The sequence below is a fragment of the Tinamus guttatus genome, unplaced genomic scaffold (assembly GCF_059628265.1).
Source record: "Tinamus guttatus ecotype Peru unplaced genomic scaffold, ASM5962826v1 Tinamus_guttatus_pri_ptg000357l, whole genome shotgun sequence".
Lineage (NCBI taxonomy): Eukaryota > Metazoa > Chordata > Aves > Tinamiformes > Tinamidae > Tinamus > Tinamus guttatus.
The window spans coordinates 188,446-257,714 of NW_028288891.1; the positions used below are offsets into that span (position 1 = coordinate 188,446).

At 53.8% G+C, this 69,269-nt stretch overlaps 1 protein-coding gene and 1 pseudogene across 1 annotated transcript; one reads left to right on the top strand and one right to left on the bottom strand.

Moving 5' to 3' along the window:
- Positions 1–8,332: 8,332 nt before the first annotated feature.
- On the bottom strand, positions 8,333–24,468 carry LOC148593625 (transmembrane protein 209-like; annotated as a pseudogene).
- A 2,809-nt stretch (positions 24,469–27,277) lies between these two features.
- On the top strand, positions 27,278–43,352 carry LOC148593626 (adenylate cyclase type 10-like). Its single transcript, XM_088530138.1, has 32 exons — positions 27,278–27,431; positions 27,861–27,965; positions 28,125–28,163; positions 28,687–28,830; positions 29,157–29,359; positions 29,631–29,727; positions 30,037–30,125; positions 30,657–30,848; positions 31,087–31,208; positions 31,314–31,390; positions 31,714–31,903; positions 32,489–32,541; positions 32,727–32,880; positions 33,350–33,542; positions 34,114–34,200; positions 34,601–34,881; positions 35,062–35,198; positions 35,751–35,876; positions 36,130–36,384; positions 36,837–37,160; positions 37,680–37,731; positions 38,104–38,320; positions 38,673–38,780; positions 39,041–39,219; positions 39,669–39,825; positions 40,280–40,484; positions 40,562–40,658; positions 40,852–40,967; positions 41,618–41,735; positions 41,983–42,178; positions 42,498–42,686; positions 43,191–43,352. The coding sequence occupies exons 1-32, from the start codon at positions 27,278–27,280 to the stop codon at positions 43,350–43,352; spliced, it is 4,818 nt and encodes a 1,605-aa protein (XP_088386264.1).
- The last annotated feature ends 25,917 nt before the right edge of the window (positions 43,353–69,269 follow it).

Consider the following 69,269-nt stretch of genomic DNA (forward strand, 5'->3'; position numbering starts at 1 on the left):
TATCTGTCCCGCAGGCCGTAGTTTGAGGACCCCTGTCCTAGAGGGAGCTTTTTGCTGGTGCTCCCCTGCACCTGGAGCCTGAGAAGACAGCTCTGCACAGACATACCTGCAGTGGGGATGCTTTTGTGCCTGAGCTCCCTGGGAAACAACACACAACACCCAAAGAATGGCACAGCAATATGTACTGAAACAACACCACCAACAATAAAAACAACATCTACAATAATCACAAAATCAACAAGAAAAACAGCAAGAGTAACGTGAAAAATTACAGCAATATACACAACAGGAACATTAATATCAACAGCAAAAACAGTAGCCAGACATGGAGAGCTTTGTTAAATTGGCCCTTCCTTGCAGCCTGCAGCATGAACAGAACCTTGGCTTGCAAGGGAAAAGGAGGTGCTGGCCCTTGCAGGGCTCTGCAGGCCCCCAGCCGCTTGACTGGGCCGTGCACTGGCAGTCACTATCTCAGGGGCTGCCCCAGCTGCTTCCGTCCGTGCTGGTGTTGCTGGGCAGGTCCGCGTGCCTCCTGCCTTCCCCTGGGTAGGGACTGCACGACACATGCAGGTCCGGAGAGGCTGGGAAACCTGATGGCCTCCACAGAGGCTTCCTGCGGCCCTGTGGAAAAGAGAGGAAGGCAAGCGGTGAGAAACACTGCAGAGCCTGTTGAGCAGGCTCGTCTCAGGCAGCTTCCCTCTTGCTGGGCAAGCTGCAAGGGGCCCTGTAGGGCAAGGAGGTGGCACCGTGGAGCCCAGGCCCCCAGAGGAGGCTGAGAGCTGCTGAGGCTCAGAGCAAGGCGGCTGCAAGGGGGACGCGTGCAGGGGCCACAGGAAGGCTGGCCGAGGGACAAGCAGTGCGTGAGGAAGGGCTGCCCTGCTGCAGCCCTGACAAGCCAGAGACAGCAGCGCTGCGGCTGCCTGAGAGGAGGTGCCAAGCACCTGGAGCCCTTGCGAGAGGCTGGCCAGAACTTTGGGCCTTGTGGTCCCGCTGGCACGGAGGGAGGGCTGGCGCCTCTCCAGGGCAGCGGGGAAGGCCCTGCCGCAGGGGCTCGGGCCGAGGGACCAGCAGCCCCCAAGGGGAGGGCGATTCTGCGCGAGCTCTTTCCGGTGGACAGAACTTAACATGCTGGCCTCCTGTAGCGCTCCCTGGGGCTGCAGGTGCGCGCCCACTGCCACCAGCGAGCCTGCCGAGGAAGAGAAGGGTCGGAAGGAGCTCGTGTGGCTTCCATGGGGCAGGCAGCTTTGGGGGTGCAGCAGGCAGTGGCCCCTGGCCTGGATGGGAGGCCACGGAGCGCCCACTGCTTCTCCTTGCCCTTTGTGGCCTGCCTAGAGCTCCTGTGCCCCACAGCCTCTGCTTGCTTGCAGCCCCACAAGGCAGCGCTTCCTACCTGATCTTCCTTGGAGCCCTCTGTTTCCACCAGGAAAACGCACTGCACGCCGCTCTGCCCAGTGGCTGGGACCCTGTGGATGTGGCAAGGATGGGGGCTAGCGCTAAGTCATAGCCCTTTAGCCCTAGTACTAGAGCTCTTTATCACCAGCTGTTTAGCCCTAGCCCTTTAGCCACAGAGCTAGTGCCCTAAGCTCTAACCCTTTAGCCCTTAAGCCATAAACCCTTTAGCCCTGTGCATTAGGTTCTAGTCCTTTAGAACTCAGCCATAGCCCCAAGCCCTTTTTATTTTAGCCCTAGTCCTTTAGCTCTGACTCTTCAGCACTTAACCCTAGCCCTAGTTCTTTAATCCTGGCCCTTGAATTCTAGCACTTGAACCGCAGTGCTTTAGCCATAGCCATTTTATCCTAGCCCTTTGAACTGATTGCTTCAGGCCTACCATTTAGACCTCCATCTTTAGCCCTTTGATCCTAGCACTCTAGCCTTAGCCCTCTCTCAGGGTGCTAGCCCCTTAGGCCTAGGCCCCAGAGGTTTAACCATAAGACCGTTAACCCTAAACCATTTAGCCATGAGCCTTTTAGTCCTAAGGCCTTTAACTCAAAGGCATTCAGACCTAAGCCCTTTAGTCCTAAATGGTAGCCCTAGCCCTTTAATCTGAACCCTTTAATCCTCGTCCTTTAAGCATAGCTGTTTCACCTTCCAGGCCTTTAAGCCTAGACCTTTAGCCCTGAGTCCTATCCCTTTAGTGCTAGCCCTAAGCCCCTTAGCCCTAAACCCATTCAGCCCTAAGCGTTAGCCCTTTAATCCTAGCCATCTCATGCTAGCACTTTAACACTAGCCCCTTCATCCTAGCCTTTTAAACCTAACCCTATAGCCTTTTAGGCATTTAGTCCTAGCTCTTTAGCTCCAAGAGCTAGTTTTTTATACCTAGGCCATTTAGCCTTAGCCCTCTTGTGCTTTACTTGAATCTTTTTACCACAGCCCTTTAGCCTTAGCGCTTTAGCTGTGAGGCGTAGCCCTTTAGTCCTGAAGCCCTGGGCCCTAAGCCATTTAGCACTTCAAGTCTGAGCCTTTAGCTCTAGCCTTTTAGCCCTTCAGCTCAGCCCTAGGCCTTTAATCCGCACCCTTTCATCATAGACCTTTTAAGCCAGCGCTTTAACCCCTAGGCTTAAACCTAACCCTTTAGGCCGGGCCCTTTAGCCTCAGCCCTTTAACGCTAGAACTTTAGCCCTTTGATTCTAGTTTTTTAGCTCTAAGGATTCCCCCTTCAGCCCTGAAGACCTTGAGCCCTAAAGACCTTGAGCCCTAAAGCCATTCAGCCCTAAAGATCACATGATTCTCATTGCATGTATCCAACTTTAAAGGGGTTCTTCATGAGAGCAAGCTGCATGGCTGCTCATAGCTGCAGTGGGAAGTGAATGTGTTTTGCCTTGGATGCCATGGCATACGCAAACCTCTTTGGTAAAGCTGAACTGGGCACTGAAAGCAAGTCTCCATCCACATGCTCCATGGGGCAGTTTCCTGCAGGGTCTGCAGGTGAAATCTGGAAATGTCCCATCTTTGCTGGTGTTTCCCTTTCCCTCCTTTCAGAAGATAGGAGAAAAGTGCCCACAGTTTCTAGCAGTACTTGAAAAGCCAAAGGAATGCAGTGTTTAGTCTCTTCCCAGAATTCAGGTTAGAGGGGCTGAGACAGCCGCGCTTAGAACCAAATAAAAGTGGAGAGGGAATAGTTGCAGGGAATCAGTGTAGCCTCTCTCATCTTTGCAGAAATCAAGAAATCAGAGACACGGAGGGCTCCAGTTGTGCCTTGGGTTCAGATTCTTGAAGAGCCTCCAACCCATCATGACCTATTTTGGCAGAGGTGCTTTGGCAAAGCGTAGGAAGGGGAGAAACCTCTGCCACTGAGTGTGGCAGCCGTGCTGCATGGCCAAAATCACTTTGTGTGCCTCTCCTGCTGGCAATAACCTTGACCTGTCTGCAAAAACTTTGCCAAAGCAGAGCGGAGCAAAGGAAAGCAGATAAGCACGCTGCCCTGTGCTGCCCATGGGAGTGAGAGATTTAGGCACGGGAGGGCAGAATGGTGCCTCTCTTGCGGCCGTCTCTTGCTGGAGGCAGCTTTCCTGCTCTCAGCAGAGAAGTGGGTGGTGGCAGGGGGACGAGGAAGAGGCGACCCGACCTGCGCAAGCTTGGCTTCCTGCAATAAAGCTGTGAGGCTGCAGAATGGAGAGGCCTTTCATTTAGGTCCTTTCACCATTTTAGAGCTCTTGTTTGGATTGTATTCCTGATGCCTTGACTCATGGCAGCTCTATGAGCCCTTTTTTGGGACTGAAATTGACGGATCCTCTTCTGACATGAGCTTGAGAAATCCTACCTATACCCAAGCATTGTACAGTGTTCTTTTCATCTAACAAAGCTGTTATTTAAAAATGCTAAGCTCAATAAATTTTAAAATGAATGTAATTTTAAAAATGAATGTAATTCTACTTAATTTAATCCTGACATTTGGAAATCAATTCTGATATTACAGTTCTACCCCTTCTATGAAGAGTACATTTTTTCCTCGGTAGAGTTGGAGATGGACTAACGTCGAATGAAGATCCATTAAATCTAGCTGCTCCACTAGTAACTAGTATTTTGTGTAATACTTTTCAAGGCATTCTCTTCTCATTCATGCTCTTATATCATTTGCTCTAATCCTCAGAGTCATTTGATGCTAGTGTAAAGAATGGCTTAATTATTCAACTGGAATACCATTCTTCTAGGTGTGGTAGAACATCCCTGTACCCTCCTGCTCCTTCCCCCAAGAGCGTGCGTAGGAGCCGTTTTTATATAGCCCATAGCCGAGAAGGAACACACACGAGAGTGTAACTTGAGAACAATACCAGCCATTTTATTTAGAAAACATAAGGGACTACCTAGAAAGGAAGTGGGAAAAAAAAAAGAGTTTTCTGGAGGTCGGTGAGGCAGCAGTGCTGGGAAGGGCAGGTTGGGTGCAGATGCTCAGAGGCTGGCACGCTGCAAGAGAGCGGCAGCTCACCGTAGCAGAGGGAAACCCTTGCTTCCTTCCTGGCAGCAGGAGCGATAGAGCTTCTTCGGCGGGAGCTGTTCAGGACAGCTTTCCTCTGGAGACTGCTCCATAGGTGTGGGAGGGGAGGAGGGGGAAGCGAGGCTCCTCTTGCTATTCCCTTTTGGATTCTGCTTGTGGCTGCTGCCTGATGCTGCTCCCAGCTCAGGCTGAGGGTGGTCAGTGTCTTTGCTGGCCACGGTCCATAGCACATTGTGTGGCTGAGCAGAAGTATTGGGTGTGCTGCAGCCGCTGTCCTGAGTGTGTAGTGAGGGAGAAAATGTCCCATGAAAGGCCTCTGCCTTGGACATGCCAATAGCTCCCACTGCATCCGTGGCCTCAACACGACGGCAGTACTCTGGTGGGAGCGGAGTGCTATTTTTCACCTCTGCGGCCCTTTCTTTGTCACGACGCACCTCGATATACATCGTCCTGTTGGGAGGTAACAGCCTTGGTCTCTTCTTGGTGGAGGTTGCAAGCATCAAGTCAGTATTGCAGATTTGGACAAGCTCCTCCTTTTTGGAGGCCTCTGCAAATTCTTCCTTGGGGAAATCCTCATTGCAGTAGGAAGGGATGTTCAGTGAGTTGTTGCCTTTTGGAAAGGGGTCGGTCTCCTGAGCTGATGTGCCATCTGTGTGCTTGGGAGAGGGCTGTGCTTCTGAAAGAAATGGGGGTGTCAGATCCCAGGACTCTTCTAATTCTTCTTCAGAGATTTCCTCGACATCCTCAATGCAGTTGAAGACAGTGTTCATGGGGGCATTGCCTGTGGGATCGGGATGCCTCTCGGGAGGCAATGTGCCATGTGTGTGCTTGGGAGAGCCTGGTGCTTCTGGCCAAGCTGTGGGCGCCAGATGCCAGGGCTTTTGTGGAGCTGGCACCTGGAGGCAGTGGTCAGCCCTTGTGGTGGAGCTGCAGCTGGGCTGCTGCCCCTCATGGGCAGCACAGAGAGGTGCAGGCGCGGGTGCTGGCTGCAGCTCTTGCGTGGAGGTGCCGCTGGCTGCCTGGCTGGCTGTCAGCGGAGGAGCAGAGGAGCTCTCGCCCGGCTCCTGCTCCTGCTCTCCAGGGCAGGCACGCATGCTGGCGCCTGCTGCACCTCGGCCGCTGTGCTCCGTTTGCTCAGCCCTTGCTTTAGCCAGGCCGCCTGTCCCTTGGAAGGCTCTTGCTGGCTTGAGATGGGAGGGAAAAGGAGCAGTTGTCCTTTAAAGAAGGCAGGGCAAAGTAGCGATGCTCCAGCTTAGGGAGGAAACGGTGTCGAAGCACAAGCGCTGTCCAGGGAGACTGCAGGTTCCAGAGCAAACATTCCGCCAGAGCCGCTGGCAACCAGCTGCGGGGGCCAAGCAGCCCTTTGAGCCTTGGATGTCACAAACACAGAGCCATCGGTGTGGTGCCTTTGCGACGTGCCATCCCTGAGCAACGGCCTCTCCAGTAGGATGGAGGCTGCTCCCAGCCATAGCAAGTGCTTTGCCACCAAAGGCACCTCTGTCAATTCTGTAACAACAGCTCTCTGCTGTGTTTTGTTTCAAAAGGCCAGTCCAGCTCCCTACTGCAGGACTGAAAGTTACTCCTGACCATGTCTAAGGGACTTGTCTAAGGGTAGCTTAACCTTTAGCTTCAGTGCTTCCATATTTCATTGACTTAAAACAATTTTGTATGAAACCTATCTAGCTTCCAGCGAGAGAGAAGCCGCCCTAGGTATGAAATGCACTGGAAGGAAAACAGGGACTGCGTCTTCCTGGAAGCCACCCTGGGACCTCAGTGTGTGCAGGGGAAAGAGAGGAGGATTGAAGCACAAGAAAGCACATGCTCTTTAGCTGTGCTCTCCCTAACACAGGACTCAAGAGGCGGGAGGATGCCGTTGAATTACCCTTGGGCTTTTCTAGAAATGCTCCAGAAATGTTCCCACAGCTCTCATCACTCCATCAGTTACTCACCAGGGTTATGGCTGTGGTTACTGATCTGGCAGGATTAAAGTGAGTCAAGGTTTGCAGGGCCACCTATCTTCCCTTTGCTCTTTTTCTGCACTCATTTGACACAGAGGAGCAAAAGGATGAAGGCTGAGCAGGGTCTTGGCATACACAAGTCTTTCAGCTCAGAGCCTAATAAAATCCATCCCCCCAGTTTGGTGTAATGCCACGTGTCCAGTGTGTCAGTGTGTCCTTCTGGTTGACCTCTGAGTGAGGGACCTGGGACATGGGCTCACCAGGCAACAGGGTCCTGCAGCCTTCTTGAATGGCCAGCAACTGGGCAACAAAGCGCTTCTGAAATATTGGCCTCAGAAAATTCTTTATCCATCAAGTGATCAGATAATTGTTTCCATCGTTGGCCATAATAACCTTTCATCTATATATTCCCATACCAGCCTTTTTGCCCTTCAGTCCTGTCCTAGCCCTTCAGGCCTAAGCCGTTAAGCACTAAACCCTACAGTCCCGATCACTTTGCCATTTAACCATAAGCCCTTTAATCCTAAAGCCTTTAACCCTAAGCCATTCACACCTAGCTCTTTAGTCCTAAACCGTAGCCCTGGCCCTTTAATCCTCGCCCTTTAACCACAGCTGTTTCAACTTTTAGGCCTTTAGCCCTAAGATCTCATTAGCCTTAGCCCTTTAGCCATTCCCTATAGTCCTTTACCACTAGGCCTTTCTCCCTAAGCACACCACTTTATCCTTAAGGCCTTTAGACCTCAGCCCTAGCCCTTAAGCTCTAGCCCTTTAGCCCTAAGCCAGTTACACCTAGGCCCTTTTCCTTTTAACATGAAGTCCTTTAGCCCCAAACACTACAACTCCAGCACTTTCTCCCTGAGCCCTCGCCCTTTGGAGCTGAAGACCTTAGCCCTTAAGCTGTAGCCCTTTAATCCTAGCTCTTTAATGCTAACCTTTTAAGCCCAGCCATTTAGCTTTTTATCACTTTAGTTCAAGATGCCTTTAACACTCATACTTTAATCCTACCCTTTTAATCCTAGCCTTCTAGGCTTTTACCTTTTAGCCCTGGCGCTTCAGCCCTAGCCATCCAGCTCTTTACTGCTTGTGAATTAACCCTAAGCCCTTTAGCCTTGTTGTCCCAGCCATTGGCCGTAGCCCTTTTGTCCTAGCCCTGTACTCCTAGGGAAGGGCCTAAAGCCCTGGAAACAGGGTTATCGAGCGCCTCTGAAAACCTCCCTGCATAGAAAACCCCAGCTCCAGGACCCAGCTCCGTGCAGGCACTGGCGACAATCGACACCTCACAGAGCAGCCAGGACAGAGAGAAAAAAACCCGCTGGAGGTGGAAAAAAAAATCTCTTTCTTTTTTTTTTTTTTTTTTTTTTTTAAAAAAATGCTTAAACCATTCTAAATGCTGCCTACAACCTGGAAAAGGAAAAAAAAATCATTGCACACAAAATCAGACAAAACAACCTGCAACACCCATCCATCCCCACAGTATCACAGCCACCAGCACACACTCTGTCTGCCTGCTCTAGTGGGCAAACACCACCAGATTTGCAGATAGCACCCGGGAATGGGCTGATCGAGCACCTCCAAAAACCGTCCTGCCTAGAAAACCCAGCTCCGTGCAGACATGTTCAATACCAAAAGCAGCCAAAGCACAACTGCCCATTAAGCCAAGCATCACTCCTGCTGTATGAACCACCTGCTTCCAACATTTTCTACGTAAGAGTGTATTGGCATGATGGGGAACACCCCAAAATGACAACCAAAGATCTGTCAGTCAAACAAACAAATTGTTTAACCCCAAACTAAACCCTAACCTAACCCTAACCCTAAGCCCCAAACCCCAGTTCTCCAAGGGTTTTTGCTCCAAGGCAAAAAGGATAACGATGCTGCTCAGTTCTTCTTCTCCAGGAAGAGGGATCATTCCTCTGATGCCCTGTGGCCACGCTCGTCACTATCGAAAAATCCAGAGCATGTTGGCTCCTGAGCCACCGAGACTGATGCGCCTGCAAAAAGAACACCACAGTCACAAACCAGTGGCAAGTTAAAGCTCCTGTTTACACCCCGTCTTCCTTACAAGAAAATCTTCTTCATCTGCAGCTGGCACAAGACCAAAGAGAAACCTAAAACGTTTCCCGTGTGCTCACACTCACCCAACTGACACAGTCCTACAGAACGGCTGCCCTTACTTAAAACGCCAGCAGGATTTTAATCCCGTCTGCTGTCCCACGGAGCAGCCTCACGGCACCTCAGCACCCAAAGCTGCTGCTCAGCTCTCGCCGGCAGCGCGAGGGGACCCACGGGGAGACACTTAACCCGAGCATGCCCGATTCCCTGGTCTTGATGATGTACAGGAACAGGAACAACGCGTGGAGCAGGTTGTTTCTGCCCTGAATGCGTGGGAAGAGAGAAGACTTTGGGGGCAACTGCAAGGACAAGCACTCACACCACTATCTTAGAGAGAATGTCTTATGCAAACCAACGGGCACATCCTGCCCTTAGCTTAGCCACAGCTGTACAGTTTTCCTTCAAATCTTTTGGCAAGATACATTTGCAGGGGGCGTGCACCATAATAGAAACGGTTTAATAACCTGAGATGAGGAAAGACTATAATAGAAACCTCACAAAATGGTATAACAGCCTGGGGGGGTTGCCTCAATACTTACCTCTCACTTAGCCAAACATCAGAAAAAATACTTTTGGGTTTTCTTTTTTTTATGGGTTATCATCCTCAAATACTCAGGATTTTTTACAGCATTTTTTTGAAATGGGCAATCAAGTCACAATCCAAGGCTGAAGAGAAGATTAAAACATGCAGGAAAAATCTGGTAGCTCGGCATTGAGACGAGATGGTTCCCTCCACAAACTCCTAGAAGGAAGCCTCCGGCTTGTTGGCATTCAGGAATAACAGCTCACATCAGAGCTTACAGAAATTAGGGTCTTAGAAGAAGTCATGAGAAAATACACCTGCTTTCTGCACTGAGCCAGCCTACATCTAAACGTAGATGTGTCTAGTTACAATAAATAATTAAAAAATAGAACAAAAAACATACCCAAATCAGTTCTGCTGAACATTTCCTGTCAGCAGAACACACCTAACATGCTCCTACCTCCTGCACGTTGTAGACCTGGCCGTGGTAGATGACCTGGTAGTGCGGTGGATTGATGCTGCTCTGGTAGATGCAGAACAGCTTCTCATCGGTCAGGTCTGTGAATGAAACTCAGAAAACAAAAGAGGGATTTTAAGGGTGCCCATGGGATGCAAGGGACAAACAGCAGCTAAGGCAGCAGCCCAAGAATGCTAGTACCTGGTTCATGGGGTGTCTGGATGAAGTGCTGGGCAGCGAAGGTTTTGCCATCGGGATATTTGATGTTCCGTGGCAGTCTGGAGTCCAGGTAGGTGCAGAAGTTGTGCATAAGGATCTGTGCAAACAAACCCGAATTTCACTTGAATGCCATCAGAAAGACCGAAGAACCAAAGGCTACATCACAGCAGCAGTTCCCTTGCACCATGTTTCTGAAAAAGTATATATTCAAATTCAGTATTGAAATGTGAGACAGCCTTGTTCTGGTGTTAAATTGAAGCAGAAAGACTTTGGGAGATAATATGCAAGCACTCTGGATGCCCCTACTTGAGCAGGAGGGTTGGACTAGATGATCTCTGGAGGTCCTTTCCAACCTCAACCATTCTGTGATTCTGTGATTCTGTCATAATCTCACACATGAGACCAAACACAGGACACAGTCAACCACATTTCTGATTTAATGCTGGTTTAATGCCTTTTTTTTTCTCCATTTTTTTTTAATGCTGGTTTTCCTTCAAATACAGGCAAAGAGGGACAGTGTAAAGATTGTTTTCCACTCCCTGGCTTATCCTGCAGTCTCTCTTTTAACTGTTTCAGGTGAATTATCTCAGGCTGCTGCCCTCACAGTTACCTGTGGGACATCTCAGGGGAGTCTAAAGAAGAGGCTGCCCCCAGACTAACATACACAAGGGCATTTTTGTGATCTGCACAAGGTCCAGGACCCTTGGCATTATTCAAAACTACACTGAGATCCTGAGGATAAGCGAGGCAAAGAGGATTTGGACTTTTTGCAGTCACCCACAAAATGCCTCATGCCGAAAGACGAGCAGCTTTAGGAAGTTTTACCAAGGCATCTTTGAAAACTTACAGCAGAGTCGGTGGGCAAGTCAGCTCCCCACTGCCGGCCTCTGAAGTCCCCTCCTCTGCCCCAGCGGAAGCTTCCCTGGGACAGTTCTGGAAACAACAACACCTATTCAGGTAGTGGCAGTGGAAGGTGCAAGAAAGATCTATTTTGCACTAGCTTTGGGAACCCCACACCTCCGTGTGCATTGCCAGGGCACCACATTCACTGGAAGGGAGAACTGAACTCATAAATGCTTGCATATATTATATATACTCAAGGCAGTTGACTTTACAAGGGAATTTTTATTCGTAATTAACAAACGGATTGAATAGGACACTTCTTTCCCTGCTGTGAGTGAAATGAGAAAGAAAACCTTCTGAAACCAGTCCCGGCCGACACCACCACATTGCTACGAGCAGAGAAAGCTGCCAAAACACCCAGCACTGCTCCTTGCAAAGCAGCTCTCTGCCCTGCTGGGACTGCAGCCCGAGCGTCTCCACTGACGGGGCATCTGGCACCACCAGTGCTTGACCAAGCTCAGCGAAACGCTCCCAAGTCTCCAAGGGAGCACGTACCTTTGATCCATTGAACCAAGTACTCCTTGTTGGCCGTGACACCCAGGTATCACGTGATGGTGAGCAGGCTCTGCCGAATGGCTGTGGCTTCAGCCAGCGCTGCCTGTTTCATGCTGCTTGTGCTGACTTGTGCGCGGAAGAAGAGCCAGCGCGTCACCTGCACCCACGACTCGAACGGGATCAGCCGCCCTGCCAAGGGGTCAACAAACGCACTGTTACAAAGAGGAACTGCCTCCTCTGCTCTAACTACTTGCTAAGCTCAGAGCTCAAGCTCACACCTTAGGCAGTGCCCCACACGCTCCCTGCCCGGCCCCATGGAGCACTCGCTGCCTCCCTCCCAGCACAGAGCAGAAACCCTGTGCAGGGCTGGGCAGGCACAAAACCCTCCCTTGAAGGCTGCCTGGCGTGAGGAAGAAGAAACAAGAGAGAGAGGCTGGACAGGGAAGAATCAAAAGGAATTTTTCAAAGAGAGCAGCAAGGGAGCAGGGAGGTGCACAAGATGTCAGTTCTTCACAGGCATCACAACAGAGGCCTCCACCAACAAAAAACAAAATTATCCCCAACAAAAACAAAGACCACTTCTTCTAATGCTCAGAGCTCTCTCAAATCCACCTCAGATTGCCCTGCCCAACCCCATCAGCATGACAAAAATCTACTACCAAGACCTTAAAGACGCTGCATAACAGACAGGGAGAGCTCAGAGGCAGCTCTCCTTGTAACATGGAATCGTTTTCAGACACTTGAACTTCCACATATCTTAGGAATAATCCTTCCAGGAAAACACAATGCAACCCCACGGCTCCTCCTATCATCCTACCTCCGCTCGGCATTGCAGGGTACCCCATTCTTCTCAGCTGAGCGCTCACAGACTCCATCTCTTGGACAAGCGGCTCTAGGATTGTCTGTATCATTGCCCTCAGCACCTGCCCATACTGCACTCCTACTCCTCACAGGACACCACATGTCACCTGAGGGCAAAGTCACTCTCTGGAGCTCCCGGCTCTCGCAGGAGAAAACCGGGGCAAAGGTGCAGGACACATGAAAGAGGTACTTGAACAAGAAGCTTTATTAGGTTAAGGGATGAAATCAAGACATTGATCCAATTTAATTAAAGCTCCCCTAACACTATCCCTTTGAATCAGACTTTGTCCAGACAGAAGAGTATAGGAGCGTGTTTCACACACCTTGAGCTCATTGGCTGTGTTAAACACAGGGAGTTTCCAGTCAACTTTGAGATCACAGGGATATGTGACCCAGAGCACAAAAGGGCACAAGAAGCTCTGCGACTTGGTCTGTCTCATCTCACATTATAGAGCTATATTAACCAGCTTCATGTAGAACACTTCTCAGGAGTTGTCCACAATGACAGAAGGGTTTCCTGCTTCCCATTGTGCCTCAAACATGAGCAGCACTTCAGTACAAAGACCACAAAGCAAGAAAACCCACAATTCTCGCGGCTGCCACTGTTTTTTCTGTGCTGAGTACAGGCAGCCTGCTCTCTGAGGCAAAAACCAGTTTCCAATTCTAATCCAGAAGGAGAAACATATCCCTTCAGAGACAAAGAGTCTTTGCAAGCTGCAGGAAGAGGGTGAAATGCTTGGGGATTTCTCTCCCTCCTTCCAATGCACTTGATGGAGATCATGGCCAACCCTTTGGAGGAGCTCCATGCTTCTGGGCTCCTCTGGTGCTGAACTTACCTCTTCGCCAGCCTGTGGCACGTCCAGACGACCTTCCTCCCTGCGGCCCAGGGGACACCATGCCACCTGGTACTGGAATTTCCGGAGCACCTTTGCCTGCTCCACCAGCAAACATGTGAGGTTGCAAAACGCTGGGCAGCCGAATGGGGAGCTGTTGTAAACTGAATTTGCTGAAATGACATTCAAGGAACGCACAATTAGTACAAGCAGGAGGACAATAATCATGCAATAGGGCAGGCAATAGCTGTACAGATTCAACTCTGACTGGAAAGACGAGCTCATGAATTATGGTGAGGGAGGAGAATTTTCTAAAGTCCCTGAGGCACAGAGATGGGGAGAATTTACAAAATTCTGCCTCCTGTCTCAATTACTGCCTAGAAGACTAAAGTGGCCAGCAGCCACCTTGAACCACATCCAAGGGAATACCATAGTGGGGGAGGTCATTTTATTTACTAGCACTTCAGGAGCTCGCTCTCTTTCCCAAAATCCCTTCCAGCTATTCTCACCCACAACTCTCTCCACTAACGACTAATAAAACCTACATCCTCCCCTCACCAATCCTTTCAGTCCAAGCAAAGGGATTTCTTTACCCATCTGACAGCTGTGCACTTTCTCTTCTTCCCTTTGGAGGTATCTTTGCAGGGACTTCTGGTCTGTGATCTCCTCATCTTGGCTCAGGAGGAAACGAGGCCGAACTGGTGAAGGGCAGTGACAGCTCCTCATCTTGCTTTGCACTGCTCCAACACTCACGTCGTATGGAGAAGTGGCAGGAGAAGGGCTGAAGCTGGGAAGCTTGGGCAAACAGAAGCAGACACTTGTGTCATATGAAGAAGATAAGACTTCCACTTTGATTTTACAAACTGCAGGAATTGATTGACTCAACAGATGAGTTTATGGCTCTGGAGTTTGCTGCTATCAAGCCTAGTCTGAATCGGGGGAATTGGTTTTTTACTCCTCAGCATTTACATGTGCATTCCTCATTCATGCTTTTTGTCTGAAACCAACCAACTCCTCCAAAACAAATAAATTAACTCTAGGGAACGGATGAATCCTGGAAGGGCAAATGTGCAAAGGGAGCAGACAGCTGCCGGGCACCTCCAGCAGCTCAGGGCCCAGCACGAGCACAGGAGGAGCCAAGCCAAGGCGCTCCCTCGCAGCCAACGCCGTCCTTACCTGGATGCAGCTGCTGCTGGGCCGGGAGCTCAGAGAACTGCTGGAAGAGGCGCTGCTGGCGGGCAGAGCCGGCAGCTGAGGGCCACAGTCTGGGGCACGAGCCAAGGCCAAGCTGGGACGGGCCCCGCGGGGGCGGCCTGGGCTGTAGCTCAGCACGTTCTGGCCCTGCATCGCAGCCCCACACCAAGGGACTCTCCTCACTGACAGCTCCTGCACTGGAGCTATCGGCACCGCTGCAAGAAGCACAAAAACACAGTGAGCCCTGCACATGCAGCAGCCTCCAACTCCCCTGCTTCCTCTGATTCCACACTGCAAAACACAGACATGCAGGTTGCTCTGAAGGAAATTCAATGGTGCTAAAAAGCCCTCCTCCCAGCCCCATGGGGAGGCCACAAATTCCTTCTCCAGCTTCATAGAGGGTCTCACCAGCTGCCCTTTAACAGGCTGCTGTCCTCTCCTTTTTTAGGGCTTCTTCCCTCTTCAATTCTCCCCACAATCCTTCACCAATTTTGCATTTTTATTCTGCATTTTAACATGCTGCAGGGAATTCATCTGACTGCTGTGTTCAGACTAAGAAGCTTAGAATTGTGCTTGACCATGATACCAACTGCAAAGAACACAGATAAACAGGGATTTATACTACCTACCTGAGTTCTGTATCCCCAGAAGGACCTGCTGCCTGTGAGTCATGACCAAGTTAGCTGGTGTCCTCGTGTATTCGAAATACAGCCAGAGATCGAAGATGGCATTCAGGCTGAACAGAGATGCAAGTGCGAGTTCTAGAATAAAGAATAAAAAAAAGGTTTATTATGCTAGATGGCATGAGTTATAACTTATTTTTAGTATTAAAAAAGCATCTTTAAAATACATAAAAAACTGTTCTTGTAAGTGCCAGTCTGAGGACGGAGGTAAGGCTTCTTCATGGGTTATTTTTATTCAAGAACTAGTTGAGACAAATCTCCTTTCTACATTAAAATTCATTTATGTGGCTAAAATTTATTTATGGCACTATAATGCTTATTTGTAAAAGTGCAAGGTATTTTCCAGGTAGAACACAAACCTCTACAAGGAAGTTTCACACTCCTTAGCAAGGCTCTTCCACCAAACCTTCTGTCCCTCATCTCTGTATTTGCCTCATTCTTCCTCCTTTCCATCCTCCAAGGGGATTTGATACAGCTCCTTTGGAGTCTACTCCATTGAAAGGACCTTTCATTACCTGGAAATGTGACGCAGCCCCACAACATGGCTGCTAAGAAACTCTTCCCTGTCACTACGGTGAGGAAATTGCCCACAGCTCCAACAGGGGTAAAAGAAAGTAAAATGAAGTTCTGCCTTTTTTTTTTTTTTTAAGTTGCCTTTAACACCTTCCCCAAGAAGAAAACAGAAGCGCGAAATATTCCCTCCTCCCAAAACACACTGACGGGCAGCGACAACTCACCAATGAAGCAGAGAGGCCAGAAGGGGATATTGTAGTAAGTGCTGAGAAGTTTTCCAGTCCTGGTAAGGAAATACAATAAAACAGGAAAAGTTACCAACGGGCAGTAATGGGGTTCTGGGAAGTACCGAGGCCTGCACAAGGCAGAATGTTTTCTGTAACGCAGTCACATTCGCAGCCAACATACATGTCCACGCAGATCATGCCGGCAGTGCAGATATTCAGGAGCCCCCAGGCCCAGAGCACCTTCCGCTCTCCAGCCTCTCTCCTCATCCTCATGCTCCTGTCAAGGAGGGCACCTGCCGAAAGCCCTGGGGCAGGTCTGCGGCAAGAGGGAGACAAACACCCCACAGTTTAGACAGCCACATCCTGGCTCAGCACCACGCTGAGAACAGCAAGAACCAAGAGCAACCTGGACAGAAGGACTTCACCTGAGGAGCTCCCGGTCCCGATTCCCGAGCGGGGAGCAGGGCTTTTGGCCAGCAACACTCTCCTGCAAAGCCTGTGAGCGCCGTCACCCTCTCCAGGGAGAGCACGTCCGTTTTCCCCAATGGGCTGCAGGGCACAGGGCCCCCTTCCCATTCCAAGGGCACTTTTGAAAACCAACATTCCGCAGGGGGCCCAGGCAGCACTGCCTTCCCCTTTCCTGCTCAACATCCCCCGCTCCGGGAGGCCCCGCGAGCGACACATCCCGCCTGCACCGCTGCCTCCTGCCCCCTCTGCACCTCCACGTCCCGCCTCGGAGCCCCCACAAATTACACACGATGCCCCCGACAAAAATGCCTCGAGTTCCCCAATGCCGGACAGGAACATAAAGCTGTAAAAGTAAATTCACTGAAATAATGGGGTTTTGAAGGGGAAAAAAAAGGTAAAAATGAAAAAAACAGCTAAAAAGGAGGGGGAAATGGAATAAAAAGGCTGAAAAAGACAGGTGGAAGGAAAGAAAAGCTGAAAGAGAGGGAGAATGAATGAAAAAGTGAAAAAGGAAAAATGAAGGAAAAAATATAAAAGAGCAAAAAACATGAAAAAAGATAAAAAGGAGAACAAAACAAAAAACTGAAATAGAGCGGAAAAGAAAAAAGGTAAAAGCGGTCAAAGAATGAAGGGAAAAATAAAAGAGGGGAAAAAGGATATAGCTAAAAATGGGGAGGAAAAGGAAAAAATGCAAAAGGGGAGAAATAGGGAAATAAAGGATAAAAGGAGTAATAACAATATAAAAAAGATAAAAGAGGTGGAAATGAAAGAAAAAAAAAGCCATGAAAAGGTGAAAACAAAAAAGATAGCAATGCAAAAAAAAAAAAGAAAAAATCGACAAACAAATGAAAATAAACAAAAAGAGAAGAAAAATAAGAGAAAACAGGAGCAAAACTGTGACGCGGCATGGGACTCCCAGGGCACCTGTCAGCGCCGCCTCCTCCATCTCCTTGTGCGCTCACTGCCTGTGGGCGCCCTTCAGCAGCACCCACAGGCAGGAGGGGAGCTCCGCAACGGAGCCCGTGGGGTGTCCCCAGCGCCCCCAGTGCCAGGGTGCTCTGGCCCAGATGCTGCCAACGGGCAAGGCCAGAGGGGCATCAGGGAGCGCTGCTCACGGGGACAGTGCCCGTGCGCTGGCCCCATGAGCCCACAGCCCTGGCCATGGCCGCGCCCAGGGATGAGGAGGGACGGAGAGCAGCAGGACGGAGAGCAGGGCCTGGCCTGGCATCCCCCGGCAACACCGGACGGCTCCGCAGAGGGCCCTGGCGGCGCAGACGCTTGCGGCGTGGGAGCAGCACAGGGTGCCCTTGGCCTCCTGCGATGGGATAGGATGGACCGGATGGGATGGGACGGGATGGAACGGGACAGGACGCGGGCAGAGCTGGTGCCATGGGGCAATTCCAGCTGTTAATTCTTTCCTGGCCCATTCAGCCCCCCACCAGCAGCAAGGTTCCTTAGTCTGTGCTACCTGAGCTAGAGATGCTCTGTCAGGAAAGAGCAGAGGTGCCCTTAACACCTTCCTTCCTTCCAGAGGGCTTTAGCTGGGAGCCTGGTTCCTGCCAGACTCCAAAATCGAGACTCACACCAGGATTTTTGTATTCCATAAATATTTCCCAACTTTCCTTCATCTGATCCTGAGGAAAGCCATTTCTCATCTTGGGCCTTAGCTGATCCCAGGGATTTTCCTTGACACCTCCATGTCGTGTTTGTTCCCCGGATTCTCCTGGCAGCCTGGATTCTCCTGGCACCCTGCCTGTTTTTGGGATCTGTAGAGCCCTGGCCCCCTGGATCTGCCCCACTTTGACCCCGAGTGCCTCAGGACAGGCCCCCACACTGCAGTGCTGCTGTGCAGCCTCCCGCACGGAGCCCAGGAGGCACTGCCGGCTTCAGGAGCTGCATTTGGGCTTGGTCACAGGTTGGGGAGATGACCGTCTCCCAGCTCCCCAACTGCTGAAGCTTGTGAGCATCCCCACAAGCAACATCCCTCTCCTCTGTGTCCTTGCACAGTCCTGGGGCCAATGTTGCAGAAACCCCATCCCCTTTGAATGCTGTCAGAGCTGCAGCTTTGCAGCCACTGCAAAGGGCAGCAGGTCCTTTACTCATTCCTTTGGGTTGCTTATTTGGCCTCTAACACCCTGTCTATGGCACAGGGAGCTGCACTTCACACTTGGAGTCTCTCCCCTTTCTCTTCCCTGTCTCCTCTGTGTGCGCTCAGTGTCCTCTATGCACCAGGATCGTGGGAAATACTGGTTTGGGCGAGTTTCCTTGAAGCTGTGACAAATTGTGGAGCTGAAGGCCTCATGGAGGAAAGTCTGGCACATGGCTGTTTCCCCACATTCCCTCCTGCTCCCATCCTGAGGGCTCCAGAAGGTCTCCAGGAAGAGCAGAGCTTTTGGTGTTGGTGACTTGGGTTTCCTTTGACATCCCCAAGTCCTGCCTGGGTCGCTCTAAGCAGCCAAGAAAATCCCTCTTCTCTAGGGTCCTACATCAGAGGTTTCTCCCTACTTTTGCACAGAAGCGCAGGTGACTCCAGGATCCCCCTGAAGAGCATTTGCCCACATCACGGCCCAGGGCTCCCAGGAGCTGGTGGCTCTCCCAGTCCCCTATGTCCTGCTTAAGCTGACAATTTCTAATATCGCCTTTCATCTACACTCCATAAACCTTTCCAAATAGCTGTGCAAGACTTGAAGAACATTACAGGAGGAAACACTGTTTGTCAGAGCTTTCTGCTTTTTAATGAGCCCTATGGCATATTTTATACTGAGTTCATGAACCGCTCTTGCTGAGAGGAGAATGAACAAAACATTCAAGAATTCAAAGTCAGTCGTTGACTCCTTCAGGGCGGCCTGTTGCACCACAGCACTAGCCTTCAAGTGACATTTCTTCATCATAATGTTCAGTCTGAACTATCCAAGCTGTTTTACTATTTTTTTTTCCAGACATTTTCCAAACTGCTTCCCACTATCAAGGAAATCTCTTGGCCATCCCACAGTGTTGGGAACAATATAACCCTGTCTATCAGGACTGACTGGAATGTGAGGAAGTGGGGACTGGCCTGAGGAGAAGAAGCTGGGTTTTAGGAGCGAGGCCATATAAGCCAGTGGTGCGTGTGTGTGTGAATAAGGTGTAAGGGACTGTTTTGGATTGTGTTTGTCTCAACATTGTTGCCATACCATTTGGGACTTCTTGACCTAGGCAATCCTGTCTCTGGGAAGACTGATATTAGCTGGAGGTGTTTTATCCCCATACAGTTTATGACTTCTTGGCCTTGGCATCCTGCCTCTGAGAAGACTGTCAGATCAGCACGAGACCCAAACAGTGCTCAGTGGCGCCTACAGAGTGGCGCTTGCACGTGAGCACGCAGCACGTACCAAAGCGGGCGGCCTCTTCAAGAACGGGGACATAAAAGGAGCACGTGTTCCCCCCGGGGTGCGTGGATCATCACCTGCACCAAGGCACCTGCACCTGCACCGAGGTGGAGCCAATGACACCTGGCTGGACCGATGGTGGTGGTAACTAATTTTGCTGCCTCTCTCCCGCTTGCTTGCTTGTCTTTCCTTTTCCCTTCTTCTCTCTGTCCTATCATGGTTATGAGAATAAAGTTGACAAGGTTGTATGGCATTTGACCCTGTTTGTGTCTTAACCTTGCTCTTGGGATCGTATCGAAGCCTCCCCCGACACTGGATGGGGACCGGATCAGCTCCTTTCGCTGATGGTGAAGAATCAGCCACTGCCACTGTTGATGGGGGACCAGCTCAGGTCACTGGTCGTTCAAGATCAGCCAAGGCCTCTTCTGCTGAAGGTGCCACAGGAGTAGAGAGCTCAGCCAATGCTGCTGCAGGTGAAGGATCAGGCAGTGCAAGTAGGGGCTCAAGATCAGCCAGTGGTGATGGTGGTTGAGAATCAGCCAAGGCTGCCTCAGGGAAGGATCAGCCAATGCTGCTGGTGCTGAGGGATGAACTGGTGTCACCAGTGGTGAAGGATCAGCAAATGCTGATGGTGGTGAAGGATCATCCCAAACTGCTGGTGCTGAGGGACCAGCCAGCGCTGCTGGTGGTTCGGAGTCAGCTGGTTCTGCTGGTGGTTCGGAGTCAGCTGATTCTGCTGGTGGTTCAGGGCCAGCTGCTTCTGCTGGCGGTTCAAGATTAGCTTATGTCACTTGTGGTGAAGGACCACATGATGCCACTGGTGCTTTAGGATCAGCTCCTTTCCCTGATGGTGAAGGATCGGCCACTGCCACTGCTGACTGGGGATCAGCTCGTGTCACTGGTTATTCATGATCAGCCAATGTGGCAGGATGAGCAGGTGCCACAGGAGCAGAGAACTCAGCCAATGCTGCTGCAGGTGAAGGATCGGGCAGTGCAAGTAGGGGTTCAAGATGAACTAGTGGCGATGGTGGTTCAGGATCAGCCAATGCCTCTTCTGGGGAAGGATCAGCCAACGCTGCTGGTGCTGAGGGATGAACTGGTGTCCTCGATGCTGAGGAATCAGCTGGTGCCACTGGGGATTGAGGATCAGCCAATGCTGGTGCTGAGGGATGCGCTGGTGTCCCTGTTGCTGAGGAATCAACTGGTGCCACCGGGGACTGAGGATTAGCCAATGCTGCTGGTGCTGAGGGACGAGCTGGTGTCCCTGGTGCTGAGGAATCAGCTGGTGCCACTGGGGACTGAGGATCAGCCAATGCTGCTGGCCATGAAGGAGCTGCGGGTGGTTCAGGCTTAGCTCGTGCGCTGGAGGTTGGCACTTTAACAAGCTGCTTGTGACACCTTCAGGCTAGGAACAGAGCTCGCCCATCACAGATGGTTCCACTCACTTGTGCGAGCAAGACTGCAGCCAAGGTAGATTCTGTAAATGGCCATCAGCATCTCCACACTGCTTGCACTGCGTTATCTGCTGGGGAAGAGCTCAGTGGAAACGCTGCGCCTAGCACCTGCCGCAGGTTCTGTGCCCACAGGCTCCATCCATCCCATGTGGCCTTTCTTCTGCTCTGCCCTCTGCTCCTGTCGGCCTCCATCCCCCATTGCATCCCTCCCCCTTAGTGTCTGTTCCCCATTGCATCCATCCCCCATTGCCCCTGCTCTCCATGCCTTCCATGTCCCATGGCCAGGTACCCCGTAGTGCCCATGGACTGCAGCATCTGTGCATTGTGGCATTTTTCTCCCACAGGGTCCATGTTCTATTGCTGTCTGTCCCGTGTGGCCTCTGTCCCCCGTTGTGTCCATCCCTCATCGCATCCATCCTCGCTGGTATCCATCCCTGTGGGATCCATCCTCCATGGCATCGGTCCCCTGCTACATCCTTCCTAAGCCAGTGCCCTTTGCCACATGTGTCCCAGACGCGCCCTTAGCTGTCCCGTCTGCCCCTCTCCACATGCATCCCTCGCTGTGTCTGTCCCCCGCCGCGTCCATTCCCTACCACCGCCGTCCTCCGTGGAGTCCATCCCCTGTGTGGTCCATTCAGCCTGCGGCATCCATGCTCCATGGTGTCCATCTCCCTCCACTTCCCACCCCTACCACCTTCGTACCTTGCTGCGTCTGTCCTGTGCCTCCTGCATCCCTCGCAGTCTCTGTCCCCCACCGCATCCATCCTCCATGGGCCCTGTCCCTGTGTCATACATCCAGCCTGGCTTCCAGGCCTGCTGCAGCCCTCCCTCACCATGTCGCTGCCCTGTCTCATGCAGCCCTCATCCACACCTCGCTGTGTCCATTCCCAGCTGTGTGCATCCCTCGCTGCGTCTGTTCCCTGAGGCCTCCATCCACGCTATGTCCCTCCCCTGCCACCTCTCCCTCACTGCACCTGTCCTGTGTGGGATCCGTCCCCTGTGGCATCAGTCCACCCTGGCATGCATCCTTCATGGTGCCCATCCTCCATGGAATCAATCCCGCACCCTGTTCGTACCTTGTGGCATCCATCCTTGTCACCTCTGTCCCTCGCTGCGTCCATCCTCTCTGCCTCTGCCTCGCAGTCTCTGTCCCCTGACACATCCATCCTCCACAGTTCTGTCCCTGTGTCCAGCTCAGTGCCCAGCCTCCATGGGGTCCATCCTGCACCCTGTCTGTACCTGCTCGTGTCCATCCTCATCCCTCGCCACGTCCATCCCCGCCGCAGGCTCTGTCCCCCGCTGCCTCTCTCCCTCATAGTCTCTGTCCCCTGACACATCCATCGTCCATGGCTTCTGTCCCTGTGTCCAGCCCAGTGCCCATCATCCATGGGGTCTTTTCCTGACTCTGTCCATACCTTGTCACGTCCATCCTTGTCACCTCCGCCCCTCACTTGGTCCATCTCCACGGGCCGCCTGGGGTTCCATCCTTAGCAGATCCATTGTGGAGACGGTTCTGCCTCCCTCCTGGCAACTGCTGTGATGGATCAAGCCATGGGGATCCATCCCGTTGCCTTGGCCACTCACATTCCGCACTGCCATTGCTTCCCCTAGAACTTCATCTACCACCGGGACAAAAATGCACTTTTCTCACACAAAAAGTCCATCCTGCGGGCAACATAACTGGTGAGGATAATCCAGGTTGTAAGGTACCCATAGGCTCTATAAGTGCATTAACCGCCTGTAAGGCGCAGGCATTCTCCATTTACCATTTTTCTTAGGAATAACAGGAGTGTTCCAGGGGCTATTGGTTGGGTGTAAATGTCCCGCTGCTGGTTGCTCTTCCACCAGCAGCTGCAGCTGCTGCAGCCGCTCTTTACGCAGGGGCCACTGCTCGACCCATCCCAGCATGTCTGCATGCCAGCTGAGCTGGATAGGCTGCTCCTGGACTAGTGGCCTGTGGGGTGGCCGGTCACTTGTTCGCACAATGGAAACGTCTGCTCCTGTATCTACAAGCCCTGTACATTTAATCCCTTTAATGGTGCATGTCAACAGTGGCTTTTGCTGCACAATTTGCTGAGTCCAGAAAATCTGTGGTTCTCCTCTACCCCCAAAACCCTGTGATCTCCTATTTTGATCTGGCCATTGCACTGGAGGGCTTGGAAAGCGGACTAACCAAGCAATTGGTTGTCCCACATGGATATAACAGGGGGGAACAGGAGTCCACCCACAGTTTGGATTTCCTGCGTGTAATCACCATCAATAACTCCAGGTAGCACAAACAATCCCATCCTTGTTGTAGAGGAGCCTCCTAATAAGAGAGCTTGTTGTTTTTTCCCCCAGGGGTCCAAATACCCTGGTGGGAGCTAACATTACCTGAGTATCATTCCAAGTGACATCTCGGCGGTGGCCAAATCCAGCCCTGCCCTCCCTCTTGCGGCTGGAGGGCACTGGCCAAGCGCTCACTTGCTGCCTGCCTGCATTTCTGTGAGTTGTCGGGCACACGGCCTCGCTGCCCTCCGCCCGTTTCCCGGCTATGGCCACAGGCGATGCCCATTGGCATGAAGCTTAGATGGACATTTGTTAGCCCAGGGATGTCCTTTCTGACAGCATGGGCATAGCCGGGTTGGGGCTGGCTTACCCCCGACCCTCTGGGACAACTTTCCTTAAGGTGGCCATCCTCTCCACATTTAAAGCATGTCCCAATTGCCCCTTTTGGATTTGAGACCTGGCTTTGTGTCGTTAGATGCGCGGCAAGGGCCACAGCCAGTGCATTGGCATGGGGCTCTACAGCACCAATGTTCTGGCTGGCTCTAATAATATCAGCAATGGAAGGATCTCAAGGCTTCATGGGCTGCAATGCCCTTTTACAATCTGAGTTTGCATTATCGTAGGCAAGTTATTTCAGTAGCATTTCTCAAGCTTCTGGATGCTCAACTTGCCATTCTAAGGCCCTTTGCAGGCGATCCAGAAATGCCGAGAAACCCTCTGTGGGGCCCTGAGTGATTGTTGCGAATGCCTGGGTGGTCTCAGGCCCAGCATCTGGTATACGTCACCACACACGCAAAGCCAAATCCCTAATCTGCCCATATACTGGCCTCTGGGAACCGGCCTGCATTTGCGGGGCAGCATGAGGGCCTTCCCCAGCCAACATCTGATACGAGGCCGGCACAGCCTGCAAGACATTGTCCATAGCTCGTAATGTGGACATGTGCTTAAACTCGTCTAACCATACACGAGAGCTCATAGGAGTTAGAACCATGCACGATATTGACTTCCAGTCATGCGAGGTTAACGTATAACTGTCTGCTATATATTACAACAAAGTCATAGTCACAGTTGATAATATTCCGCTCTCTTTGGCCACTTTCCGCAAGTCTTTTACAGGCTCATGTGGCAGCGGCTCCCACTGCGGCGGCGTGTTCGGCCAGTACACAACTGGCATGGCCTTTAACATCTCTAAATTCCCCCGCCGGTCTGCCTCTCTCTTAAACGTATCCCAGCGATCCCACCCCCAATTCCCTCTTACATCCCCATGATCCAGGTCTGGAGGATACAGATCAGGTTCTTTCTCTGGGTCCACAGGGCCAGGGTCAAACCGATCATCACTCGAGGGGTCACCACTCCCTCATACAGTGGTGCCGACGGCGGTGGTGTTTCTTTCTGGTCAGTCTTATCATTTGGAGGAGCCCTCGCTGCCTTCAGGGTAAGCATAATCTGCCACAAGGTGGTCGCATGTTTTGCTGCGGCTGCATCACCATCTGCCATCGCCTCCTTAAGGTGCTTTCTGAGGTCTTCCCACACCTCTTGCTAGAAAGTGCCTTCTTTTGGAAAGGTAGGCACCTTCTCCTGGATCCACTCTAACAGAATTACTAAGTCTTTCCCAGATACTTCCCGGTTCTGCTTGCGCATCGTGTGCTGCAGCTTGTCCAGCCTGCGCTTCTGCCTGGAGACATTCCACCTCCCATGGTTCCCAAGCTGCTCACATGTAATTAGGCGATGGGAGCACTCCGTTCCTGGTTTGGCTGGGCTGCGCTGCCTGGTTCAGACTTCGTGAGCCTCCTTAATGCTAATGTCCCATGTTGGAAGCCATTTGCAGCGTATGATGTGCATGGACTTCACTGTAATGTACCCAAGACCTTTTAGTGAGCATCAGATACAGCTTATATACCGTAGTGTCCCAGATATAATAATGCTAACAAGGCATCCTGTACTGCTGTTCTTGAGGCGGGCCTCCACACCTTTGCGTTTCAGCCGACCCTCAGAGCTTACAGGGAATGGAGGTGGGTAGATTAATCTCCTAATAGGGATACCAAATACTGTGGTAACTATAGGACCACTCTGGCAGCACCAGGTTCACAAAACGTCTGTGGATGATAGGTCCAACCTCATTTAAAACAATTAGTCAAGTTCAAAAATAGTAGGATTTATTCAAATGCAACATTCATAAAGCAGGTTTTGGAGGTCAATACAAGAATTGCTCTGCTACACGCAGGGTTCTTAGTTAGCTTTAATGTACAAATGCACAATAATTACTCCCCTAAAAAGATGGGAAAGGTCTGTCCGCCTAGCATGGGCATGCGTCCCTGAGGTAGAAGAGCTTCACACAGCTCTGGCCAGCGCAACAGGGAATGGGAGATGCCTCCTGCCACCTCTTTCAACTTTTTCTTCCTGTCTCTGGTGTGCCCGTGATGGACAGAGCTGGTTTCCTGCACTGCCGTGCAGTGCTGCCAATGGCCCCGGCCTGCTCCTGTGTTCCCATGAAGCCTCTGTCTTGTTTGAAGCAAGCGCTTGTGCACAAAGCAGGAAGGAGCCAAAAAACCCAAAGGTTTCACGATGACACCAGCCACAGAGCCACCAGGTAATGGACTGTGTCCTCCCATTTCTTTCCATATTGCTGTTAGCAGTATGGAACTGTAGAATGCGAGAGAAGATGACAAACAGCTCGTCCTAGAGACCATCTCTAGGCACATGAAGGCAAAGAGGGTGATCAGGAGTAGTCAGCGTGGATTCCCCAAAGGGAAGTCATGACCGGCTGGCTGGATGAGAGGAGAGCAGTGGATGTTGTCTGCTTTGACTTCAGCAAGGCTTTCGACATTGTCTCCCATAACATCCCTGTGGGCAAGCTCAGGAAGTGTGGGTTAGACGAGTGCACAGTGAGGTGGATGGAGAACTGGCTGGACGGCAGCGCTCAGAGGGTTGTGATAAATGGTGCCGAGTCCAGTTGGAGGCCTGTGGCCAGTGGTGTCCCTGAGGGGTCAGTACTGGTCCCACTGCTGTTCAATTTATTCATGAATGACTTGGAGGTGTGGACAGAGTGGCCCCTCAGCAAATTTGCAGGTGATACCCAACTGGACGGAGTGGTTGACACTCCAGAAAGCTGTGCTGCCCTTCAGAGGGACCAAGACGCATTGGAGAGTTGCTCAAAGAGGAAGCTTATTAGGTTCAACAAGGACAAGTGCATGCTCCTGCACCTAGGGAGGAATAACCCCAGGCAGCAGTGCAGGTTAGAGGCTGGAATGCAGCTCTGTGGAGGGGGATTGGGAGTTCTGGTGGGCAAGAAGTTAACCATGAGCTAGCAGTGTGCCCTTGTGCCCAAGAATGCCAATGGGATAGAGGCCTGCATTAGAGCGACCAAAAGGATCAAGGGACTCGAGCATCTATCTTACAAGGAAAGACTAAGCGAGCATGGCCTGTTTAGCCTGTTTAGGAGAAGACTGAGACCTTCTCAACATGTACAAACACCTGAAAGGAAGATGTAGAGAGGATGGGGCCAAACTCTTGTTGGTGGTGACCAGCGCCAGAACAAAGGGTAACGGGTACAAACCGCAGCACAGGAAGTCTATTCTCTATGTGAGGAAGAACTTCTACCACTGTGAGGGTGACAGAGCCCTGGAACACGCTGCCCAGAGAGGTTGTAGATTCCCCTTCTCTGGAGAGAGAAGGGGAATCCATGCTCTGTGGTGTCCCTGCTGGAGCAGGGGGTGTTGCACTAGGTGATCTCTGGTGGTCCTTTCTGACCTCAACCATTCCGTGATTCTGGGAAGGAGCCTTGCTCCTTGTGATCTCGGCCCTGTGTCCAGTGTGGAGCTGAGCGTGTGCTGTGCCCTGTGCTCTCTTCTCAAGGGGATGCCTGGAGTGCCCCCGCTTAGGACACTGAGTAGGCCTGTGCTTGTTCTTGAGAATGCAGGAAGCAGCTGCTTCAGGCACAGGCGGACATCAGTGAGCGCGCGAGCCTCCCTCCAGCTCCGTATGGGAGATGCCGGCATTGCGCTGGCTGCAGCGGAGTAAGGAGGGAGTTGGGCAGCTCTGCGGCACTGGCTGGCGAAGCACTGCCTTGCACAGGTGATCTCTGTTAGCCGGAGCTGTAGTGCGGTGTCAGCTTATGGATAACTGCTGACATGTGGCTGATGTCACTGTGAGCCGCTTGTGACCCTGCGTTGGTGGCAGAGGGCTGGCCACGCCTCACAAGGGCCCGGGCTCAGTGCGCGAGTCTGCACAGCGCTGTCTGGTTGTCCTTCCTGCTGGGCAGAATTGTCTTCCTCTGAGGTACCGCAGGTACCACAGGGCACTGACGATGGCTTGTGCTTGGAAGCGATGCTCAAAGCGCTGCTCACTGCTGGGGGAAGTAGTTGCTTTCGTCCCCGACCTGGTGTTGGCTGAGGACTTGAAGCACGAGATCCGCCTTGCTCAGAGCTTCCATGGAGTCCTGCTCTTTGCGGATGTCTCAGGTGGGTGCAAGTGTTACGAGGGGCAGGCATTGAGGAGAAGTCAGCAGCCCGTGCCACTGGGATTTAGCGGGCCTTTCGGTGCGCTGTTGTCCCACGGATCGTAGCAAATGGCTCAAAGGTTATCTCTTTGCTGGTGAGGTCTTCCTCTTGGGAGAAGTAGCACTTGGATATTGCCTGGCCATAGGCATGAGGTGAGGTGGCTGTGGGACATGCTGGTACTTGCTTATAATGTCTAGGGTGAGAAGGGGCAAGCTGTGTGCTCATGAGCGCAGGTGGAATGAGGCAGCTGTGCCCGCTGCCAGAGGCCCCTGTGTGTTCTCCTGGCTTGTGTCTCTCTCCTAAGTGGGTGCAAGTGATGTGGGAAGCGCCAAGTCCTTAGTCCATGGAGACACTTGCTGATTGCTCTGTGCTGCTGTGTCCTTGTTTCAGGCTTCACTGCTCTGACAGAGAAGTTCAGTCAGAGCACCAGCCTCGACCGGGGTGCGGAGGAGGTGACGCAGACCCTCAACCATTACATGGGTGACATCTTGGAAGGTAAGCGCTGCTCTGCAGGCATGTGTGGGATTGGGCCACAAGGAGACAACGGTGCTGGGCAGCTGCTACTGCCTCCTTGGGTGGGCTGGGCCTTTCTGTGGCCCTAAGGGCCAGTGAGGGCAGCTGGGCAATGCTTCTCCTGCTTTCTTTTGTGTGCAGAGATGTTGGCTTTTGGAGGGGACATCCTGAAGTTTGCTGGTAAGAGAGACTCAGCGCGGTGTGCTGCAGCTGCAGAGGAGCGCTGGGGGAAAGGGGGCCGGAGGCGCAGGGTGGCAGAGCCCGCAGGGGTGGCTCTCTTGGCCCCGTGGTGCTCAGGGGGAGCTCTACGTGGGGACCCAGGCTGGAGCTGCAGTGGGACGGCAATGACGGCAGCAGCTGTCAGGGCACCCTGGGAGCCTGCGCGTCGGGGCAGCCCGTGGGAGAGGAGGGGTGGGAAGAGCCCTTGTGTCTGTGCTGCATGGCACCAGCTAGGAGGGAGGCCCATGTTCATCCAGCCGCCCGGGGCACCCTCTTCCTCTGCCCATGTGGCTGCTGCTGCAGCTGGCCAGGACGCGGGGAGGGTGTCCCCGTGCCCAGGGTGCTGCAGTTTGGGAGCAGGTCTTCACCCAAACACTGTTTCCTCCGCGTGCCTGCTGGCTTCTGCTGTTGCGGCAGCAGCAGGGTGCAGCTGCGGGAGGACTGTGTCTGATGGGAGCCTTCCCTGTGCCCTTGCTTTCCCTAGGGGATGCTGTGCTAGTGCTGTGGCGAGTAAATGAAGCCCAGCTGAGCAACACCATCAGCTTGGTGCTGCAGTGTAGCCAGCAGATCCAGCAGATGTACAGGGTGCGGAAGACAGATGTGGGCCTGAAGCTGCGCCTCAAGATAGGTATGGGGAGTGCTGGGCTGGCTGCAGTCGGCGCAGAGGCGTGTGTGGGGCTGTGCAGAGCCGCAGGGCGCTTTGCAGCATCCGGGAGAGGTGCTGATCCCTCCCGGCTCGGGCGGCTGCAGGTCTTTGCTGTGGGAGGCCCCTGTGTGTTCTCAGGCAGCTGTTTAGGAGCTGCCTGCATGCAAACCATGCAGAGAGTGAGCACAAGTGCCAGTGTGCTGAGCCCATGGTGGAGTTTCCAATGGAGCCTGGGAAGAGTCCAACTGTGGGGGGCTGAGGAGGGGCAAAGGCTGTGTGCCTCAGCTCTGCCTGTCTCTCCCCAACAGGGATCTCCGCAGGGCACATGTCCTATGTGACTGTGGGAGATGCAAAGGAGAGGCGCTTCCTGATCCTTGGCCAGGCTGTGGATGACGTTTGGCAGGCCCAACATGCTGCCAATGCGAGCGACGTCATCCTGTCAGCCCACTGCTGGGAGCTCTGTGACCAGAGCAGGATCAGGACAAGGAGACTTGATGGTTGTGCAGTGAAGGTGGGTGGAATGGCCTCTAGAGCCATTTGGAGGCCCTAGACGTGGGCCTGAGTTTGGAAGGTGTGAGAAGGCTGAGCAGGTGAAGGTGGATGGAGTTGCAGGTGTTGATGTAGATGGGGAGCTGTAGCTATTGCCCTTCTGTCTGAGGGATAACGCGGGACTCTGCTTACTGGGTTTGAGGAGGGGGTCGGCGCACCTGGAAGGCTTTGGCCTTCGTCCTCTGTGGGTCATGGAGGTGTTCTTGACCCCTTCTTGTTCTCTGTGCCTTTAGGTTACAGGCATGGACCAGATGTCTGAGAGTGAATATGAAGACATCTTGCCTCAGGTGAAGCGAGGCCGGCTGAACTCCTCTGTGCCTCAACAGACAGGTAAGGGTCAACTCTGTGCTCTTCTGGGGCCACCCAGAAAGATAGGGATGGGCTTCTCCAGGGGCCAGCGAGGAATGCCCTGTGCCCTCTCTCACTTGCGCTTAATGCTCATGCCTGTGAGCTTCATTCAGGGGCTGGCTGCTCCCTCCTCCTTGAAGGGGGCTGCTCTGGCTGAGCACCTGCGAGAGGAACAGAGATGCCAGTGGAGAAGAATTGTTTTCCCTGCGCTCCCATGCCAGCCCCTGCTTCCCAGCACGGCAGGCCCATGGCACCATGGCACCAGTGACCACGTGGCTCTTCCTCCCTTAGGCATCCTGAGGCCTGCTGTAACCCTGCCCCCTTATAACGTTCTGGGGAAGCAGCTGCACAAGTACATCCCAGCAACTGTTGTGCGGAAGGTAAGCCTGAGCTGCTGGGAGATGCATTTTGGGAGGGGAGGAGGGCTTGTGCACTGCACAGAGGGAGTTCTCGAGGAAGCAGGCAAAGAAAAGGCTGGCTTATGGAGACCCTGGTGCTATTGGGCACCGAGTGGCCCATGCCAGAAGCCTGCCCGCCCAATGCTCCTGCAGAGAGAGGTAGGTGGTGGGAAGTGGATTTCCCTCTGCGTTTTTCAGTGCTACGGCTCTGGACATGCCTGTAGGCTAACAGGGAGCTTCCCCTGGAGTCCTAAGAGCATCACTGAGGGTGGCCTGTTGTGTCTATACCTGTAGCAAGGTGGTGTGTTCCTGGCAGTCATTTCTCTGCTTAGTGATTCATTGCAGGATTGTGTTGCTTGTGCTGATGCTGGCTTTGCCCAGAGGGGAGGATTTATTCCTTGCTCTGATAGCACCTGCTCCTGCCCAGCTGTGTGCTCTCCTCTAGCCACTGCTGCAGGCAGCAGGGGCTCAGGCAGAGGTGGCTGCTGAAACTCTCCTGCTCTTGTCCTCCAGATCAATGACGGACAGACGCTGGACTGCTTATCTGAGCTGCGTCCGGTCAGCTGCCTCTTTGTCAAGCTGCACTTTGCAAGGGACGTCAGCTTACAGCACATGTGCAAGGGGATCCAGGACAGCAGCGTCATTATATCACGTATCATCTGTCCTTACAAGGGCCAGATCAACAAAATCTGCCTGTTTGACAAAGTGAGTGTGGGGCAGCTGTGCCCCCCACAAAAGTGTGGGCAGCAAAGCAAAGGGAAGTGGCTCTGTGTCTTGAGCAGTGGGGCAAAAGCAAAGCAGCTCTGCCTTGGTGCTGGGATCAGCAGCCTCGCGCTTGACGCTGCCCTGAAGCTCTACTGGGCTCCACGGAGCCTGGAATCGCTTGGAAAGAGCCGATTGCTGTCAGCCTTGTCTCAAGGTGCGCTGCCTCCATCCTTGGCAGGGCTGCACGCTGCTGTGTGTGTTTGGACTCCCTGGAGACAAGGTGCCCAGCGAGAGCATCCATGCCTTGGAAAGTGCTCTCCGAATCTCCAAGGCGTGCGTCTCGAGGTTCACGAAGATCGAGTGAGTGGGCAGGCGTGAAGGGAGGTGGGCAGGTGTGAAGGGAGGCGGGCAGGCAGGGCTGTGCCTGGACCCTGCTGAATCCCTGTCCCTCTCTGTGTGTGCCAGGGCGGTGTCCGTTGGGGTCACGACCGGGACGGTGTTCTGTGGAGTCGTCGGCCACCGCGTGAGGCACGAGTACACAGGTAGGACTGGGTCACCCGAGGAGCGTGCGCCTGGGGGCTCTGTGCAGGCAGAGCCGCGCGCCAAAGGAAGCGGCGGAGCGGCAGGGAGCAGCCTGTGGCCCGTGTCTGCTGGGCCGGGCCTAGGGCTGGGCCTGTGGTCTAGCGGGGATGGCAGAGCAGAGCGGGGGCACTGTGGTGGGGGGAATGGGGCCTTGCTGCCCTTTGGGCTGTGCTCCCAGGGGTCGGGGGCTTGCCTGTGCTGCAGGCCAGGCAGCCGTTGGCCCTGGAGGCTGCAGTGGGTTGGGCTCCTAAGCATGTCGATGTGCGCTCTCTCTCTGTGGCAGTCATCGGCCAGAAGGTGAACTTGGCAGCCCGGCTGATGGAGTGCTATCCTGGGGTAGTGTCGTGCGACACAGCGACCTACGCTGCCTCTCAGCTGCCCCATAGCTGCTTCAAGGAGCTGCCCGAGGTGAAGATGAAGGGGGTTGTTGATCCTGGCACCATCCATCAATACCTGGGCATCTCGGAAGAGCTGTGAGTGTCCTTGTTGAGCAGGCTGCTTGGGAGCACGTGGAGCCGCGGGTCAACTCTTGGTCAGCACAGAACAGCTGGGCAGAAAGAGAGCAAGCTGGGCCCTGCCTGGGCCTCCGTCCCTGGGGTTGAGAACATGGAAAGCCGGGGCATGGCTCTGCTTTGGGCCTGCCTAGCCATGGGACTCCTGCTCTTAGGAGACTAGGAGTGATGCCGTAGGGAGAGAGAAGGCTGCTGGGTGTCTGTAGGCACAGGGGGCCTTGCAGCCCCTCTCCAGGTAGCAGGGGCTTTCTGCTTGTTGTGCTTGCTGCATTTGAATGTTATCCTGGCTTGAACAGATAGTTTTTTTTCTTGCTCATCTTCACCTTCTCAGCATCTGCTGTAAGGCCCTGCTTCTCCAAGTTGCTCCTTGTGAGCAAAGTCCAGGGAAGCAGTTGGCAGGAACAATGGATGGAGTGTGGGCAGCACACGAGGCCACTGCAAAGAAGACTGGGCACCCAAGAGCAGACACACAACTCCATGCGTGACACTACACCCTCCAGCTTCTGCCTACTGAATTGACTTTATTTTTTCTCTTTCTCCTGCTAGCATATTTGGCATGGAGCTCAAAAAGGAGAGGCCCAAGAATTCCCCCTTGCTCGGTAGGTGGAGAACACCTGGGTCTTCTGAACGCCCATCTCCTGCCCTTGAGACCAGCTAGTCCCACGGAGGGAAATGGGGAGGCAGGGAGGGAGGGCAGGTGCCATGATGGCAAGAGGGAAGGGTGCCAATGGTTCTTTGCTTTTGAGCTTGCTGCAACTGCCTGCTCTCTTGCTTGCCTTTGCAGGCCGGGAGAAGGAGATTGCCCTCTTTCAAAGCTATGTGCAAGGCTACGTGGCTAGGAAGGAAAGCCACATCCTGGCACTTGAGGGCATGAAAGGCTCTGGAAAGAGCCATTTACTCGCCGAGCTTGCCAATTTAGGCCGGGCTGCTGGGCACAGGTGAGTGCAGTTGAGCAGTGTGGGTGCATTGCCTCCCCTGCCCTCCTACTGATACTCACAGGATCTTCAAGGTCCCCTGCCAGTGTGCCTGGCCCTTGGGCTGTAGCAGCCCTCATAAGGCAACGTCTCCATGCACCTGGGAGCAGAGCAGCCGCATGCTCCCCTCCTAGCTCTTGAGGGAGCTAGAAGGGTCTTCTGCAGCCCCTGCTGTTGAGCTTTGGGCCAGGCACAAAGCAAAGTAGAGCCTGAGCCCATGGCATTTCCTGCAGCTGCAGACTGAAGGGAATAAGCCCAAGTGGCCTGCCTGACAAATGCTGCTGGCATTGAGGGGCTGGCCTGGGGCTGTTATGTCCAGAGTACCCTTGCTCTCAGCCTCAGATTGTGCCTCTCCCTAAGAGCGGTGCTTTGGAGGTCTGGGGCTCTTTGGGGCCCTCTCTGAAGCTCGGTGCCTTTTGCTTTTGCATGGCAGGGTAGTGGCTGTGGAGCTGACGGAGCTCAGCCTGAAGCAGGACTACTCTGTTGTGCGAGTGATGATAGCCATGGCAATGGGTCTGCAGGCCTGCAAATCCTGCAGCGCCAGGCAACTCGTGCTGCAGGAGAAACTCCAAGGAGTCCTGGAAGAGAGCAGCTACTGCCTCCTCAATGCCCGTTTCCTGGTGAAGGTGAGAGCGAGAGCCCTCTCTGGCCGGGGCCAAGGTCTGCTTGTGAGACGTCCTGTGGCAGTGGTCATTTGGCTGCTCTCCTGGGCAGTGGCCTTAGCTTCTGGTGGAAAGAGCTGGGGATAGCACAGACTTGTGTGTGGTCCCAGCGTGCAGCTCCCTGTTTGGAGTGAGTTCAAGCACCAGGCTGCTGCCGGCAGTTCAGCGGCCTGGAAAGGCCATTGCAGAGAGGCTTTGAGATGGGGCTGATGAGCTGGTGCTGAGCTCGCCACTGCCTGAGCACTCTGCCCCCTCCCAGAATACCCACTGTGAGGAAACAAGCTCTTCTCCTCTTGCCACCCTCTGCCTTCCTCCCTCACCTCCAACACACTGGCTAGAAGCCCTCTGCCAGAGAGCCTCAGCAGGAGCTCTTCTCTAGGCTCAAGCTGGCGTCCACACTGTCTCCTCCCCATTGTGTGGAGGAGAGCTAAGATGCTGAGGGCAGCGGAGTTTTGCTTGGTTGGGCTTGTGTGCTGGGTTGTCTTGCTGAAATGCCCTGAAAGGCTGTTTCTCTGTGCCTGTGCTTTTTGGGCAGTTTCCTGTCTCAGAGAAGATTTCACGGATGAGTGGAGCTCAAAGGGCACTGGAAGAGGAGCTGGCTTTTAAGAAAGTGCTGCAGAAGGTGAGCAATTCTCTCCCTCATGGACCAGAGAAGGAAAGCAAGCCAACAGGTTGAGGGTTCTGCAGCAGAGTGCTGGGAGGTGGCAGGAGGATGATGTACTGGAGTCATTGCCCATCAGAGGCTAAACGTCCCGTGCCAACCCCTGGGTAACTTTCCTCCTGTCAAGACAGAGGACTCGTAGTCAGGAGGAGGAATGGAGTCTTTCTGCACCCCCTTGTCCAAGAGACCTTCAAGTCTCAGAGAAAGAAAGAGTTGGGGAGATACTGAACCGCTAAGTAGCTAGGGAGAGGAAAGAGGCTGCAGAGCGTTCTCTGTCTGGAGAGGGGCTGGGCAAAGTCCCTCCCAGTGAAGATGCATGAGAATTGCTCAGAATCCAGCTCGAATAACCTGTTTGTTTCAGACTTTTGAAGACAACATCCTCTTTCTCGTTGACAACGCGCACCACATCGACTCTTCCTCCTGGGCTGTTATGTCACACGTGCTCAGAGACGTCCCAAGTTTTATGGTCATGGGCTTTGCTCCTGATCCCTGCAGAGGACAGAGGCTCTGCAAAGCTGCAGCAGACATCATGAAGTTGCAGCAAACAACCTATATTCATCTGGAGGAGCTGAACCCTGCAGCAGTCGTGCAGAAAGCCTGCCAGTACCTCGGAGTGGTCAGTGTGCCCCATGACCTAGAGACGTAAGTGGCAGGCAGGGCCGCTGAGCTCTGTTTTTTCTGTGGCTTTCAGCAAGCGCTGTGTCTTCAGGACAGCTCACGTGCCAAAGACAGGGGGAGTCGCGGCTGGTGAAGAGGCTGCTCTGAGGAGGGTCCTGCCTTCCTTTGCCTGTGTCACTCCCAGCTGCATCTGCTCCTTTCCAGGTTCCTGATGCAGAGAAGCAGTGGGATGCCCTACTACTGTGAGGAACTGCTGCGCTACCTCCACGAGCACAACATGCTCTTGCTCCGTCCCCTACGGAAGGATGATGGAACGGAGGCCAAGTGGGAGACCCTCTTCAGTAAGCACCTTTGTGTCTGACTGCCTAGTTGGTGTGGTCCATCTTCCACTGCCCCTTCTTGTCGTGTTCCCCTGTGAGTTTGGCACGGCCAGATGGGGCAGGAGTCCAGAGTCTGGTCTCCATCAGGTGTGGGTTCCTGTGTGCCTTGCTGCTGCAATAGGCCAAGCACATGCTGGGGACTGGGGTGGCTTTGCGAGGGTCAACAGCAATGCCAATGTGGCAGAAAATGTCAAATGGCGAGAAGAGGTGCTCCCTGGCACTAAGCTAAGCCCTGCTGTGGTCAGGAACAAGCATGAGCTGAGGTGGTTCATACCTGGAGCAGTGCTGCGAGTCCCGTGGCTGCAGTTTCCCTTGTCTGCAGCCCTGCAGCCAAACATGGCAGGATTCATCCTGCTGCTGCCAGGCCTCGGCTGCTCTAAGCCCTGCTGGGGGTGAATGCGAAAGAGAGGAGGATGGAGGGAGGGAAGATCCGTAATCCTCGCAAGCTCAAGCTGCGGGACGAAGGGTCTCCCTCGTGATAACCGCTTTATCCTGCTCTCTTGCTCCGCTCAGCTTCTGTGATGGAGGCTCCTCGTGTCGGCCCATCCAGAAGGTCCAGCATGCGCCAGGACTGCAGGGTGTGCACCATCAAAGCTGATGTGAACCTGCAGCACACCGTGCTTCCACCCACCCTGAAAGGTGAGGGGCTGAGCCCTGCTGTACCTGCAGCATTCGCTCGGGGGTTTCTCCTTTCCCCGGTCCCTGCTAGCTGTGATTGCAGGGGAGCTGCGCCGTGTTTAAGATGTGTGCCTTGCATTGCCCTTGCCCGGTGGGTTTTGTCCCAAGGAAGCAAGGCTAAATGCCAGTGCTTCCTGCATTGAAGAGAATGCAGCCTCGCTGGGCTCAGCCTTGGGAGAGGGCAGGAGACAGATGTGTGTCCTGTTTTTGTCAGGGATTGCGCTGACTGAGCTGGACAGCATGAATTTCTCAGAACGGATGGTTCTGAAGTGTGCAGCCATCATTGGGCCGATGTTCACCACGGAGCTGCTGTTCCACATCCTTCCCAAGTGGACCAGGGCCAAGATGAATCAGATCCTGACCATGTTGGTGAAAAGCAACATCTTGAGGTGGCAGAATGCCAAAACGGTGGCAGAAGACAGCAGTGTTTCCCTCAAGTGGTCTGCCACAACTCAGGAGGAACAGAAAGGTAAGTGGTGATAAGAGGAGCCCAGGAGCACCATGGGCTTCTGCTGCTCCTGGTACTGCTCCTTCTGGGGCTCCCCAGGGCACGATGCACTGCCCCTCTGGCCGTGTGTAATGGCCAGGGCAGCCTCACTGTTGGGGGTGGGCTGGGATGGGGAGCGTAGCAGGTAGGGACTGCCCTTCAGAGATTGCAAAGCAGGAGCTGGCTGAGGCTTCCTTGTGCTGATGGTTGCAGTGCAGCTGACTGCTGTCTGTTGGGACGCAGAGCAGAGCAGCAGCCTGTTGCATGGGCCATGCTAGTCTCAGCGAGGCAAGGGGACCCTTTTGCTCAAGTGCGGCGGGGCACTGAGTGCAGGAGTGCTGCTTTCCTACCAGGGATCCCCGCCGAGGGCTCCCTGTCCTTCATGCGCTGGCTGTGATGGCCCTGAGCCGTGGCCCCAGCTCTGGCTGTTGCAGTGCCCCGTTGCCTTTCAGAGGAGCAGCAGAGCGAGGAGCTGCAGGCCGACGTCCTGGCCTTCCGCACACCGCTGCTGCGGGAGGCCGCCTACGAGCTGTGGCCCAAGGCGCAGAGGGCGGCCATGCACCGCAAGTGCGCAGCCTTCCTGGAGGAGCAGGCGCACAAGTGCCAGTGCTGCGGCGGAGGGGACTTTGTGGCCTTCCACCACTTGGCCGTCAGCAGCACCCAGGAGGGAGAGAGCTGGGACAACGATGCTGGCAAAGGCTGCTCTGCCAGCTGGACAAACGTGGAGACCGTGGGGGATGAGCTCCCTGCCACTACGGGTATGCTGCCTGCGTGCTCTGCAGCCTGGGCCTTCCCACGGTGCTTGCACTATTCCTGGGGGTGCTCCTCTGTCTCCAGCCGTGTCTGCAGAAGCAGTTCCCCGAAACACAGGGGTGCTTTCAGTGCAGTGCAGATGCTTTCCCAAGACTAGCTGAGTCCTCCCCTGAGCACGGCTGCACAGCTTGAGGCATGCTGTGCACAGAGCAGAGAGCATCTGTCCCTTTGAGCACCTTCCTGCCTTTCCCTGGAATCACCAGAGAGCAGCCCCTCTCCCGGCAGTGACAAGAGCCTTGGGGTGCACCCCGCAGCCCAGCAGGTCAAGGTGCATTTCCTGGTGGGTGTGCTACCCTTGCCCAAAACATAACACACCTGCAGAGAAGGGAGATCTTGGGGAAAAGTGGCCAGGAAAAGAGGTGCCGTCCATGCCGTGGCTCTCCTTTCTTGCTGACAGATTATGCAAGATGCAACTTGTGCCCCTTGAGAACTGAGGGGATATTTAACTCATGCTTTGTTTGCAGATCCTGCAGGATCCCAGCAGAATAAAATGAGCTTCTGGGATGAGACCTTACGGTGAGGAGAGCAGCATTTGGTTATTAGTGGAAGTCAGCGGGCTCAGGGTCTCTGGGGGTGCAAGTGGAGTTCCCAGCTTTGCCTACTGGCTGTGACCCCAGCCGAGGAAAAGGCTGGCCTGCTGGGTGGGAGCTGGGATGTGATGGCTTGAGGAAGCCGGGGGGATCACAGTGAGGACCGTCCCATTGTGATGCAGCAGCCCAGGCATCCTAGGGTTTTCTGGCTGTAAGAGAGCCCTGCTGCAAGCTGGGCATTGCAGTGCTAGAATGCGAGTGTCAGGTGCGCTAGGACGTGCTCTTCCTCGAGGCAGGCAGAGCAGGGCAGGTGATGCTAGCGTGTCTCCTCTTTCTCTGTGATCTTGTCTCCAAACAGAACCACGGAACAGTTTATGGCCAGGACAGAGCCGACGGTGTCCAACAAGACCAAAGAGATGCCCGGTGCCACCTGCTCCTGTGAATGCAAGGCCACTGTGGACTTGGTGCTCGTGCCCTTGGCTCACCACCACCTGGAAATGGGCAACGATGCCAGGGCAATTTATTACCTGCTGGAGAGTGCTGCTGCCTACTTGCACGTCTCCAACAACTACCTGGTGAGCCGGCCTGCTTGCCAGAGCCCCGTGCACATGGAGCCCTCCCAGTTGCCTTGCCCTGGGCAAGCCCATTTCCCCCTTGAGAAAGGACAGGCCTCTGTGGCACCTGGGCATGAACGACTGTGCTCAGACCCAGGCTCTTCCTCCTGCTTGCCTCTCCTGTGGCAAGAGGAGCACGACCTTGGCACGAGGTGCACCTGCAAGGAGTGCTGTGCTGTGTGTGAGGGTGGGCATTGCTGGGGCAGAGGTGACCCGTCCTCAGAGAGATGCGGGAGGCAAGCAGGTCGCAGTGGTGGGGCTTCATGCAGGATCCGCACCGACGCTCACCTGCTCTCCGTGTGCTTGTCCAAAGGCCTTCACCAGCCTGAAGAAAGCCGAGGCCCTGAGGAGCTCCTTGAGTAAGGAAGGCAAGGGGCTGGCCAGCTTTGAAGAAGCCGCCTTCCTCAGCCTGAAAGGGGAGGTAAAGTGACAGGGAGGACCTGAGGGCTCTGCTGGCGGGAGGACTTGCACAGCCTCCTGGGGGCCCTGGGGCGGTTGTGGGGACATTCCTGGCATTTGGAGGCACGGGCGGCTGCTCTGCACAGTGTCTTCTGTGAGCCCTTCGCCCTCCAGCCAAAGGCAGTCAAGGCCCTTGGCCTTGAATCAGCCACAGCCTTGAAAGTTGGTGTGTCCTCAGTGGGAGCCCCTTGGGACTGTCCTTACAGCCCTTCTCCCATGCAGGTCTGCTACAATATGGGGTGCATGGACTTGGCAGAGAAGACCATCAGAAAGGCACTGAGCCTGCTGAAGAGGAAATTCCCAGTCACCTCGGCGGGTGTCTTCTTCAAGTCTCTGCTGGAGAAGTCGCCCCATGGCTCTTATAGGAAGAGCAGAGACTCCTCCACCCCTCAAGAAGCAGGGTAAGACCCTGACGGGAAAGGGAAGGCAAGAACGAGCCATTTCCATGCTGGCCTGAGGCCCTTGACCCACACCTGCCTCAGCTTCACTGCAGAGCGTAGCTCTTAGCATGGGGAAAGGTGCAGAAGGCCCTGGAGGCTGATGGATGGTGGGGTGGCCTGTGCTGGGTGTTCGGGATGGTGTGGGTGAGAACAGGGAGCTGTTAGCCGGGGTAGAGGCTGCAAAGGCAGCAGCCAGTGACCAGGCTGCCATGCAGCAGCCCTTTTGCTCCCTGCGCCGTGGTGCCAGCACGTCCTTGTGAGCAGTCATCTTTCCCCGGTGCTGCTTATTGTCCCCCTTCCACAAGCCCTGCCTGCCTGAGCAGCCTCCTGCGCTCCCCGGCTGCCCCTGGCCCCCTCACTCAGCCCCCTGTAGCTCGTGGCTGGGCCCAGCAGCTTCTCTTGTGCGGCAGGAGGGAGAGGCTCCCCTGGCTGTTCCGGCAGAGCCGCTGCCTTGCCCTCCTGCGGCAGCTCTTCAGCCAGCGGAACACGTCCAGCGGGCAGAGGCTCTCGCGCCTGGCAGCGCGCATGAAGCTCCGCGCGGACGTGGAGTCTGCGCACGCGAGTCACGTGAGTGCTGTCTCTCTGCAGCAGTAGCAGACGTGTTTCTGACACAGCTCCTTTGCCCTGCTGGCAAGAAGAGGCCAAATGCCACGGGGATGGCCACATGGTTGAGGTTTTTTTTTGCAAGCCTCTAGGAGGCATGGGTGTTGTTGGTTTGGGTTGCTCCTCCCATGGGACTGCTTTCCTGATTGTAACCAGTTTCTGTACTGTGGGATTTCCTTGTGCCCATTTATATAAACCAAGTGTTTAGAAGCACCCTGTGGCCCTTGTCGTGACATGGCCACAATCAGAAGAGCATAAGAAGAGTTGGTCGTCTGAGACCAACTCTTGGGTGAGAGGCTTGCGAGTAAAAGAGAAGAGGGAAAGCGCCCATTGGGTTCATGGCCTGTGTCCCCCTAGGCCAGAGAATCCCCTGGGGAGATTTAGTGTTTTGCACACTCACCTCTTTGGACCATTTCAGATCCTGCGGTCCTACATGGAGCACGCGCAGCACTGCCAGGAGCTGGGCAGCCTGGATGAGTGGCTGCAGTACGGGTGGGCGGCCGTGCGGCTCAGCGCTGACGTGGAGCCTTTTGAAGGAGGGGTGCTCAGTGCTGCGGAAAGGGCCCAGGCCCTGTCCCATCTGAACCTCAGCCTGGGAAATCTGCCCCTCTCTGTCACCGTCGGTAGGTAGTGCCCGCACTCCCTGTGAGAAGAGCTCTCTGCAGAGAGAGCCTGTGCGAGTCTGCTTCTGTCTTGCCAGGCTATCGCGCCATGAGCCTGAGCATGGAGCTGGAGAAGCCCGACCTGGACTCCAAGGTCCTCAACCCGCTCTTCACCGCGCTCTTTCTGCAGATGAGGTAATCCTGCTGCTGCACACCCTGCCCTTGCGCGGTGTCAGGGTGTCACTGCAAAGGCCAATGGAGTTGGCAGAAAGAGGAAAGGAGGGAAAGAGGTGGAAGATGGGAAGGGGAGTGGGAAGCATTTGGAGGTGCTGGCTTGGATGCCACACCAAGGAGGTGCTCCATGGAGTCTCGTTGTGTTCCTCCGCAGGTACCCAGAGTGTGCAGAAGTGCTCTCCAGGCTAGAGAAGCAGGTGGCTGGAGAGCACAGGATCGCTGGGCAGGCCTGCTTCTTCTCCTGCTGCCTCGACCTCCTGCTTTATGCTGGTAAGTGCTCAGTGAGGAGGTCTGCAGAGAGGCAGGAGGCTTGCAGAAATGGCTTTTCTCCTGATACAACACTGAGCCCAGAGGCTCCAAGCAATCCTTTGGCTCCTTCAGCAGTGTGCTTGCCCATTTGTCTCTGTGGGTGTCTCTCTTTCCTTCCCTCTCCCGCCTCCTCTCTCTTTTTCTGCATTGTATACAGATGATCCCAGAGTAAGCTCAAAATGCTTGCAATTCCCATCTTTGCTTGGTGTGTTTCGGGAGGCTCCCCCTTCTGAAAATTCTTCTCAGGCTCCCTCTGCTCTGGCTCCTGGGGAAGCGGGCACAGTTGTGCTCATGTGTGCCTGACCAGGAGGTCCCTTGGAGCCCATGCGCTGCAGTCACTCTCATTTGCTGATCAATGGCAGCAGCTCTCGGTTGGTGCTAGCAAGCTGCTCCTTAAAAGGACACTGATGTGAAGATTGAATAGCCCTGAGGAGCTGGGGGAGAGCTCCAGGCCTTGCATCACTCCTCTTAGTTTTTGCTTGCCCTCTGAGTGCTTCCCAGTCCTAAAATGGGCCAGCTGTGCTTGAGCTTTCTCCTACTATGAGGGCCTGAGGAAAAGCAAGGCAGCAGAGGGCAGTGCTGCTTCTCTGAGATATGTTTGTATTACACAGGCTGGGAGTACAAGTCATTTGAGGAGTGCTGGAGATTCATAGAGAAGAATAAAGACAACTGCACCCTCAAGTCTCAGAATAGCATCCTGCTGCGGCTGTATTCGTCCCTGGCTCTTTGGTACGTTACACACTTGCTCTGAGTGGAGTGGCAAGAGGCCCCCAGCAGTGAGTGATTCTCGTGGGGGAGGTGGGAGCTGTGGGTTTTTCATGTCACTCGTCCTGTGTCCAACAAGGCGGCTGTCCCTGGAGATGAAAAGGACTAGTGGGGAGAGGCTGTGCACTGGGAGCAAGATGGCCGGGAGAGAGCCCAGAAGAGAGCCCAATTCCTGCTCGTCTCTACACAATGTGTGCCTGTTTCTCTGTAGGTTTGCGAGGCTTGGGCAGTGGGACAGCTTCCAGCAGCCCTTTGAAAAGGCCAAGTGGCTGCTGAAGAGAGCCGACAGCTCCTTTTTGGCTACCCAAGCCCGCACACGGATGCTGGAGTGCTACACCCTGGTGCTGAAGAATGACCTGGAGCACAGCTTGTCGAGGGCCCGTGAGAGCAGCCGAGGGGCTCTAAGGGTGAGGGACAAGGAGGAAGGGCATGTGCTGTGAGGGGGTGCAGGGAAAGCTGCCGTGGCCTAACAAGGCCGGGTGGAAGCAGCCGTGATGGGATGGAGCCAGGGCAGAGTGGCTTAAGAGAAGACCATGGCAAAAGCCTCCTGCTGTAATGCCTGCTCTAAAGGAGGGCTTGTGGCTCCGCAGAGCTTTGTGCACTTTGCCTGCCTTGCCAGCTGTGCACTCCTGGTTGCTTTGTGGCTGCTTTTCTCCTTGGGGAACAGGTGCTGCAGTGGAGCTCCATGCCTTATCCTGACGTTCCTCTTCCTTGTTCTCTCGGTAGCTTGCAGAAGAGGTTCTCTGTCGCTGCTTTGCATGTCCCGTCTTCTACGCCAGAGTCCAACACCTGAGAGCCTACCTTTTCCATGTGCTGGGGAACAAAGCAGAGAGCCTTGCATGCCTCAACCAGGCCCTCCAAGCCTCTAAGGTGCATGGCAACCTTCTGGAGAAGACATGGCTGGAGATGAGCACCGTAAGTTGATGTTCCTTGTCTCTGAGTTGCTTCCTGGGCAGAGGAGCAGCATGCCCTAGGAGAAGGTGGCACCAAGAGCACTGCAGCAGGTGGATGTAGGGCCAGCGCCCAAGAGAGCCTCAAGAGCAGGCTCTGACAGCCCTTGGGGAGCCCTTCAGCAGGAGGGCAGTGGCAGCTGCGCTGTGCCTCACACAGGCAGGGCTGGAAGGGCACCTGAGGAAGCAGCAGGCACTGCCGCTGCTCCTCTGCGGCCTCTCTGCTGCACTGAGGAGAGGTGAAGCTGAATCTTTGCCTCTCCCTTAAGGCAGCTGTGGGAGCCCAGCAGTCTTCATTTGCTTTCCCTCTCCTTGCCCTCCCTCATGGGCTTTTGCAGTATGGCAAGAGGGTTGGGGGAAGGAACAAGCTCCCACGAGAGGCTGTGCTTCCTTTTCCAGACAGCAGTTACAGCTCCGGGGCTCTCCTGTTCTTCTCAGCTATCACTTTTTTTTTATTATTTTTCCTTAGGAGTTGTGGTTCAGTGAACGGGGCCCTGTGGAAGATCTGTGGCTGAAGACAGCACCCCATTTTCCACATCTGTTTGAAGCAGAGCCAGAAGAGTGCAGCTGCAGGTACCTGCTGAAGCTGCCCACACTGCAGTGTGAGGATGCATTCGGAGGAATTAAATAATTAAACCATGCCGTTGTCTCTGTGGTCTGTGGATCCAGGCAGAACACTGAAAGAGGACGCTGAAGGCGTGCAAGGAGTGTCTGGGGCCTGGGTGGTTTATGGAGAAAGCTAGACTGTGGGGAAGCTGTCACTGAATCTTGGAGTCTTTAAGAGATCCAAGAACGGCTGTAAAGCAGTTCAAAGTATTGTCCCCCCCGTCACTGCCTCTGTCCAAATGAGCATTGGGAAAAAGGCACCACAAAGCAGGTGCGCTCTGAGGGCTGCCTGTCTGTGTGGTGTGGATGCTCACACATCAAAGACATCCATACATCATTGCACGGAAGGCCCCCATGGAAGGCTCCAAATAGCCTGCAGCCGTGCGGTTTTGTACTCTAAGCGCGAAGCTACTGTCTGGGACAGTTGACTTCAAGGTGGCACCCTGGAGAGCTGGCTTTTTCAGACTTTCTTTTGGGCAAGAAATCTGTAATAAACTGCTCCCAGGTAGAGGAAGGCTGCTCCAAGAAGAAACAGGGAAGCCTTCCAAGTGTGGGCGCAATCCTATGTGTTGTACTCTATGTAAGCTAGCTGTGAAGTGGAGAAGCCGCTAGCTTTCTGTGCTAAAGAAGGATGCTAAAGAAGGATGGCCAAGAAGCAGGAAAAAGGGCACAGTCCTGCAGCGTATGATGTGCATGGACTCCGGTATAATGAACCAAAGACGTTTTATCAAGCATCAGATACAACTTATATACCATACTAAACCAAATATAATTCCTTATTTGCAAAAAGCATGCAAAGTGCAGTTACTAAATAAGCCAATAGTATAACGAATCCATCAAAATTATCTAATAAGCTTCTTAATCACATGCCATGTGTGCGGTTGCAGTTTTCCTCTTTTTTTTGCTTTGTTCCTTATCTGTTGATAAGATGTTCTGTACTGTCGTCCCTGAGGTGAATTAACAAGACACCTGGACTGCCACCCTTGAGGTTGGTTATCTGCTAACAAGGCATCCTGTTCTGCTGTTCTTGAGGTGGGCCTCCACACATGGGGAGATCTCTGGCCCCGGGGAGATCTCCTTCCCCATCTGCCCTCGGCTTTCGCATCGTTACCTCAAGGCTGGGAATTGCGCTCCCTCGGAAAGCCAACCTTTCAGCACAGTGCTCGGCAGAGCTGCAGCAGCTGCAGGGCCCTGCTGCTTGGGGTATGTGCCTGCCCTCCCCTCTGCAGCCCCACCAAGCCAGGCCATGGGCAGGAGGGCAGGACCAGACCAAGGCTGGGCTCAGCCACAGGCCACGGTGCCTGCAAGGTGCCCGGCAGCTGAAGAGAAGGAGCCCAGTTTTACATCAGGGCTCCCAGGCCACCACCAACCCACAGGGGCTCTGCTGAGGACATGCACGCCTCCTAGCTGGCCACAGCTGCCCTTTGGGCTCATTGGGCTACCAGGGAACATGTCTCCACCATGGAACACAAACCTTTCTGGAGGAATCACATGGGAAGGGCCATACTGGAACAGGGACGAAGGAGCAAAAGATGAAGAATGCTTGTGGAGGCCGAAGCAGCACACCAAGCGGAGCTCAGTCTCGGGGGCAAGCACCCACCAACACCATCATGGGACTGCGTGAGGAGACCCCATGGCCACCCGGCAAGCCCAAGCCCACGCATTACTCTCTGCCGCCGTGCTCATCAGTGTGGGGTGAGTCCAGCACACAAACACCCTTCCTCGCTGCATCCCCCTGTCCCCTGCCGCTGCCCTCTTCCCTCCCCACCTCGATGCTGGAACATCCCAGAGGGGCAGTTATCGCCATGGGAACACGGATGCTTCCCAGGGCTCCGTCCCGCTCTGCCCCGGGGCTGCCCAGGCAGCAGCAAGGCCACATGTGGAGCAGGGCCACACAGCACCAGGGGCCACCAGCGGTGCCCAGGAGATGCAGGGAGCTGCGGGGCTACAGGGCAGCTGCACGATGGCTCACAAGGTAGGACCCAAATCCACCGTGGGTCTCATGGCCCTCAGACCACTGACATTTCCCTTTTCTCTCCTCCACTTTACCTCGTTCCCTTCCTGCAAAAGGGGCTGTTCATGTCAGGGAGGGAGGGAGGCTGATGCAGCCGAGCATGATCTCTGCCATGCCACACTGCTTGAGAGTGTTTTTGTTGTTGTTACTATGGATGTTGTTTAGTTGATGATTTTTTTGATGTTTCTAAAATATCTATTAGTTACATATTTATTAAAGATATAATCTTGCAGTGTTGTGTGTTGATTCCAAGTGAGCTCTAGCACAAAAGCCTTTGCCACTGCAGGTATGTCCACAAAGACCCATTGTCACCATTTAGAACAATGGTAGAAATGTGTTAGCAGAACACCTGGTGGTTGAAAGTGCTCTTACAAGGGAAACTATGGCCTGGATGAATTAAGTGAAAACTCATCAAAACTGAAAAAGGGAGCTGAATAGAGCAGCCTGAGCAAAACAAAACCATACATGGAAATAAGCAGCAAAAAGTTCATGAAAAGGACATCCGGAACCGTAATAAAGAGAATGCTTCCTAAATCTACCCTGGTGTTAATAGTTTTATTCCTGATTAGGGTGACAACCTGTTTCTTGTGCCTAACAGATAGATGACTGCAATAAACAGTTCTTTTTCTCTAATTTCAAACAACTTACATGACTGCTGTCAGGGGGACCATTCTCTTAGGTACCAACCAACAGCACCATTTTCTAAGGCACTGGGATTCAAAGGGAAGGCTAAGCACCGGATGGGGAGGTGGACTGCTCCAGGCTCTTGTCATTGCAGTTACAGTTGGCAAAACTTGTGCTTGTCTTCATATAACTGAACACTTCTGAGAACAAGATCTTTTCTCTTAATACTTCTGGACTGCAGGAGACCAGAATGGTCCTTTTGTTCAAATTCCCCCACAGCTCCAGTTCTAAGGAGCTCTCCTCCCATCATCCATTTCAGGGGAGCTTCCTGGCAAGTGCCTCGTCCCCCAGCCGAGCAGTTCTACATGCAGCATAAAGGGGATCACAGTGCCGGCAGAAGGAGTGGACAAGAGCAATCCTCCTGCGAGGTGAGAGCCTGGGAGGAGGCAATGGAGCAAATCCTGTGCTCTGCTACTTGTGGGAGGCAGATGCGTCTCTCAGAGTGGTTGCTCCGTCCCACCACACGCTGGGCTTTCTTGCTGCACAACCAGCAGGTAGCAGTGTCAGGATCATCTCTCTCTCTTCTTCTTCATTCCAGGGGCGCATGCAAGCTCTTGCCAAGACCTCCACCACTGAGAGCAGTCAGTTCACATGGAAGACTGAACCCAAAGAAGAGTGGGCAAGAAGAGGCTGGTGATGACAACATCAGCAAAGGCAATGTAAGACCCGGTAGGAACTTGTTCAGAGGTTTGCTCCTCTTGCTAGGAAATTCTAGTCAAGGCACTAAAGTCATGCATGGACTAGCACAGATGTTCAGCTCTCTCTTATCCCCACTTTCAGGAAGCTCTCTTGGGTAGAGCCTGCTTCCCCAGCAGAGCCGCTGTTCAGGGAGTCTGAGTGGGGTCACAGCACCAGCTGAAAGAGAAGGGAAGAGCAAGGCTCCCGTGAGGTGAGAACCTGGGAGAGGGCCCTTGACCTAATACTGTGCACTGGTACTTGTGGCACGGGGATGTGTTTCCTACACACATTGTCCTTCTGAATTAAGAAGGGTGGTTACCCCCTCCCACCATGCCCTATGCTTTCGTGCTGCAGGATGAGCACGTACCTGGAAACAGTGAGTCTCTCCTCTTAGGCTGCTTTTTCTCTTCTGGCTTCCAGGTCCAAATGCAAGCTCTTCCCAAGATCTCCAGCAGCAGTAGCAGCAGTGGCCCATGCTCCTGTTATTCCCAGGACCCTAAGGAAGGTGGAAGTAGAGGCTGGTAAGGACAATTCCAGCAAAGGCAATATAACACCTGACAAAAAGTTTAGTCCTCCTAGCAGAGTACTCAAGCCAGGACAGAAATGGTAGAGTATGGCTGATGTTCTCTCTCCTATGCCCTTTCAGGGAATCTTTCTGGAACGACCCTCTTTTCCCATCAGAGCCATTCTTCCAGAGACGTAGTGGGCTCATGGTGACAGCAGAAGGGAGAGAGAAGAGCAAGTGTCCCAGGAGGTGAGAGCCTTGGAGAAGGCAAGAGGGCTGCTGCTGTGCTCTGATCCTTGTGGATGGGAGATGTGTGACTGGGGTGTAAAGCCCTTCTTGACTCGGAAATGCTGTTACGTGCTGCCACCATGCCCTCTGCTTTCTTGCTGCATGGCAAACATCTAGCAGCATCTAGTGAAAGTCTCATGATGTTTCCCTGGGACACAAAGTCTCCCTACGCTCTAGAAGGCTATTGCCTTCTTGTCACCATGACCTGGCTTTTCCTGGTGCCAGGCAGGCAAGTGCAGAGCAACAGGCGAGTGCTGCAGATCCTCTTTCCCAGAGACTGTCCTATCTACCTGATGCATCGTTATATGCTTCCTCTTTCCAGGTGCGAGCTTGAGAGGTCACCAGAAAGAGCAGGCTGTAAATACACCCTCGCCTATGCTTCACCTGCCCAAGGTAGTAAGCTGCCAGATGAAGGAAGCACTGCCACTTAGGTCCCGAGGGGACAAGAGCTGAGGGCCTTGGCAGAGGGGGAAGCATTGTATGACTGTCTTCAGCTACCCAATGGGCCCTTTCTCCTGATCCATCCTTTCAGGGAGTCCAGCAAAGTGCGTCATTACCCTGAGGAGACTTCGTGCTCAAAAGTGGGCACAAGTTCATGTGCTGCCCACCATCCAAGAGGAAGCAAGTGAGGCAGCCAAAACAGTAGTGTTTTCTCCCAGGTGAGAGTCTTGGGAAAATTGTTTTGAGGAGCCCTGTGTTTCTGTACAGTGTTTCATGCTCAGGGTAACAGTGGCGCGGAAGCACCTCCTGTTGCAGAAGGAGGTGTGCTGTCCGGGAGCGCAAGGAGAAGAAACTCATCCCACACGCTCATGTCCTCCTCTCCTTGTGTGTTTTCAGATTGCCACGATGTCCCAGCAATTCCTGAGGGCAGACAAGCCCTGCAACCCGAGGCCAGGCAGCAGCGCCTCGTTGTGAAGGACGTCCAACCACAGGACAGGTAGATTGGTTGAATGGATGGGTAGGATGTTTGTGTCAGCCTGGAGACAGCTCTGTGAACACACTTGACTTGCTTTGAGGCCACTGGAATAAGCAGTACCTTCTTCGGGCTCTGATTTTCAAGATGCCACTTGTTCCAAATTTTCACAGGGTATTCTTCCTACAGATATTCTCAGGAACATCTTCAGAGCATTTTCTTTGGGCAATATTTCTCCTAGTAATATTAATCGTGAACTTTTATGTAATACAAAATATACAGTTTCCTTGTAGATCAGTGATCGTTTATATCTCTATTCAATGCAGAACGGGGCCCTGCACTGTGCCTTGTGAGCAAAACACTGCTGACAGAAAGGCACAAAGAGAAGGCACAGAAGAGCACAAGCTACTCCCCTGAAAGAAAAAAAAAAGGCAAAATCTGAGACTCATATTCTGTGATATTGCCTTTCTGTGGCCTGCAGGAAATCTGCGCCCACTGCCTGAAGGAGGAGAAAAAGATCTTCTGGGCTTCAGTGGCCAAAGATACAAAAAGGAAGGAAAGGGAAGAAAGAAGAAGATGGCAGGAGAGGCGCAGAACAATATAAAATAGAAGCAATCTTCGAACTAATACCATGTTCTCCTCTGTCCTTTTCCATTGAAGTGTTTCCTGCTTGCGCGAGAGATGGGTTAGAGAGCTTTCCAGCTGAAGGGCCTTGGTGTTGCTCACTGGAACACCCAGTCTGTGGCAACAAAAAATTGGGAGGTCATTGGGGAACCTGGGAGGACTGTTAGAGAACCTGGGCTAAGGGAGGAACTCCTGGCCTTAGGGGCCGTTAGCATGAAGTGGGGCTAAAGAGAACATTCTCCCTTGGAATTATTTATTTATCAGTCTAAACCTTTCTAAATTATCGAGTAAAGTCAAAAGAGTAAAGTGAAAGGAGCAGTAAAGACAGAGGAGCATCTCCATCAAAGCAACCTGTTTCCATTGCATTGGAATAGGATGCAGATATCCCTCAACTAGAAAAAAGCTTTTGATTTCTGTATCTGTTGGTGTGTATAGTGTGTGTGGGGGGTGCCTAGGCACTCTAAGAAGAAAGGTAGGTGATGTCTGAAAGAGAAAAAACAGAAGAGAAGCCAAAGAAGTGGTGAGGGCAATGCTTGTGGCTGGCTACCACAGGAATGCTGTATTCTGGCCACGAAAGCCCTTCCTTGACAAGCCTCAATCTACTTGCTCTTCTTAGTCCAAGCGGGTGTAAAACCCACCTGGGCCTTTCCTCTGCCTTCAATGGGGTCAGGCAGTATCAGTGCATTGTGTATTCTGCATTGTATTGTATTCAGTGCAGTGTATTCTGCATTGTGCTTGCCTCTTTCACCAGCAGTCCCTCTGGGTGTAGGGCAGCTTGGGTTTGCAAGAATTGGGAGAGACTTTTCTGTAGACTTCTGTAGTGTCTGTGGGGGCCACTTAGTTCCAGTATCCATGTGGAAAGACTTTCTCTTGCAAGAAACACTGCTATGGCAGTGATGCTGCATGAAGAAAAATACTGGAGAGGCTGGTGCTGAAGTCCCATTGAGCTCTATGAATGCAGGAAATAGCACCAGTCACTGGGGCTGAAGAATGAAGAGGAAGAACAAACATGAGGGGAACGTGACAGCTATGGCATGGCTCTCATTCCTGTGGAATTTTCTACTTCCTTCCTTGGGAGGTGGTGCACTGCTGAGGACATGGAACACTTTTGGGCTTTACTTTGTGTTGTGAGATGGGAAATTGTAAAGAAAGAGGGTAAGGACAGTTGCTTGGCATGTAGCACTCCTGAGCTGAGAGACTCTGCAGCTTCTCTTGGCAGCCTGAGGAAGTTCCATGGGCAGATCTATACGGACCATCAAGTATAGGAATATGTAGGAAGAAAGGTAGGTGTAGCCAGGGATGAAAACAGTGGCCTGATTGCTTGATGGATAAAGGCTTTTCTGAGGCCAACCAATATGGGAATATATAGGATGAGTTAATTGCATCAGTATTGTGAATTGGGGGTGGAAGATATGGGAATACCAAGGGACATGGAGGGCTCCAGTTGTGCCTTGGGTTCAGAGCCTTGAAGAGCCTCCAGCCCATCGTGACCAATTTTGGCAGAGCCACCTTGGCAAAGCGTAGGAAGGGGAGAAACCTCTGCCACTGACTGTGGCAGCCGTGCTGCATGGCCAAAATCACTTTGTGTGCCCCTCCTGCTGGCAATAACCTTGACCTGTCTGCAAAACCTTTGTCCAAAGCAGAGCAGAGCAAAGGGAAGCAGATAGAGAGCACGCTCCCCTGTGCTGCCCATGGGAGTGAGAGATTTAGGCGCGGGAGGGCAGAACGGTGCCTCTCTTGGTGCCGTCTCCATGCTGTGCTGGAGGCAGCTTTCCTGCTCTCAGCAGAGAAGTGGGTGGTGGCAGGGGGACGAGGAAGAGGCGACCCGACCTGCACAAGCTTGGCTTCCTGCAGTAAAGCTGCGAGGCTGCAGAATGGAGAGGCCTCTCATTTAGGTCCTTTCACCATTTTGAGGTTCTTGTTCGAATGGTATTCCCAGTGCCTTGACTCATGGTAGCTGTATGAGCCCCTTTTGGGACTGGAATCAACACATCCTCTTCAGACATCGGCTTGTGGAAATCCTACCTATACCCAAGCATCATTGCACAGTGTTCTTTTAATCTAACAAGGCTGCTATTTAAACATTCTAACCTTAATTTTAAAAATTAACGCAATTCTAATTAATTTAATCCTGACATATAGAAATCAGTTCTCATATTACAATTCTACCCCTGCTAGTAAGAGTATATTTTTATCCTTGCCAGAGTTGGAGATGGACTAGCGTTGAATGAAGATCCATTCAGTCTAGCCACTCCACTAGTAACTAGTGCAATGCTTCTCATATCATTCTCTTCTCATTCATGCTCTCATATCATTCACTCTAATCCTCAGAGTCATCTGAGCATAGTGTAAAGAATGGTTTAATTATTTGATTGGAATACCATTCTTCTAGGTGTTGTAGAACTTCCCTGTACCCTCCTCCCCCTTCCCCCAAGAGCTTGCTTAGGAGCGGTTTTTATGTATCCGATAGCCGAGAAGGAACACACATGAGAGTGTAACTTGAGAACACCACCAGTCATTTTATTTAGAAAACATAAGGGACTACCTAGAAAGGGAGGGAAAAAAAAAAAAAAAAGAGAGTTTCTGGAGGTGGCTGAGGCAGCAGTGCTGGGAAGGGCAGGTTGGGTGCAGATGCTCAGAGGCTGGCACGCCGCAAGAGAGCGGCAGCTCGCCATAGCAGAGGGAAACCCTTGCTTCCCTCCTGGCAGCAGGAGCGATAGCGCTTCTTCGGTGGGAGCTGTTCAGGACACCTTTCCTCTGGAGACTGCTCCGTAGGTGTGGGAGGGGAGGAGGGGGAAGCGAGGCTCCTCTTGTGATTCCCTCTTGGATTCTGCTTGTGGCTGCTGCCTGATGCTGCTCCCAGCTCAGGCTGAGGGTGGTCGGTGTCTTTGCTGGCCACGGTCCATACCACATTGTGTGGCTGAGCAGCAGTATTGGGTGTGCTGCAGCCGCTGTCCTGAGTGTGTGGTAAGGGAGGAAATGTCCTGTGAAAGGCCTCTGCCTTGGACATGCCAGCAGCTCCCACTGCATCCGTGGCCTCAACACGACAGCAGTGCTCTGGTCGGAGTGGAGTGCTATTTTTCACCTCTGCGGCCCCCTCTTTGTCACGGCACACCTCAATATACATCTTCCTGTTGTGTTGCAGTTCAAATGGCTGCAGCGACCTGGTTCAGGGACGGCACGGAAACCACCCCCAAACCACTCGGGCTATCAGCTAGTTGACAGCAATGTGGTGGACGGCAAATGGCCTTTATTGATGGGAAACAAGGTGTTATATCTCTAGGTTTACAACGTCACATCCGTCTGCTTACACCATAGACTAAACACTATTGGCTACTAGGGGCCCTATCTTTCCGTACAGCACGATATCTTCCGGCCGCCGTTCCCTAACTATCTGCAACAACTTCCCCCCTCCCTATGCATAACAAAACTAGCTAAAATACAACTATCCTATTCTTATTACTATCTTATTCTATTCTTATAGTTATACCAATCTTAAAATTACATATCATAAACTTGACATAAAACATAAGGCACAAAGAAGGCGCGTAGAAGGTAGGGGATGACAGGTAATACCAGGGTGTAGGAATACGGTGTACCTTGGGATAACTTGGGGGTAATACTGAGTGGATATATTCTCAAAGCAGTTGTTGGTGTTCTACTAACATGATGTTAACCTTCTCTAGCTGATTCTTGACAAACGGCATGAGCTTATTCAATATACAGGGTCCAAAGATTAGCGTCATCATGATCATTGTGATCGGCCCTATCAAGGTGGATATCAGGGTGGTTAACCACGGCGAACCGGTGAACAAATCTTTGTACCGGCTGCGTTTGGAACAGGGTTCAATGGGTGCTAGTTGGTAAGGCATGGCACTGAAAACTGGTGGCCCTGTAGTTATTTTTGTACTAATTGCTCGAGATTGTTCGATCTGTTCAAGTACCCCATTTAAAGGGCTGGTGTGACTCTACCTGTCCTATAGTGACAAGCTGCAAAATTAAGATAACGCAAAGGCATCGCGGCGCCCTCTTGCGGAGGCTGTTTTGTTGTTTTCTGGATTCGGTCAGCGTGGAACTCGCAGGCTCGGGCGGGACGCTTGTCACCGGGGTGTACGGGTTACGGGGGTGTCCGATGATCCGGTCCTGTGAACAGAAACTCACAATTTTCATTAGTTTTATTTTGAAGGTAACAGCCACCTGAATTGGGGTCAGATGCTCTTCCTTTGCAACATGCTTAATCATGAATGCTCCCGCCGGTTTTTCTTTAATTCGGATGTTTACCTTCTTTTTCTCCTTCCTTAAGTTTGAATCGGTTGTGAGCCACTCGTCCTGACTAGTGTCTGATCCGGAGTCGGAACTCGACTGCCTGGTCACTTCCGGGCTCCGGTCACTCCCATTGGTTTCCGGCGCCTCACTCGCACCGGGGGCACCCTCGCCCCGCCCTTCCCCTTGTGGCTCGGCGCCATTTTGAGGGGCATAGGGTGGTGGCCTGGCCCAGACGTCATTATGCTCTGACCCCTCCCTCGGGTCTTCTCTCCGTCCCTCACTCGGACTTGCTCTCGACCCCTCCCTCGGGTCTTCTCTTCGTCCCTCACTCGGACTTGCTCTCTCCGGCGCCTCACTCGCACCGGGGGCACCCTCGCCCCGCCCTTCCCCTTGTGGCTCGGCGCCATTTTGAGGGGCATAGGGTGGTGGCCTGGCCCAGACGTCATCATGCTCTGACTTCTTTTCAATGTTCCTAGCTTCCTCGGCTACCTCGCTCCAAACAGATTTCGGCTGTTTCTGCTCCTCTGTAAGCGGGGCGGGGCTCGGGGATGGAGGGGATGTATCACCCTCTTGCTGACCTTTAGGCTCAGCAGAATTGCCATCATCTGGGGGGTCCAAAGTCTGCGCAGTTGTCCCGATTCCCACTTTGAACGTGGCCAATAAACAGTCTTTTACTGCTACCCAAGTCTCCTGCTCTTTCATAGCTTTCTGTAAGGCTTGTACAACTTTTCCCCAAGCCTTAAGGTTTTTCCCACAACCTGAGAACATTGTCTCCTCAGCTAATGCCTTAGTACATTTGTCCCACAGTTCAGGGTGGAGAATATCCACCGGCTGGTCTATAGCCTTAATTTTCAAAAGCCTTGTAACTGCAAGAGTAAAATCTTTTGGCTTACAATCAATCCCCCAGTACTTATGTAATTGCGATACGACCTTTATGAGGGCTTCCATCCTCCTTGTTGATTCAGTAGTGTCCCCTTCGCCGGGGTGGTCCACTTGCTCTGGCTGCTGCTCACGCTGCTCGCTCATCCAGGCGATGACGCTCCCGGGTTTCGGCACCACTTGTTGCAGTTCAAATGGCTGCAGCGACCTGGTTCAGGGACGGCACGGCAACCACCCCCAAACCACTCGGGCTATCAGCTAGTTGACAGCAATGTGGTGGACGGCAAATGGCCTTTATTGATGGGAAACAAGGTGTTATATCTCTAGGTTTACAACGTCACATCCGTCTGCTTACACCATAGACTAAACACTATTGGCTACTAGGGGCCCTATCTTTCCGTACAGCACGATATCTTCCGGCCGCCGTTCCCTAACTATCTGCAACACTGTTGTGGGGTAACAGCCTTGGTCTCTTCTTGGTGGAGATTGCAAGCATCAAATCTGTAATGTGGATTTGGACAAACTCCTCCTTTTCCAAGGGATCTTTGAATTCTTCCTTGCAGATGTCTTGCAAATCCTCATTGCAGTAGGAAGGGATGTTTAGTGGCTTGTTGCCCGTTGGAAAGGGGTCGGTCTGGTGAGCTGATGTGCCATCTGCATGCTTGGGAGAGGGCTGTGCTTCTGAAGGAGATGGGGGTGTCAGATCCCAGGGCTCTTCTACTTCTTCTTCAGAAATTTCCTCCAAATCCTCAATGCGGTTGAAGACAATATTCATGGGGTCATTGCCTGTGGGATCGGGATGCGTCTCGGGAGGCAATGTGCCATGTGTGTGCTTGGGAGAGCCCGGTGCTTCTGGCCAAGCTGTGGGCGCCAGATGCCAGGGCTCTTGTGGAGCTGGCACCTGGAGGCAGTGGTCAGCCCTTGTGGTGGAGCTGCAGCTGGGCTGCTGCCCCTCATGGGCAGCACAGAGAGGTGCAGGCGCGGGTGCTGGCTGCAGCTCTTGCGTGGAGGTGCGGCTGGCTGCCTGGCTGGCTGTCAGCGGAGGAGCAGAGGAGCTCTCGCCCGGCTCCTGCTCCTGCTCTCCAGGGCAGGCACGCATGCTGGCGCCTGCTGCACCTCGGCCGCTGCGCTCCGTTTGCTCAGCCCTTGCTTTAGCCAGGCCGCCTGTCCCTTGGAAGGCTCTTGCTGGCTTGAGATGGGAGGGAAAAGGAGCAGTTATCCTTTAAAGAAGGCAGGGCAAAGTAGCGATGCTCCAGCTTAGGGAGGAAACGGTGTCGAAGCACAAGCGCTGTCCAGGGAGACTGCAGGTTCCAGAGCAAACATTCCGCCAGAGCCGCTGGCAACCAGCTGCGGGGGCCAAGCAGCCCTTTGAGCCTTGGATGTCACAAACACAGAGCCATCGGTGTGGTGCCTTTGCAACATGCCATCCCTGAGCAACGGCCTCTCCAGTAGGATGGAGGCTGCTCCCAGCCATAGCAAGTGCTTTGCCAGCAAAGGCACCTCTGTCAATTCCACAGCAACAGCTCTGTGCTGTGTTTTGTTTCAAAAGGCCAGTCCAGCTCCCCACTGCAGGACTGAAAGTTATGCCTGACCATGTCTAAGGGACTTGTCTAAGGGTAGCTTAACCTTTAGCTTCAGTGCTTCCGTATTTCATTGACTTAAAACAATTCTGTATGAAACCTATCTGGCTTTCAGCTAGAGAGAAGCCACCCTAGGTATGAAATGCGCTGGAAGGAAAACAGGGAGTGTGTCTGCCTTAAAGCCACCCTCATCCCTCAGTGTGTGCAGGGGAAAGAGAGGAGGATTGAAGCACAAGAAAGCACATGCCCTTTAGCTGTGCTCTCCCTAACACAGGACTCAAGAGGCAGGAAGATGCCATTGAATTACCCTTGAGCCTTTCTAAAAATGCTCCGGAAATGTTCCCGCTGCTCTCATCACTCCATCAGTTACTCACCAGGGTTATGGCTGTGGTTACTGATCTGGCAGGATTAAAGTGAGTCAAGGTTTGCAGGGCCACCTATCTTCCCTTTGCTCTTTTTCTGCACTCATTCGACACAGAGGAGCAAAAGGGTTTTTTTGGATCCGACAGCCGAGAAGGAACACACACGAGAGTGTGACTTAAGAACACCACCAGTCATTTTATTTAGAAAAGATAAGGAACTACTTAGAAAGGGAGTTTGCTGGAGGTCGCTGAGGCAGCATGACATAACATCAGGATCAGCATTGCTACTGTCTATTGATACTGTGATAATCAAAGCCAAACAAAACAACACAAACACACACACACAACGAAAGAAAACAGAGGAGCCCTGACTCCCATCACCCCCAACTACCACCGAACAGGAGTGTCATGCATCTTTGCACAGTGTCATCACTCTGATTAGAGAATGGCAGCGAACATGGGGAAGTACAAGCAAGCTTGTCGTTCCAAAGCCCTTCGGCCCTAAAGCCCTAGGGATTTATTCTGAGCCTTTAATCCTAGTCTTAAACCCCTTTAGCCCAAAATCGTACCTCTTTATTCTTATCCTTTTAGCCCCAAGCTGTAGCCCTAGCCTTTCATCCTAGCCCTTTCCCACTGCTTCTTTTATCTTAGCCTGTGGGGAATCACAGAGGAGCAGGAACAGCCCAGAAGACCCTTCTAAGCCCAGGCCTTGGGTATTTTCACAACCTTCCCACCAGGGGTGCCAATAAACCAGTGACCGATCCCAGAGAAAGGCACTCCCTAATCTTCTACAGGTGCCATCTATATCCCCACATGTCTTTATCTTCACCAGGTGATCCTTTCCTCCTAACTACTCCCATAATTATTGGCCTCAGAAAATCCTTTATCCATCAAGTGATCAGATAATTGTTTTCATCCTTGGCCATAATAACCTTTCATCTATATATTCCCATACTAGCCTTTTTTTTTCCCTTTAGTCTTGTTCTAGCCCTTTAGGCTTAAGCTCTTAAGCGCTAACCCCCACAATCCTGATCTCTTTACCATTTAACCACAAGCCTGTTAGTTCTAAAGCCTTTAACCCTAAGGCATTCAAACCCAGGCCCTTTAGTCCTAAACCATAGCCCTAGCCCATTAATCCTAGCACTTTAATGTTAACCTTTTAAGCCCAGCCATTTAGCTTTTTATCCCTGTAGATCAAGACCCTTAGCCTTAAGCCCTAAGACTTTAATGCTAGCCCTTTAACACTCATCCTTTAATCCTACCCTTTTCATCCTAGCCCTCTAGGCTTTTACCTTTTAGCCCTACCGCTTTTGCCCAGAACCCTGGTGCTTTAGCCCTAGCTGTCAAGATCTTTACTGCCTACGAATTAATCCTAAGACCTTTAGCCCTAAGCCTTGTTGTCCTAGCCCTTTGGCCACAGCCCTTCAGACCTCAGCCCTAACCCTTTAGTCCTAGCTCAGTACTCCTAGGGCTTTAGCCCTTAGCCCCGGGAATGGGGTTACCGAGCGCCTCTGAAAACCGCCCTGCTTAGAAAACCCCAGCTCCAGGACCCAGCTCCCTGCAGGCGCTGGCAACGATCGACTCCTCGCAGAGCAGCCGGGACAGAGAGAAAAACCCAGACGGAGGTTAAAAAAAAAAAAAAAACTCATTCTTACCTTATTTTTTAAATGTTTAAAGAATTCTAAATGCTATCTACAACCTGGAAAAAAAAATCATTACACACAAAGTTAGACAAAACAACCTGCAACACCCACCCATCCCCACAGTATCACAGTCACCAGCACACACTCTCTCTTCCTGCTCTAACAGGCAGACAACACCAGATTTGCAGATAGCACCCGGGAATGGGCTGACCGAGCACCTCCGAAAACCGCCTTGCCTAGAAAACCCAGCTCCAGGACCCAGCTCCATGCATACATGTTCAATATCAAAAGCAGCCAAAGTGCAACTGCCCACCAAAGTCGAGCATCACTCCTGCTATCAGAACCATCTGCTTCCAGCATGTGCTGCATAAGAGCAAACGGATGCAATCACAATGGATGCGGGTCTCGGGAAGGGGACGTCTGTGTGAGCTGCCCATGGAAGGGGCCCCTTCAGACTTGGTCTGGGAAACTGCAGCTGCAATTTCAGCTCAGGGAAACGAAAACAAAACAAACAAAATACCCCCAAACCTAAAAAGATACAGAACAAACCCAAAAAACAAAGCCCCCACCAACAACAACAAAAAATTATCCCCAACAAAAACACCATTTCTTCCTACCCCCAGCCAAGATTTCTTCTAATGCTCAGAGTTCTCTCAAATCCACCTCAGATTGCCCTGCCCTACCCAATCCAGCATGATAATCATCTACTTCCAAGATCTTAAAAGATGCTACATAACAGACAGGGAGAGCTCAGAGGCAGCTCTCCTTGTAACACAGAATCGTTTTCGGACACTTGAAGATACAAGAAGGATGCTCATTGGAGCCTTGAACTCTCCAGGAATAAAGGCAGAGAAAAGTTTACACAAGGGCAGCTGCCTGCGCCCCAGCCACGGCCACGGCCCTGCCTCCCGCGCCCGCCGCGTGCACGGAAAAGGCCGAGGGCGGCGGGGGACGAGGGGCCGCAGGCAGCGTCCCCAGGAGGGCCGGGACCCGGCCCCAGGACAGGCTCAGGCCAGGTTCACGCTGCGGACGACTCCCAGGAGGGTGTCTGCTCCCGGCAGCGCCAGCGACACGGCTCTGGGATCCCTCCGCAGGGGCTATCGGCTCTCTGGCCAGCCGGGCACCGCTGCCAATTCCAGCACAGCGAGACCGGCCCTCCCCGCAAGACCTCCCGCTTCCCCGTCTCGGCCTTGGGAGCAGCCCCCAGTGTTTCTGCACGGGCACAGCTGGTGCCATGGGGCACTTCCAGCTGTTAACTCTTTCCTGGCCCGTTCAGCCCCCCGCCAGCAGCAGGGCGAGCACCAGCTCCAGCGCCAGGGCTGCCCCGCGCAGGCCCCAGCACAGCCCAGAGCCCTGCAGGGCCCCTCCGGTCGTGCAGCCCCAGCCCTGGCAGGGCGGCCCCAGAGCCCGCAGCCCCGCACGGCCCCGCACGCCGGGCCCGGCTGCCCCCAGCCCCGCGACGCCCCATGTGGCCCCCACAAGATGGCGCCGCCCGCGGCAGGGCCGGGCCGGGCCAGGGCTGCCGGTACCGCGGGAGGGTGCAGCGTTGCCATGGCAGCGCCAGGGGCGGCCCTCTCATTGGCTGGGGTTGGGGTTGAGGGCAGGGCCGGTTCCGACTGACGGCTGTGCCAGCCAATGGGAGCTGTGAGACGGGTGACGGTGGCCGTTCCGGGGCGGGCTCAGGCGCGGGGCGGGCAGGGTCACTGCGGGCGGCAGCAGCCCCGTGGCTGGGCGGGCAGGGAGGTCCCTGCTGTCCCTGCGAGCGGGGCCGCGGGAGGAGCAGGCTCCGAGCAGGGCTGGCAGGAGCCGTGCGGCCGGCAGGAGCTCGTGTGCTCGGAGCGCCGGGCAGGCCGGCAGCAGGCAGGCAGGGCTGAGCGCCGGCCACGAGGGCTCTCCTGCCAGAGCACCCGCGAGGGCAGCGGCTCTTGGCTGTGGGAGGCGTTTGGAGGAGACTCCTGGCTCTGACGGCCACAGGCAGCAGCAGGGATGTGCTGGGCTTGGCACCCACCATGGAGCTCTCCTCCATCCCATCGGGGCAGCTGCTGGGTTGGGAGCAGCCACATGTGCCCTCTGCAAGGAGAGGCGTCCTGATGGCACCACGGGCACCAGGGGAACAACAGGCAGTGGGAAACACTTCCTAGAGGCTGAGAACAGGAGCTTCTTCTCCATGAGCGTGGCCAAACTGTGGCCCAGAGACATAGAGAGATGCTCAGAGGTCCTTCCTTGGAGATAACCCAGACTTGCCTGGAAAAGGCTCCAAGACGGTTCCTGTGCTGGGAGCTGCCTTGCGCAGGGCACTGGATGTCCTATTGCAGGCTCAAGGAATCTGCTCTCCTGAGGCAGGCTCCACAGGCCCTGTGCTTTTAAACGTGCTCAGCAAGGTTCCTTGGTCTGTGCTACCTGAGCTAGAGATGCTCTGTCAGGAAAGAGCAGACGTGCCCTTAACACCTTCCTTCCTTCCGAAGGGCTTCAGCTGGGAGCCTTGTCCTTGCCAGGCTCCAAAACCGTGACTCATGCCAGGATTTTTGTATCCCATGAATATTTCCCAGCTTTCCTTCATCTGATCCCGAGGAAAGCCATTTCTCAGCTTGGGCCTTACCTGATCCCGGGAATTCTCCTTGACACCTCTAGGTCGTGTTTGTTCCTGGATATAGTTCGAGGCACCCTGGATTCTCTTGGCACCCTGCCTGTCTTTGGGATCTGTAGAGCCCCGGCACCCTGGATCTGCCCGACTTTGACTCCAGGCACCTCAGGACAGGCCCCCACACTGCAGTGCTGCTGTGCAGACTCCTGCACGGAGCCCGTGAGGCACTGCTGGCCTCAGGAGCTGCATTTCGGCTTGGTCACAAGTTGGGGAGATTACCGTCTCCCAGCTCCCCAACTACTGAAGCTTGTGAGCATCTCCACAAGCAACGTCCTTCTACTCTGTATCCTTGCTCAGTCCAGGGGCAAATCGTGCAGAAGGGAGACCCCATCCCCCTTGAATGCTGTCAGAGCTGAAGCTTTGCAAGCCACTGCAAAGGGCACCAGGACCTTTGCTCATTTCTTTGGGTTGTTTATTTGGCCTCTAGCACCCTGTCTATGTCACAGGGGGCTGCACTTCACACCTGGGTTCTCTCCCTTTTCTCTCCCCTTTCTCCTGTGTGTGTGCTCAGTTTCCTCTGCACCAGGATCATGGGAAATACTGGTTTGGGTGAGTTTCCTTGAAGCTGTGACAAGTTGTGGAGCTGAAGGCCTCATGGAGGGAAGTCTGGCGCATGGCTGTTTCCCCACGCTCCCTTCTGCTCCCAGCCTGAGGGCTCCAGAAGGTCTCCAGGAAGGGCAGAACTTTCGGTGTTGGTGGCTTGGGTTTCCTTTGACATCCCCAAGTTCTGCTTGGGTCACTGTGAGCAGCCAAGGAAATTCCTCTTCTCTAGAGTCCCGTATCAGAGGATTCTCCCTACTTTTGCACAGAAGCGCAGGCGAGTCCAGGATCCCCATGAAGAGCATTTGCCCACATCAGGGCCCAGGACTCCCAGGAGCTCGTGGCTCTCCCAGGCCCCTGCTTAAGCTGACAAATTCTAACATAGCCTTTTATCTGTGCTCCATAAACCTTTGCAAATAGCTGTGCAAGGCTTGAAGAACGGTGGGCTTCTGCTGCTCCTGGTGCTGCTGCTGCTGGAGCTCCCCAGGGCACGGTGCACTGCCCCTGTGGCCGTGTGTAATGGCCAGGGCAGCCTCACCGTTGGGGTTGGGTTGGGATGGGGAGTGTAGTAGGTAGGGACTGCCCTTCAGAGACTGCAAAGCAGGAGCTGGCTGTGGCTTCCTTGTGCTGCCGGTTGCAGTGCAGCTGACTGCTGTCTGTTGGGATGCAGAGCAGAGCAGCAGCCTGTTGCATGGGCCATGCTAGTCTCAGTGAGGCAAAGGGGCCCTTTTGCTCGAGTGCGGCGAGGCTCTGAGTGCAGGAGCGCTGCTTTCCTACCAAGGATCCCCGCCAAGGGCTCCCCGTCCTTCATGCGCTGGCTGTGATGGCCCTGAGCCGTGGCCCCAGCTCTGGCTGTTGCAGCACCCCGTTGCCTTTCAGAGGAGCAGCAGAGCGAGGAGCTGCAGGGCGACGTCCTGGCCTTCTGCGCGCCACTGCTGCGGGAGGCCGCCTACGAGCTGTGGCCCAAGGTGCAGATGGCGGCCATGCACCGCAAGTGCGCAGCCTTCCTGGAGGAGCAGGCGCACAAGTGCCAGTGCTGCGGCGGAGGGGACTTTGTGGCCTACCACTGCTTGGCCGTCAGCAGCACCCAGGAGGGAGAGAGCTGGGACAACGATGCTGGCAAAGGCTGCTCTGCCAGCTGGACAAACACGGAGACCGTGGGGGATGAGCTCCCTGCCACTACGGGTATGCTGCCTGCGTGCTCTGCAGCCTGGGCCTTCCCACGGTGCTTGCACTATTCCTGGGGGTGCTCCTCTGTCTCCAACCGTGTCTGCAGAAGCAGTTCCCCGAAAACCCAGGGGTGCTTTCAGTGCAGTGCAGATGCTTTCCCAAGAGAAGCTGAGTCCTCCCCTGAGCACAGCTGCACAGCTTGAGGCATGCTGTGCACAGAGCATAGAGCGTCTGTCCCCTTGAGCACCTTCCTGCCTTTCCCTGGAATCACCAGAGAGAAGCCCCTCTCCCGGCAGTGACGAGAGCCTTGGGGTGCATCCTGCAGCCCAGCAGGTCAAGGTGCATTTCCTGGTGGGTGCGCTACCCTTGCCCAAAACATAACACACCTTCAGAGAAGGGAGATCTTGGGGAAAAACGGCCAGGAAAAGAGGTGCCGCCCATGCCTTGGCCCTGCTGTCTTGCTGACAGAGTATGCAAGATGCAACTTATGCCCCTTGAGAACTGAGGGGATGTTTAACTGATGTGTGGTCGGTTCTATAGATATAGCAATATGGCTTCGTGCTTGACATAAGCTGACTTGACCTGACTTAGGCTTAGGGCCTGGCGCTCGGAAGATCTCGTGATGTTACGGAAAGCAAAGGGTTAACAGAATTAAGGCGAGTCAGTTGTCTTACTTTGAAGAATCAGTACCTAGCCATGTGGGGTGGCATTGTTGCTGATTGGTGGCAGAGCAAGCTTCCGCATTCGAAAGGAGTATAAATGTAGTGAGCAGTAAACAACAAATGGCACTCCAACCATATTGGTGTTACGGGGTTTGTCCCCTAGCGGGGTAGGATGGCCCCGGAGAGCCTGACCTCTGGGTGAACACGTTTTGTTGCTGGAACCCGAAGATGGCTACTAGCTGAGACCGGAGACAGCGGCCGGCAACACTCATGCTTTGTTTGCAGATCCTGCAGAAGCCAAGCAGAATAAAATGAGCTTCTGGATTGAGACCTTACGGTGAGGAGAGAAGCATTTGATTATTAGTGGAAGTCAGTGGCCTCAGGGTCTCCAGCGGGGCATTGGAGTTCCCAGGTTTGCCTACTGCCTGTGACCCCAGCCGAGGAAAGGGCCGGCCTGCTGGGTGGGAGCTGGGATGCGATGGCTTGAGGAAGCCAGGGGGATCACAGCGAGGACTGTCCCGTTGTGGCGCAGCAGCCCTGGCATGCTAGGGCTTTCTGGCTGTAAGAGAGCCCTGCTGCAAGCTGGGCATTGCAGTGCTAGAATGCGAGTGCCAGGTGCGCTAGGAGGTGCTCTTCCTCGAGGCAGGCAGAGCAGGGCAGATGATGCTAGCCTGTCTCCTCTTCCTCTGTGATCTTGTCTCCAAACAGAGCCACAGAACAGTTTATGGCCAGGACAGAGCAGACGGTGCCCAACAAGACCAAAGGGATGCCCGGTCCTGCCTGCTCCTGTGAATGCAAGGCCACTGTGGACTTGGTGCTCGTGCCCTTGGCTCACCACCACCTGGAAATGGGCAATGATGCCAGGGCAATTTATGATCTGCTGGAGAGTGCAGCTGGCTACTTGCACGTCTCCAACAACTACCTGGTGAGCCGGCCTGCTTACCAGAGCCCCCTGCACGTGGAGTCCTCCCAGTTGCCTTGCCTGGGCAAGCCCATTTCCCCCTTGAGAAAGGACAGGCCTCTGTGGCACCTGGGCATGAACGACTGTGCTCAGGCCCAGGCTCTTCCTCCTGCTTGCCTCTCCTGTAGCAAGAGAAGCAGAACATCGGCACGAGGTGCACCTGCAAGGAGTGCTGTGCTGTGTGTGAGGGTGGGCATTGCCGGGGCAGAGGTGACCCGTCCTCAGAGTGATGCGGGAGGCAAGCGGGTGGCAGTGGTGGGCTTCATGCAGGATCCGCACCGATGCTCACCTGCTCTCCGTGTGCTTGTCCAAAGGCCTTCACCAGCCTGAAGAAAGCTGAGGCCCTGAGGAGCTCCTTGAGTAAGGAAGGCAAGGGGCTGGCCAGCTTTGAAGAAGCCGCCTTCCTCAGCCTGAAAGGGGAGGTAAAGTGACAGGGAGGACCTGAGGGCTCTGTTGGCGGGAGGACTTGCACAGTCTCCTGGGGGCCCTGGGGTGGTTGTGGGGACATTCCTGGCATTTGGAGGCAAGGGTGGCTGCTCTGCGCAGCATCTTCTGTGAGCCCTTTGCCCTCCAGCCAAAGGCCGTCAAGGCCCGTGGCCCTGAATCAGTCAGAGACTTGAAATTTGGTGTGTCCTCAGTGGGAGCCCTTTGGGACTGCCTTTACAGCCCTTCTGCCATGCAGGTCTGCTACAATATGGGGTGCATGGACCTGGCAGAGAAGACCATCAGAAAGGCACTGAGCCTGCTGAAGAGGAAATTCCCAGTCACCTCAGCTGGTGTCTTTTTCAAGTTTCTGCTGGAGAAGTCGCCCCATGGCTCTTATAGGAAGAGCAGAGACTCCTCCAGCTCTCAAGAAGCAGGGTAAGACCCTGACGGGAAAGGGAAGGCAAGAACGAGCCATTTCCATGCTGGCCTGAGGCCCTTGGCCCACACCTGCCTCAGCTTCACTGCAGAGCGTAGCTCTTAGTACGGGGAAAGGTGCGGAAGGCCCTGGAGGCTCATGGATGGTGGGGTGGCCTGTGCTGGGTGTTCGGGATGGTGTGGGTGAGAGCAGGGAGCTGTTAGCGGGCGTGGAGGCTATGAACGCAGTAGCCAGTGACCAGGCTGCCATGCAGCAGCCCTTTTGCTCCCTGGGCTGTGCTGCCAGCACGTCCTTGTGAGCAGTCATCTTTCCCTGGTGCTGCTTCTTGCCCCTGTCCCACGAGCCCTGCCTGCCTGAGCAGCCTCCTGCGCTCCCCGGCTGCCCCTGGCCCCCTCACTCAGCCCCCTGTAGCTCGTGGCTGGGCCCAGCAGCTTCTCCTGTGCGGCAGGAGGGAGAGGCTCCCCTGGCTGTTCCGGCAGAGCCGCTGCCTTGCCCTCCTGCGGCAGCTCTTCAGCCAGCGGAACACGTCCAGCGGGCAGAGGCTCTCGCGCCTGGCAGCGCGCATGAAGCTCCGCGCGGACGTGGAGTCTGCGCACGCGAGTCACGTGAGTGCCTGCTCTCTGCAGCAGCAGCAGACGCGTTTCTGACACAGCTCCTTTGCCCTGGCTGGCAAGAGGAGGCCAAATGCCACAGGGATGGTCACATGCTTGAGCTTTTCTTTGCAAGCCTTTAGGACGCGTGGGTGTTGTTGGTTTGGGTTGCTCCTCCCATGGGATTGCTTTCCTGATTGTAACCAGTTTCTATACTGTGGGATTTCCTTGTGCCCATTTTTATAAACCTCTTCTTTAGAAGCACTCTGTGGCCCTTGTCGTGACATGGCCACAATCAGAAGAGCATAAGAAGAGTTGGTCATCTGAGACCAACTCTTGGGTGAGAGGCTTGCGAGTAAAAGAGAAGAGGGAAAGCGCCCATTGGGTTCATGGCCTGTGTTCCCTAGGCCAGAGAATCCCCTTGGGAAGATTTAGTGTTTTGCACACTCACCTCTTTGGACCATTTCAGATCCTGTGGTCCTACATGGAGCACGCGCAGCACTGCCAGCAGCTGGGCAGCCTGGATGAGTGGCTGCAGTACGGGTGGGCGGCCGTGCGGCTCAGCGCTGACGTGGAGCCTTTTGAAGGAGGAGTGCTCAGTGCTGCGGAAAGGGCCCAGGCCCTGTCCCATCTGAACCTCAGCCTGGGAAATCTGCCCCTCTCTGTCACCGTCGGTAGGTAGTGCCCGCACTCCCTGTGAGAAGAGCTCTCTGCAGAGAGAACCTGTGTGAGTCTGCTTCTGTCTTGCCAGGCTATCGCGCCATGAGCCTGAGCATGGAGCTGGAGAAGCCCGACCTGGACTCCAAGGTCCTCACCCCGCTCTTCACCGCGCTCTTTCTCCAAATGAGGTAATCCTGCTGCTGCACACCCTGCCCTTGCGTGGTGTCAGGGGGTCACTGCAAAGGCCAATGGAGTTGGCAGAAAGAGCAAAGGAGGGAAAGAGACGGAAGATGGGAAGGGGAGTGGGAAGTATCTGGAGCTGCTGGCTTGGATGCCACACCGAGGAGGTGCTCCATGGAGGCTCGTTGTGTTCCTCCGCAGGTAACCAGAGTGTGCAGAAGTGCTCTCCAGGCTGGAGAAGCAGGTGGCTGGAGAGCACATGATCGCTCAGCAGGCCTGCTTCTTCTCCTGCTGCCTCGACCTCCTGCTTTATGCTGGTAAGTGCTCAGTGAGGAGGTCTGCAGAGAGGCAGGAGGCTTGCAGAAATGGCTTTTCTCCTCATGCAACACTGAGCCCAAAGACTCCAGCAATCCTTTGGCTCCTTCAGCAGAGTGCTTGCCCATTTGTCTCTGTGGGTGTCTCTCTTTCCTTCCCTCTCCTGCCTCCTCTCTCTTTTTCTGCATTGTCTACAGATGATCCCAGAATAAGCTCAAAATGCTTGCAATTCCCATCTGCGCTTGCTGTATTTTGGGAGGTTCCCCCTTCTGAAAGCTCTTCTCAGGCCCCCTCTACTCTGGCTCCTGCGGAAGCGGGCACAGCTGTGTTTGTGTGTACCTGACCAGGAGGTCCCTTGGAGCCCATGTGTGCAGTCGCTCTCGTTTGCTGATCAATGGCAGCAGCTCTTGGGTGGTGCTAGCAAGCTGCTCCATAAAAGGACACGGATGTGAAGATTGAATAACCTTGCATCACTCCCCTTAGTTTTTGCCTGCCCTCTGAGTGCTTCCCGGTGCCTAAAATGGGCCAGCTCTGCTTGAGCTTTCTCCTACTGTGAAGGTCTGAGAAAGAACAAGGCAGTGGAGGGCAGTGCTGCTTCTCTGAGATATGTTTGTATTACACAGGCTGGGAGTACAAGTCATTTGAGGAGTGCAGGAGATTCATAGAGGAGAATGAAGGCAACTGCACCCTCAAGTCTCAGAATAGCATCCTGCTGCGGCCGTATTCATCCCTGGCTCTTTGCTACGTTACACACTTGGTCTTAGTGGAGTGGCAAGAGGCCCCCAGCAGTGAGTGATTCTCGTGGGGGAGGTGGGAGCTGTGGGTTTTTCATGGCCCTCGTCCTGCGTCCAACAAGGCGGCTGTCCCTGGGGATGAAAGGGACTGGTGGGGAGAGGCTGTGCACTGGGAGCAAGGTGGCCAGGAGAGGGCCCAGAAGAGAGCCAATTCCTTCTTGTCTCTACTCAATGTGTGCCTGTTTCTCTGTATTTTTGCGACGCTTGGGCAGTGGGACAGCTTCCAGCAGCCCTTTGAAAAGGCAGGCGACAGAGAGGCCCCTCACAGGGGCCAGAGCGCCCGCGAGGGCAGCGGTGGCTCTTGGCTGCGAGAGGTGTTTGGAGGAGACTCCTGGCTCTGGCGGCCACAGGCAGCAGCAGGGATGTGCTGGGCTTGGCACCCGCCATGGAGTTCTCCTCCATCCCATCGGGGCAGCTGCTGGGTTGGGAGCAGCCACATGTGCCCTCTGCAAGGAGAGGCGCCCTGATGGCACCACGGGCACCAGGGGAACAACAGGCAGTGGGAAACACTTCCTAGAGGCTGAGAACAGGAGCTTCTTTTCCATGAGTGGGGCCAAACTGTTGCCCAGAGACATAGAGAGATGCTCAGAGTTCCCTCATTGGAGATAACCCAGACTTGCCTGGAAAAGGCTCCAAGATGGTTCCTGTGCTGGGAGCTGCCTTGCGCAGGGCACTGGACACCGTATTGCAGGCTCAAGGAATCTGCTCTCCTGAGGCAGGCTCCACAGATCCTGTGTTTTTAAACGTGCTCAGAAAGGTTCCTTTGTCTGTGCTACTTGAGCTAGAGATGCTCTGTCAGGAAAGAGCAGACATGCCCTTAACACCTTCCTTCCGGAGGGCTTTAGCTGGGAGCCTTGTCCTTGCCAGGCTCTAAAACTGTGACTCATGCCAGGATTTTTGTATCCCATGAATATTTCCCAGCTTTCCTTCATCTGATCCCGAGGAAAGCCATTTCTCAGCTTGGGCCTTAGCTGATCCCGGGAATTCTCCTTGACACCTCCAGGTTGTGTTTGTCTCTTGGATATGGTTCCAGGCACCTCTGTAGAGCCCTGGCACCCTGGATCTGCCGCACTTTGACCCCAGGCACCTCAGGACAGGCCCCCACACTGCAGTGCTGCTGTGCAGCCTCCCGCATGGAGCCCGTGAGGCACTGCCGGCCTCAGGAGCTGCATTTCGGCTTGGTCACAAGTTGGGGAGATGACCGTCTCCCAGCTCCCCAGCTACTGAAGCTTGTGAGCATCCCCACAAGCAACATCCCTCTCCTCCATGTCCTTGCACAGTCCAGGGGCAAATCGTGCAGAAGGGAGACCCTGTCCTCCTTGAATGCTGTCAGAGCTGCAGCTTTGCAGCCACTGCAAAGGGCAGCAGGACCTTCGCTCATTTCTTTGGGTTGCTTATTTGGCCTCTAGCACCCTGGCTAGGGCACAGGGGGCTGCACTTTACACCTGGGGTCTCTTCCCTTTCTCTCCCCTTTCTCCTGTGTGTGTGCTCAGTTTCCTCTGTGCACCAGGATCATGGGAAATACTGGTTTGGGCGAGTTTCCTTGAAGCTGTGACAAGTTGTGGAGCTGAAGGCCTCATGGAGGGAATTCTGGCACACGGCTGTTTACACACGCTCCCTCCTGCTCCCAGTCTGAGAGCTCCAAAAGGTCTCCAGGAAGAGCAGAACTTTTGGTGTTTGTTGGTTGGGTTTCCTTTAACATCCCCAAGTCCTGCCTGGGTCACTCTGAGCAGCCAAGGAAATCTTTCTTCTCTAGGGTCCTACATCAGAGGTTTCTCCCTACTTTTGCACAGAAGCGCAGGTGACTCCAGGATCCCCATGAAGAGCATTTGCCCACATCAGGGCCCAGGACTCCCAGGAGCTGGTCGCTCTCCCAGTCACATATGTCCTACTTAAGCTGACAAATTCTAACATCACCTTTCATCTACCCTCCCTAAACCTTTCCAATTAGCCGTGCAAGACTTGAAGAACATGATAGGAGGAAACACAGTTTGTCAGAGCTTTTTTGCTTTTTAATGAGCCCTATGGCATATTTTATGCTGAGTCCATGAACCTCTCTTGCTGAGAGGAGAATGAACAAAACATTCAAGAATTCAAAGTCAGGTGTTGACTCCTCCAGGGCAGCGTG

Bases quoted from the DNA above. Each gene is read 5' to 3' on its own strand.
- LOC148593626 (XM_088530138.1), top strand. From the start codon at position 27,278: ATGGCTTGTGCTTGGAAGCGATGCTCAAAGCGCTGCTCACTGCTGGGG. The intron at 39,826-40,279 runs GTGAGTGCTGTC...GGACCATTTCAG, and splicing joins AGTCTGCGCACGCGAGTCAC to ATCCTGCGGTCCTACATGGA. The intron at 42,179-42,497 runs GTGAGGGACAAG...TTCTCTCGGTAG, and splicing joins GCAGCCGAGGGGCTCTAAGG to CTTGCAGAAGAGGTTCTCTG.